Below are 72,089 nucleotides of genomic sequence, written 5' to 3' on the forward strand. Positions count from 1 at the left end.
GGTGTACCAAAATGACGGGCATAGACCATCTCCACACAGAATCAAAGATTATGTATGTTAAACCACACTGTGAAATGATCTCAAAACAGTACCTACTGTCTACCCAAAAACCAGGACACCCTTGCCAAATTAAACTTAACATTCGTTGACCATCAAGAAAAAAGACGTTAAAAACTAGATTTGGGAAAGAGATCAAGAGAATTCTGCCAAGAAGGAGGCTCACATATGAAACCTACATATCTAAGCTCAAGGAGATACATACCAAGAACGTAGCTAAAACCATCAAACTGATTAAACCTAACCCTGTACTTAACACACCTGCACCCAACATAAATAAAGATGAGAAAAACCTACCCAGAAAGACCAGATCTACACTCGCTCAGCTAAGATCTGGCTACAGCTCGTATCTTAACAGTTATTTGTCAAGAATACACGAGGATTTTCAAAGTATCTGCCCTAATTGTAACCAGACGCCACACGACACCAAACATATTTTTAACTGTTCTGTTAAAATCACCACACTGACAGTTAAATAGATAGACGATAGACGTTAAATGGAAGGGCTACAAAACAAACAATCTGTCTACTAATTTTCTATCCATGTATTCTTGAAATTTCTGGAATTTATTTATTTATTTATAAAGATAAAAGAGCCTAAAACCATCTCAGAACCAATAAGAAGCTTCACTGTAAAGGAGGTCCATATCAAGTTCCTTCGTTACAAATAAAAAAGCTTACTACTTCATATAAGCGGATATCCTTTTTAAGGAAATTTAATTTATAGATACAAAACTGATCGTCAATATTTTTCTTTCATTGTTGTTGTGTTATCTTTATCTTTATAGTGAGGCCCAGCGCAGTCTTCTTTGTTCGTCTGTTACTTCTTAGAAAAGTATAGTTTAGGTTACTATCAGGGAGGTGGCAAAAATAGTCGTAATCCCTGTGTCTTAACCTCTTTTCGAGGAAGCTTTGTGTTTATCAAGTTCGAAATTAATTCCTTATCATTATCCTAAAACCAAGCGCAAATGTCGTCTTGTTTGACTTTCCTTCAGTAATAGACGCGGCATGGATTGTTTATATGCGCCCACGTTTCTTACTTTTGAATGAGATATGAGTGTGTGAAGATTTCGGAGAAGAAAATTGGGCCTATCATTGGTCTCATAGTGTGTGAACGACCCTAGTATACCAGGGATTTGAAACCATAAGAACTTCAGGTAGAATTTGTTAATTTTATTAGGAAGAATGGTGTATAGGACGATTATATGTAGTTTTAAAAAGGCTTTAGCCAGCTAAACATGAAACTTAATAATGATTAATATATGTTTTAGTATTTTTTATGTGCCTTTATTTTTGCATTTAACAATGTTTTATTAAACCAAATAATTTTCCTTTAAAGCCAAAGTTTCCAAAGATTTTTAATCGTAGAGAAAAATGATTTTTAAAAAGCAAATAAGATTACGTGGTTATAAATAACTGGAATTATGAACTAATTGATTTTGTAATTTCAGGACTTTGAAATAATTTCATCAATAAATCTATATTCAAACCTGCTGTTGAAACTTGATGGTTCCTGGTATTGGGGGTTTGTATGTTCGCCAACAGATCTCGAGAACTTCCCGCTAATTCGGAAGTCAAACTCAACCAAAGTGTCATGGTTGAGACAATTTCAAATGAATGGAGTTTGAAGGAGCTGCACAAGCGAATTTCAAATAACCTGATGGTTGAAGGAGCTGCACAAGCAATTTCAAATGGTTCTGAAGAATAGGCATTAGCATTCTTCAAAGAATCTGAAGAATAGGCGTTAGCATTCTTCAATAGATCAATAGCATATAGTGTATTGATGCAAAAAACATTGACAATTTTTCTGTGAAATAATTACCTAGTGAATCAATATGCCACTAACCAAAAAGCAGAAAAAGTGTTTGACGAACAGTTAAAAGTGTTTTATGACAATCTAAAAGCCTGCCAAAGTTTTAGTTCATGTGAAAATGTGAATTTAAAATCAATTCGTGACATTTTTAGTGAGGTCAAGGACCAATCTGACCTAATAAAAAGTCTAAAACCTGCCGTGGATACTAGTGAGCTGCGCGAGTTCAAGCGTGATTTGGATGAAGCTAGTGAGCAGAAAACTGTTGCAGATAAAGTTTATGCGTCGTTGGAGCAGTGTACAAAAATTCTGTACTGGCTTGACAATGATTCAGACGACGCGAGGTCAAGCACTGTCGCCAGGAACCTCGACGTCATTGAGAAGGTGAAGATGGACATGGGAGTGCTTAAAATTTCCATGGAGTTGCGCCAAGAAGTACGTGATATGTACCGAAGGCTTAGAGAGATGGAACGTCGTTCATCTAACTTGGATGAGAGTGGGACACCTGCCATGCTCTCCAGAAGTATGTCTGCCGTGGATATTCAGAGTTCCAACCCGCAGTATGGGCGCTGGGACAACAGTTTGTTGCCGTCCTTCGACGGTACTGACACGGATTACCCAAACTTTAAACAGGTCTTTAAGGATCTATGCTCTGGTTACGGATTTGCTGACCAGAGGTTAAGTCTGATGTTGTGTATGGAGAAGGTGATAACCAACCCGGAACTACGCAAGCAAGTGTCAGCGATTAGAGATCATAATGAACAATGGTCGTTTCTTGATCAGATGTTTTTATCAAACACTCGCCGGTTCATGAGGATTTTAACTAAGCTGAACAAGATGAAACCTGTGGATAAACCTGTGGACGTGGTTAGTGCAATTGCTACCTTCAAGAGCATGATGCAGGAAGTAGAAGCCATCGTTGGTTCTGCAGCTAAGGATTACAACCACCTAACTCTTATTCATATTTTTAAAGACAAGTGCCCTGAAAGTCTGAGAGAGAAAATTATGATGGAGCTAGGTAGCATGAACCAACCAAACATCCAGAAGATTGTAGAACTGCTGGAGAGGACCAGGGGAGCAATGTTGGCCGGTGATATGTCCTATGACACTAGCGCCGGCAAGAGAAATCGTGACAGAGCTGCCGCCGCGCAAGTGTCTGGCCGCAGTGACAATGAGAATGGATGGGCTGGAAAGGACAAAACTTCCAAGTGGAATAGTGCATGTCCTATTGAAAGTTGCGAGGATAAACATCCTATTTTCCGTTGTCCCACATTTAAGAAGATGGATGTTGTTGACCGAAAGAAAGTTGTCCAGCAGAAGAAGTTATGTGAACTCTGCCTGTGTGACGGCCATGCTGCTGACAAGTGTAATAAATCGGATAAGCTTGGTGTTTGTGGCACCAATAATTGCGACGGTTATCATAGTCGTATGTTGCATGAGGCTAGTGCTAGTGTGAATGCAGTCTACAAATCAAGTTCTGCGCCTAGCACATGTACCTTCCTGCTACAAATAGTTCCAGTTGTAGCACCTGGCGGCGGCGCCTGCCATGCCGCCGTCATGTTTGATTCTGGTGCGAGTCTACCACTTATATCTGAGAAGATGTCCCACAAGTTGAAGCTGAAATCTACCGGCAGATATACAAACATTTCTGTTGCTGACGGTAGTGAATCATCCTGCCGCAATGTGGTGTTCTATCTGAAGGACAGGGATGGTAATTTGAGAGAATTTGAGGCAGCTGTTATGCCTAACCTCGGAGGTGGCAACGAGATGCGCTCGGTCCATCCGGAAACCGCCGCCGAAATATTTAAGATGCCGCCAGAAAGATTTACATATATTAGTGGAGGCTTAGATATCATCATTGGAAATACACATCCTGACGTGTTTCCATCAACCTACCAGAAAGTGGGCCAGTCTATGTTGTGGCGAACCATTTTTGGTAGTGGTTTTATCTGTACAAGTGCTGACTATGGAGCTGGTCAGCAGAAATATGCGTTTAAAGCTGCCGTAGCTGTTGATAATGAGCCGGTTGGTACTACCGTAGCTGTTGATAATGAACCGGTTGGTACTGCCGTAGTTATTGATAATGAGCTGGTTGGTACTGCCGTAGCTGTTGATAATGAGCCGGTTGGTACTACCGTAGCTGTTGATAATGAACCGGTTGGTACTACCATAGCTGTTGATAATGAACCGGTTGGTACTGCCGTAGCTGTTGATAATGAGCCGGTTGGTACTGCCGTAGCTGTTGATAATGAACCGGTTGGGTCTGCCGTAGCTGTTAATGATGAACCTGTTGGTTCTGCTTGTGATGCTGTTATTGAGAAACCTGTTATTTCTGCAGTTGACGCTGTTGGTTGTGTTGCAGCCGGTTCTGATAATGAGGTTGGTGTTGTTGTGAATCAAGAATCGACCTGGCTGCTGCCAAGCTGGCCGCCCGACACAGGGTAAAGGGCCTGCAATATGGCGGGTGTTGCCGCCAGAAAGTTATTGAAAGTCTACCAACCCACAAATCTAATTTACAACATAAACTATTTATGTGTGAAAATGATCTTTTAAAGAAAAAATAATACAAGTTATATATTAAGCTTGTGAAGGGAACCTAAAAAGGTTCTGTAAAGAATAAGTATTCATTATTCAACTAATTTTATTGTTCATATTTAAGCACAAAAATTCTACAAAATTGTTTAGACTTTTAAAGCAGATTTTAAAAGATTTTGTTTCTTTAAGTATGACTTCGAAAAGCAAAAGTTGTGTGTATTAACTACCAAATGATTTTTGCAGATTTTTTTAGATTGAGAAAAATAGATTTTTTAAAATTATTTTTCGAGGTATTTTTTTTTCATGGTTCACGTTTGCTTAAAAAATGTTATTTCTCAGATTCTCATATGAGATAATGCATTAAAGTAAAGAACACAACATGTAAAATTATTATGATAATGTTTAAAATATTTCTTATTATTATTAAAAAAAAAAAGATTATCGCAAAAAATCAAGATATTTGTTTTAATTTGTAAGCAAATAAAAGTTTTTCTTTCACTCCGGAGGCAAGGATTCCTAATAATCCACGCGTAAAGATTTTTCTTCATTCCGAGAGCAGAGATTCGTAGTAATATATGTACCTAGCGACTTCGGACAATTTTAAACCTTGAGAAAGTATTTTATAGCAATTATTTCCTAGGTACATATATTTTCGTTCATGTTTAAAAATGTAAACTCTATTTTCTATGAGATAAGCATTTATAATAATGAACACGATGTATGATATTATTAAAATATTGATTATTATTTATATGAATATCACAGAATTAATTTAAGATAAACTATGCATATTTTAAATTAACCTTTCCTTCATTTTTATCGCAGATATTAAAATAAAAGCAGTTGTTAAAAATTATGATTAATAATTGATTCTTATTTTATGGAAATTGAGATTTTTTTTTAGTAAAAAGCCATATTTTTCATATGCCTATTTTTATGCCTAAAATAAGAATCAAATGAAATGCGATTAAATTTTATTCTATTTCATATGCTCAAATTTAATTTTATTGAGTTTAATTTCTTTTCAAAAGTACAATTTATTATAAAACTTACCTGAAAAGTTTACCAAAAAAAGAATAAATGTGTCGAGGTTGCGTGATTCGATATTTATTCTAAGAAAAAAATCAAGTATTTTTTTAGCAGATTTTTTTTTAAAATTATATATGAATTTCAATCAAGTAAAACATTTTTATTCAGATCAAGGAATGATTGAAAATTCATATTTAAAGTCTCATATTTTTTTTACAAAGAAAAATTGGTATTTTTTTCATAATTCCGATGAAAATTCTAACGAAGATATTATTATTTTGCTAGTCTTTAAGTATTAAAAAGTTTTATTGTTGATTAAGATAGTACAGTTCTTATTCATTAAGTTTGAAAAACTTTCTGCCCAAGGATTTTGAAATATTTTTTCTTACTACTCTTTTTGATGCTTAACAAATTTAATTTTAAGTACCTATAAATCTTAATTTTCTTGTCTAAGATTTATTTCGTTTTATTTTACCATTATTGTTTACATTTCGACCTGATTTCGTAGGTACTTATTGATTTATTAATAATGATTTATTACCTATTGATTATGAAATGATTATTATTTAGTATAGTTGTTTTATTTACAACATCATGATTAATAGGATTATCTATTTTAGGATTGTGTATGTGATCTTGTGATTGTCATGTGCATGGAATGTTGTATGGTACAAACCAATCCCCATCCTTCTATCCTAAAATGTGAGGTATTATGAGTCCTAGTGAGGAGTATGATATTGCGTATGCATTTCACGGGGTTTCATTTAGTTAGGAGCAAAATTGTCACGTTTTCGGGATGTGGCCATTCTCATGTGATTATGGTGAGTTGAGTTTAGTGAGAAATGTTGCTAGTGCTCAGTGCAAAAAAACCTTGAATCTCGTTAAGGGAGTTAATTTGACTTTCAAACGGGGGGTGTGTCTTAACCTCTTTTCGAGGAAGCTTTGTGTTTATCAAGTTCGAAATTAATTCCTTATCATTATCCTAAAACCAAGCGCAAATGTCGTCTTGTTTGACTTTCCTTCAGTAATAGACGCGGCATGGATTGTTTATATGTGCCCACGTTTCTTACTTTTGAATGAGATATGAGTGTGTGAAGATTTCGGAGAAGAAAATTGGGCCTATCATTGGTCTCATAGTGTGTGAACGACCCTAGTATACCAGGGATTTGAAACCATAAGAACTTCAGGTAGAATTTGTTAATTTTATTAGGAAGAATGGTGTATAGGACGATTATATGTAGTTTTAAAAAGGCTTTAGCCAGCTAAACATGAAACTTAATAATGATTAATATATGTTTTAGTATTTTTTATGTGCCTTTATTTTTGCATTTAACAATGTTTTATTAAACCAAATAATTTTCCTTTAAAGCCAAAGTTTCCAAAGATTTTTAATCGTAGAGAAAAATGATTTTTAAAAAGCAAATAAGATTACGTGGTTATAAATAACTGGAATTATGAACTAATTGATTTTGTAATTTCAGGACTTTGAAATAATTTCATCAATAAATCTATATTCAAACCTGCTGTTGAAACTTGATGGTTCCTGGTATTGGGGGTTTGTATGTTCGCCAACAGATCTCGAGAACTTCCCGCTAATTCGGAAGTCAAACTCAACCAAAGTGTCATGGTTGAGACACCCTGCCAAGACTTTGATTTTAGAAACAAAAAGCCTTAACCGTCCTAGTAGCTAAGTCAAATGAAGACCCAAATCAGTTCATTACAGCGATATCTTATTGGAAAGACAAGAAACCCTTTCTACTTTATATAATACTTGCTTTCGATCAATCTAAGCAACATTAAAAATAAAATAAAACAGGACGAAAACAAATTTTATGTTAGTAACATTTTCTTAAATAGAGTTTGTGATTCCGTTGCATATTTTCTTACTTGTTCCAATAGAAGATAAATTGATAATGGTCTTTTTCCTTCTGTTATAATTGTCATTTATATTTCTTTTCAGTCTCTAATTATAGCCAACAAGAATAGTTCACTGCAAAGAATAAAAGTGGTAGTTTTTTTTTTAATTCAAAGAACAAAAACCTCAAAGATGACATAAGTCCACAAGAAGCATATAACCTTAAGGGGCGTTTCGTCGTATTTTTACATTAGCTTTCACATTTGTCTAACTCTGCGGGGCAATCACCTAACCTAACATAACTAAAATGATCAAAAGCTACTGTGAAAATAAGACGAAACGAAAGGGACATTCTAAAAAACACATTGAATCAAAGTCAGTTTTGAAAAGAACAGTAAACTGTAAGACATAAAAACACAAATTTTTATCTGTTTTTTTATGTGATAATATATATAAAGCTATATACTTTTTCAGACGATAAAAGCAATAGTGATAGAACGACAGACCATGATAATAAAGTTACTGTACTTCTCACAAATAATGTCTGACCCTTTTACAAATATTCGAAGCCAGCAAATATTTGTCAGTCCCTTGTAGTTTTAATTGATAATATAGACAATAATTAATTGACCTCTGTATTTATCTCCATATTAGTCAACATGTTACACTTACGGCTTTGCCCCTAGGCTCTTGTAAACGCAAAACTTGTAACACAAAGCATTGTCAAATTCAACAGCTGAAAAAAGTAAAATCGACATCCTATTTTTTTTTTTTTTTCGGGGTATCATATTCCTTAAAATAGCCTTAAACCTTCACTTTACAAGTAGGTATGTTAATCTAAATAGCAGTGCCTAATAGATAGCAGTTAGCTTGATATTAATTTTTTTTCAAGATATACGTTATACACACACCAAAGACTGGATAGACGGACAGCCATCCTTATACTTTGAATAGTATATATCTATAATACAAAGTAGCTTGATGTCTGTCCGTCTGTCTGTCCGTCTGAAGCTTAAGATCTCAGTAACCGACGAACCGATTGGGCTCTACTCTTCAGGAATTATACCTACTGGTCCTGTGATGGTTTTAAGCTATTTTCCTGGGGTGTGGCACACCCCCAACCCTCCCATTTTTTGTAAAATCTCAGTAACTGATGAACAAATTGGGCTCTACTCTTCTGGGAATATACCTACTGGTCCTCTGGTGGTTTTAGGCTATTTTCTGGGAGGGTGGGATCCCAACCCCCCTAAAAATAAAAAATACCCATTTCCACATTTTTTAATTTTTTTTTATTTTTGTAAACAAAAACCAGTAACTGGGTTGGGGGAACCCCACTGCACCAAGGGGCGAAGCCCCCATGAACCCCCACCCAAAAAAAAAAAAAAATTCACTCAAAAATTGTTTTGGGCTTTTTGTAACTTTTAAAAATTGACATCTTTAAAAAGTTGTTGCAATTATAGGTATTAAATAAAATTTACAGAGGAGAGTTTTCAGAGGAGCTTGCGCCGCATACGGGGTACTCGCTTATGCTCACCCCGTACGAGATATACGGTAACCAAAGAGTAATTCGGCAAAGAATAACTTTTTGAAATGATAACAATAAAAGTATTCTGGAGGGTTGACTTTACATTACCTCATAGGGCGAAGCCCCTATAGGCTAGGGGCGAAGCCACTAGTTGATAAATATAGTTTTAATTAACGACACTTTGACATCAGCAAAGACTTTGGCATTTTAAAACATTTTGTCATTTCTATTTTAGGAACTAACCATCAAACTAGCGGCTAGACCCAAAGTAGCATCTAGGCATAATTCAAAGCGGGGAATTGATAGTTAGAACGCTATTTTAGATTTAATTTTGAAATAGAAAAAGTCATTTTTTAGGGGTTGGGTTATTTTTTAGTAATGTATACTAATATATATTATACATATCTGTCAAAGCTACTTTTGCAGTATTATCCTTGTCTGAATCAGGACCAAATAAAGAAATTAACATTTCATTTTTATATTTCACATAGAATAGCCTTTATTTGTTGTTTTTTATCAATAAAATATACACAATAATTTTTATGATGATTAGATGAGAAAATCAGTTTCTTCAGCCAGCCCTTCTTCATCACTCTCTAGCTCTTCATCACTCTAAATAAGATTATTATTAGTATCATATTTGGAGGGGTGTGTAGGTGAGTATAACACCCCCCTTAGTTAAGATTTTCAAAAAATGTTTAAAATTCTGAAGGGAAGTGTCATTAAATTCCTAATCGACCATTATATTTCCCATCTAACCCCCTCATTTTTCACATTTCAGAGCCTCATACTAGCAAAATTCTATGCCTCTAACTAATTAGCATTATTAGCATTGCGTTTATAGTTCAAAGTCCCGGATTCGAACCCATGACCTTCTAAAACTTAGTTTTATCTATCTAAATCAACATAAAGTGTAAAATTGAAGCTTTTTTACTGCAGCGAAGGATTTCGCTAAGATACAGGCCCCCTTTACAGTTAAGCTTTCTATAAGTCCAGGGAAGTGTTATAAATATTTTGGGGAAAAGTATCAGCTCCACCCCCGAAATAAAAACTATAACCCCTCCAAATTTTTTTGTTTACTTTTTCTTTTAAAACCTCAAATTGAAATGGGGGGAGGTTGACTTCCCCCCACTTAACTTATGTGGCTCTAGAGGCTTCTAGGGGCCTTAACGCTGGTAAATGTATAATGTAGATTGCATAATACCTCTAAACTATCTCCATCCTCAGATTCAGAATCTGACCAATGTTGTGTCACATCCTAAATTAAAAAATAAAATTGTAAATGTAATAAGTATTGATATATAACCCAGACAACTAACTGTCCCCTGTCGTGTAGACCTTTTGTTCTAGTCTGCTAGCAAATTGTTTTCTGCTCTTTTTTAGCGACTTGACTGTGTTAATTTTTAATATTTGCTGATATTCAAAGACCCAATTGAAAGTCGGAAAACAGTCCACAGGGTGGGGACATACAGTTATTTAACCCCTTCCCCCTCTATTGTTTTTCTCTAATAGTAGTTCGCCATTAGTTCAGCAATCGCCTTAAAGCCATTTAAGCTAAAAAAGACGTCCAAGCTTTTTATTTTGAGGGGGTATAATGAGGGGTTTCAAAAGTTTGAGGGGGGTTATCTAATGTATTTTTTTTTTAATTTTGAGGGAGGTCAAAAAAATTGTTTATAAGTTTTGGGTGGGTTAGCACCCCTTTACCCCTAACTTTGGAAGTCTATGCAGGCTTACTTCAATTTTCATTGGATAATCACTACTATTGAACGTTGTTGTGTTTACTAAGTATATTTTCCAAATTGTTATACCTTATGTATTTCTAAAGCTTCTGGATCTTGGTAATGTTTCTCACACATACTGCACCTACAAAAAAAAATGATATTTGTTATCCAGAAACATGAAAACAGTAAAAGTGTCTGACTATGACGTCAGAAAAAATTAACAACTAACCAATAAGAGGCCGCTATATATTTTACCATTGTGAAAACTGGCTTCTCATTGGTTAATTGTTAATTTTGAACACCGTAATAGTGTCTGACTGATTATGACGTAACAAAAAAAATTAGCCAATGAGAGGCCGTTATTGACCAATGGTAAAATTTATAGTGGCCTCTCATTGGCTAATTTTTTTTGTTACGTCATAATCACTCAGACACTATAACTGTGTTCGTTAATTTTTTCTGACGTCATAGTCAGACACTTTTACTGTGGCCCAGAAACATCCTCTTTAGACCATTTTTTGTTTATTCTATTATTAATCATAATTTTTAATAAAAAATAGGCGATTTCCCTTAAAAAAGACTTTTTGTTACCCAGTACCCAATATAACTGAACCTAACATGACCTAAAGTAAAGAACAAACAAACAAAAAACTTACACCCTCCTACCCCTTCCTTATTTTCAATTTATATAAAAATATCTTTTCTCGAGTATGCAAACGCTACCATTTCAAAACTACTAAAAATTCTGTTTTATACAATATTTTACTTTCATTTAATTTCCTTATTTTCCTGAAAATTATAAATTTATCAATCCTAAAAGGTGGAAGAAAAATTCAAACTTTGTTTCTATTTCTATGAATAAAATATCTTTTCTTTTTCTTTCTTTTAATATTTTACACATTATTCATTCTAGTTTAAAATGTAAGGGATTCAGGATTTTGAGAAAAAAAAATCTTTGTGCTCTTTATATTAGGACAATTATCTACATTACACTGTTAAAAATAATTTTTTTTTTAACATCAGATGATACTCTATATTCTTCACATTAATGTATAGTATCAATCCGTACGTACTAGGAAAAAAAACTCATTACGATACAAGGAAGTTTTCAATGCTGGTATTAAGTATTAGGTTATGTTCTGTGAAGTAACAAGTAGTACTAAATAATGTATTTGTCTGTATAGTATTGTCTAATACGCTCTTGGGAATAAAATTCAATACGGTATAAGTAAGTTTTTAATACGCTCCTTCGCAATTGTTGTTACCCTCTAGAGTATGAAACTGTTTTACTTTGTATGAAAGATCAGTTTATAATATATGATTATTATATGTACATATACATTTTGTTATATCAACAAACATACCAAGCAGAGCCATAAAACATTAATTTAAATGTAAATTTAGTAAAAAAAATGACTTTAAAGATGTTTAGGACTAAACATTATTCTAAAAATAAAAACTATGGTCAGTCATAATTACAAAAAACAAAACTATAAAGTTGAGCATAAATAGTAACATTTCATCTTTGTCTAAAACGACCAAGCATTGAAACACTTCCATGAGAGGTGTGCACGATAGGTGTCTGTTTCAATTATTCTTTACAGTACAGATTCGTACCCTAGAACGTATGAATAGTTACTATTTTAATAAACCATTCTCTTGCGTATTGTCTGATACGCTACAGCGTATGAAATAGTACTAAATCAAGAAACATTTCTACAGCGTATTTTCCGATACCCTACAACGTATAAAATATTACTATTTTTATAAACTTTTCTACAGCGTATTCTATAGTACCCTAGAGCGTATCAATCGATACTAAAAAAATGTATGGGTTCTGTATAGTAATAATTATTGTGTTATATAGTATTACATAGTGTTATATATTAATTATATAGTTGTAGCGTACATACGGGTCCAATACTCTCCAGAGTATCAATTGATACTAAATAAAAAAATTATTTTTAACAGTGTAGTAGCGCAGTAAAGGCAATTATAAAACTACGGCTGTTTCCCTAATAACGTCCATTGGACACTGCAAACCTGCACCCCTTCTTTGTTTTTTTGTAAAAAAAAATAGAAAACAAGAAGGTAGTTTAGTTTGTGTAATTATATATTTGCAGGCTAGGTTAGGTTATATGGTTTATTGGGTACTAAGTAGCCCCGCAGAGTTATGACACCACATGTAAAGACTACACTGGGTTAGGGCCCTCCGAAGGGGTTGGCCGTAGGAGAAAAAATTCCTTCTCCCTATCATTTTTAAAATTTATTTTAAAAAAAAGTTAAAGGATTTCAATGTCATCTATAAATTGTTGAATTTCTTAGGTAAACTAGTTTTTCGAAAATTAAATAGTGAATTATTTCGTCGCTCATTTTTAATTAAATAAAAACTGAACAACATTAAATTGTAGAACTTTTTTCTCTCTCTTTTGTAAATTCCTGTTTTGTTATGGGAAGTATGTAAATCTTAGAATGTTTGTGTAATGAAAATATAATCTATTTAATGGTTCTGAAAAAGGTGTGTAAGTATACCTAATTTGTTATCCTACAAACATGCTTTTACATTTAGTATATTTATATTTATTTTCATTGCATTAACTTGGGGTAAAAAGCTAGATTTGTTTTATGTAGTTAAAAAAAACTACTCTACAAGTCTGTTTGTCTTTTTATAGGCTCTTCAGCAGTTCGGTTGTCTATAAAAAGGAAACGAATTAACTTAGGACGTGAATAATTATTTTTGGCGGGGGGGGGGGGGGAGGGTGGATTTTAATTAACCACTTCTCCCCATTGATGTAGTAGAAAACACAACTTATGATACCTGTTATGACACTTTTTTGATGGGGTTTTCTACATTTGAAGTTTTTAAGAAGGTCAATTTTAAACACCCTAATCAATCTATTTATGGTGCAACATTTGTCTGGAAGTCCTGATGGTCAATGAAAATATGTATGTAACTACAATTTAAGGAACAAGACTTTTTCTTACACTTATCAAGGTTTAATAAAGTAGCAGGAGAATTATTTTAAATATAAGATATTTAAAATGTGATTTTATATGAGACCCTAACACGTGACCTACAAAAAAACTAGCTGACACGCCATAAAATGTTCAAGGTTTAATTTTAATCAGTTTTATAATAGTGAAATGAAAAGTTTATTTGAAAAAGTTTAAATATTAATAATAAATCTAGGAACACGTTAAGTTTCTAATAACAATTGAGTTAACTTAGAAAGTCAATGGTTCATTTCAATTTAACTTTTATTTGTTATGTTTGTTAGAATTAAGCAAGTAATTGTTGGGGTTTCAAAGATACAATTTATTTTTTAGTTGAAAATATACCGAAATGTATTCATCATAGGCATTAAAAACTTGAAACTTTGTGAAGAAAAAAATTCTCTTAATGCTTATTTTAGGCAAGCGATAAAGGGCCCTAAGGGATAGTAAGCACCCCGCAAGGGATGAGGACCGGCAAGGACATGAAATATTTTTTTGAGAAAACCATGTTAGAGGTCATTACTTTTACAACGGTAGAAAAAAATGCCTGTTTTAATATCTCACCAAAAAAATGAATCTACTTGGTCTCATAGAATATGAGAAGAAAAAGTTTAGCCAAGGTAAAGTTTTAAGGCACAGGGGAAATGAAAAAGCTGCACCATTGTTAGCTTCCAATAAATACCTCCCATAAAGACTTCAAGATGGTTGAGATTGTTTCTACCCCGCCCCCTCCCTCCTTATCCGATATTTTTTTATTTTTAATCATGGTCATTTACATAGAGGGATTGATCTAGCCCACACTAGGATATTCCTAATTCCGATATTTTTAACTTTAATTTGAGGTGATTTAGAAATATGAAGAAAATTCCAAACATTAAGTTGTATGAAAATTGTTAATAAATCCATATAAATTTTTTAAATTTTGCTTGGAAGGGGGGGGGGTTAAAGTGACCTACACCTGCGGTGCCTTAAATGTTCTATCCAATACCCATTTAACCTAACCTAATCTGATCTAAAATAATACAAGAAAAACACACGATCTCCATTTATTTTTATTTAATTCAATTCAAAATATTGTAAGTGCTTATAAGGGTACTTTGTGCGCCCTAAATATAAATTTAACTGCATTTATTTGTTTATTCCTTTTAATCCAACTATTCAAATTTGTTTGCAGCGCAACCTTTTATTTGAAATTTGAAGAAAAAAAGTATTCCGATGCACAAACACACACAAACACAAAGCACATAACTTTTGACAAAAGATGAAAAAACAACGCAATAAAAGAAATCCAATTTTTGCATAAAATTTCAATATATATTTTTAATATGGCTACATTTGTATATTTTATGCTTACAGGGTCAGTAAAAGTCATAGTTAAAATATAGGCACAGTTTATATTAGTTTTAAAAGAAATCAAATGGGTCCCGCATGGTTAAGGCACCGCTTGAATAAAGCATCACGGGGGCTAGAAATATATTTTCAAAGTTTTGTGTTTGTTTGGTTCACTAAGCTACGAGTAGGAAAAATAAACAAAAATATTTTATTAATCGCTTAGAGTTATTATATTGTTTTGCACAAAAACACCCTGTAAATGTTTTGATATTTCTTTTCAATGGTTTATTTGAACATAAAATTGTATATGGATGTAAATAGACTTGAAAGAAAATCACAAATAGGTTTTATGGCCACCTAGATTTATTTCTGATATTTGTGTGTAATACATTTTGTCCTAAGTAGCTAAGTAGCAGAAAATAATTTGGTAGCAGACGAATAAAGTCATTGAAAAAGGAAGGGAGGTAGTTATCTGTAGATACATCTAAAATTAAGATCTGTTGTTTATACGTTTGTCATTCAACGATAATTAAGAATGTAAGCCCTCTTCCCTGTTAAAAATTGTGTAGTTATTATGCCATTAAACTATCGATATGTCGATGTATTGACAGGGGAAAATTAGTCATTAAATTATTTTGCTAATATGCACTTCATTTACTAGTAAGTTCGTTCATTCAGTAACAGGAGAGGGGATGATGTAAAGGGGATTGATAGAGGGTATCGTTATTTTAGCCAGCTACGATTTTCAGTTTATTAGTGTACATGAAAATCTTGTGCAACATCCAAGCGATAATATATCGATTGGTGGTTGAAACTTCGCGATGTTTGATAGACACCCATAAAATTGTACTGATCGTACAAATCTTTTTAGAAGACCTTTTCCTAAGTTTCTTTTTCCCTCGCACGAAGTCAGAAAATTCTGGTTTTGAATTTAACTATTTTTCAAATGTCTGCATATATAGACGAACTTTAAAGAACTTTTACAAAACTAATTATAATCAGACTTTTGTTGCAGGAATTTTGGATTAGTTTTAAGAAAATTTATTTAAAGTGACTTGAAAATATTTACAAATTATTGTTAATGTCATATACCAAAGGATTGTTATAACTCCGATTTCTCTTAGGGGTGTGGAGATACCTACCCAAATATAAAAAAAAACCTTCTGGCTATAAATAATAGGCTTTACTGTAACGAAGAGAACTATCGTTCAAAAAGGTTGGCGAGTACTGTTAGACATTTTCTTACTTTAATAACAATTAGAAAAATAGCTAAAAAAAAAAGACTTAAATCTGAAACTTTTAAAGATTAAGAACCTATATAAATATTATCTTAAATAGAAAACTATTGAAATCAGTAGTTAATAAGATCTTAAGCTTCAGACAAAAAAAACTTACTACTTTGTATGATAAGATAACTTACCCCCAGTGTTCATAGTAGAGTCTGTGTTCATTGAGAGAATCATGGGTGGCGAACCAATCCTCACAAACATTGCATTCCCATTCATACTCCCAGTTCTCTTCCTCTCTAGTCAACCTTAACATATAATAATCCTCACTAATATTGTATTTCCATTCATACTCCCGGTTCTCTTCCTCTCTAGTCAACCTTAACATATAATAATCCTCACTAATATTGTATTCCCATTAATACTCCTAGTTTCTTCCTCTCTAGTCAACCTTAACATATAATAATCCTCACTAATATTGTATTTCCATTCATACTCCCAGTTCTCTTCCTCTCTAGTCAACCTAAACATATAATAATCCTCACTAATATTGTATTCTCATTCATACTCCCAGTTCTCTTCCTCTATAGTCAACCTTAACATATGATAATCCTCACTAATATTGTATTCCCATTCATACTCCCAGTTCTCTTCCTCTCTAGTCAACCTAAACATATAATAATTCTCACTAATATTGTATTCCCATTCATACTCCCAGTTCTCTTCCTCTCTAGTCAACCTTAACATATAATAATCCTCACTAATATTGTACTCCCATTCATACTCCCAGTTCTCTTCCTCTCTAGTCAACCTTAACATATAATAATCCTCACTAATATTGTACTCCCATTCATACTCCCAGTTCTCTTCCTCTCTAGTCAACCTTAACATATAATAATCCTCACTAATATTGTACTCCCATTCATACTCCCAGTTCTCTTCCTCTCTAGTCAACCTTAACATATAATAATCCTCATTAATATTGTACTCCCATTCATACTCCCAGTTCTCTTCCACTTTAGTCAACCTTAGATTATACCAATCAGAACACAGTGAAAGCACAATCCGATCGTATTATTGGTAAACACACGAAATGTCAGTTTTTTTATATTTCATCCATCTTTATTAGTCAGCTTCAAATAGTTGATTTCTTCATAGATTAAAGAATTTTGTAAACCATATTTTAATTTTGTTTACAATATTTTATTTATACTTTGTAATGTGCATGATAAATGATATTTTAGGAATCTAATTTTCTATGCAATATGTATTCGTGGACATTCAATGAAAATACAAAATTATTCAGTTTTGATAAATGTTCATATGATATAAATTAAGAGCTAGCTATACGCAGATTCAACTTTTTTGAGTACTCTCACAAATTTTTCTGAAAAGACATATTAAAATATTAGGAACAGGTTCAAAAATCCATCTGATTTTCTAGGTTTATTGGATGCTGTTGCGCGGCTTCCGAGCCCTAGAGAAATATTTCATCTGTTAATGAAAAGGTTTAATATAAAAAATTCCCAAAAATATAAATAAATTGCATGAATATGATTTAATTCATAAAGTATCCTTTCTGCAAACATAGATAAGTGAAGTTTTATCAAATTTAAACAGTTCTCATTATTAATCAAAAGGCTTAAAAGTTAAAAGTTTTTTAAAGTGAAATTCATCATGACAAAATGGGATTATGTGATTAAATTTCCGTAAAATTAAACTCAGTTACATTAATTTTCTACTGAATAAAATTAGACTAAAACAAGACATTAGACATAATTGTATGCTAAATTATAAGTAAATTTTTGCAAAACTGATTAAATACATGAAACTGTTAAAGAAATACTGCAGTTTTTAGGAATTGATTATAAAGATGTTTCGCTTATAACATTGTACCTAGTTGTAATAGGAATCAGATTAATAGGATAATTGTAACGTACTAAAATTTCTTGTATAAAGAGTAAAAAAACTGTCTGACTCTTATATGAATCAGTATGCAAAGTTTGAAATCAAAAGAACAATTCTAACCTGTTTAGATTAAAGTAAAGAGCTAACCATTACGGACGTACGGACCGACCCTAATTAGAGAAAAGCTTTGCTTTTAATAGCCCAAAAATTTCTAAATAAAATATTTATGAGAAAAGGCAGATGGTCGTTTGTGTGTGCAGTTGTTTCTACAAAATATTTAAAATTGACAAAAGTTAACTTTAAAATTCATAAAAAAATATAAAAAATCTTCGCACATTGAATAGGTAACCTTACTTCTTACACTAAGAATTAATCCGTTTGTTAAATCATGCCCGTTTACCTTTGACTTAAAATTATATCAAAACTTCATTGCATGATTAATGGAAAACAATGGTACTTGCAGCTGCTATGTGTTCAGCGAGAAAGTCGCTCAAAAAACAGACACGTGACGTTATAAAATTGGGGGATTATTAATCTCTTTTTTAGAGGGTTTTCTTTCCCACTTCTTCTCTCATCTTCCCTATTTTTATGACGTCATGTGCCTAATTTTTGAGCGAAACTCTCCCCGTACCTGCTATGTTAAGCAAGTGACACAATTAGTTGGATAAGGGGTAAGCCTTGTTTAAAGAAAAGACATACCTCATAGCCTCGCAGTGTTAGGATAGATCAAAAAAGAGCATGCAAAAAAAGAGGTTTTTGTCTGTTGGGCGTTACTATTTTCAATCCTGGACTTGAAAGAATAAGGATATAAATAATTTTTGCTCCGGATAACCAGTACAAAATATAATTTTTGCTCCGGATAACCAGTACAAAATATAATTTTTGCTCCGGTTAACCAGTACATAATATAATTTTTGCTCCGGATAACCAGTAAAAAATATAATTTTTGCTCCAGATAACCAGTACAAAATGGCCAGTTTCTGTGAACGCTTTATTTGTGGAGTGCAATGCATTAAATTTCAATGCAACAAGTCAACAAGGATATTACAAACCATTTTAGGAAAATTAACAACTATTCATTCTTGGGTTTTTTTAAATTAAGAGAAAATGGTTATGAAAACACAATTTTTTACTTCATTTGTAAGGTACCTCCCTGATATTTCACTAGAGAAATAAAATTTTAATTATACTTCTGTGAAATCCTCAAAAGTTAGCTTTAACAAATGATTTTTTTTATTATTGAGGAACATTTTAAATAAAGTTATTGTGACTTGTGTAATCTATCCAGGAATCTTAAGGAATAAGACAATGGGAGATAAATTGACATACATGCCTAGTTGCGTTTTGACACTAATTGTTTTGAAGTACTCAATCAAAATAAAGCAAAAGTACCCAAAGTTCAGAGCCAAAGTATTAGATGAGTTATTTTTAATTAAAGTTGCTGTATTCTTATACACCTTTTTGAAAAGCCATGCTTTTCTGGAGGATAGTAAAAAAACAAGATTTACTGCAACGTTGTAAAATTTACTCTAGAAAATTCTGGGGTGAAAGGAATATTAAGTTCAGTAAATTAGTTGGATGCAATTCAAAATGGTTCCTACATGCTTCAAAGATAGATTACATCGAAGAGTGTGGGACATCTGCCATATTCAACACAAAAAATATGTTATAAAAAATCAATTCCATTTTTAAAAAGAAAAAATATTAAATTATCTATAAATAGTGTTTCTTTGCATATGAGTATTAAGTACATCCCTTTATTCTTGTAAATCTAGTGAGCAAAAGCTGGGGAAATTGAAAGTCTTAGCTAATCTAACTAAAGTGAAATATCTAACCATATAAATTATTTATATCTGTGCACTTGTTTCTATCTTAATTCCTTTTTATCATCTTCAAAAATGCACTTTGTTCATGAAACAAGGATAATTAGTTCCATATGTCTTAGTTTCTTTTTCATATTCAAGTTTTTATATTTTATTTTGGGGTTAGAATAACAATTAATGCATAATTATTGAAAAACAACTGGATCATTTATTAAAATGATCTATTTCAAATTATCATACAATTAAAATTCTAATTTAAAAACTTAATTATATCTATTTTTCTTTCATTAAAATTTGTTCATAAAAATAATTTAGATGATGCAAATTTTAGAAAAAGTATTTTTTATTAGTATTGTTTTGTTTATTTTAAATTGATGAAACTAAGTAAGATCTTATCACTTACTTTCTTAATTAATTTCCTAAACTGTTACTGCTACAGACTTTTCTCGTATTCATTCGAATCCGGTGGATAGGAACCGGTTCTCATCCATACGAAAAAACTATGTCTAGCATTGTATTATATCCAGCTTTCTACGAATATAAAAATGTACAATCATAAGATTAAAACCAGTTTTTTTAGCCGGTGCCTTCGGAGCCTTGGGGCTAAAAAAACTAGTTTTAATCTTATAATTGTACATTCTATATTCGCGGAAAGCCGTTTATAATAGGATACGAGAAATAACTATTATATATTATCCTCTTTAATCAAGTGATTGAAGTACTTTTACTAAAAACAACTTTACTTAATAGGTTTTTTTGCAATCTTCGATAAAATATTTATAAAATATTCAATATATTCATGTAATATGTCCACAAAATGATTCTTAGTAAAATTTAACTTGACAAAAGTTTTCTTTTCCTTTTCTTTTATTGGAACTTTGTTGTCCTTCATAATTCTTTTAAAACCTAACTTTACCTCTAAATATTCTACATGTTTTAACTGCCATTTATAATTCTTTATAAATTTGTATATGTGTGATATGTAATAGAATATATTAGGATTTGTCAAATGTTAATTTTTAAATGGATGAAAAACTTTACTATGTTGAATTAAAGTCACATACATAATATTAGCTGCAAAGCAGATTTTAAAAAAATAGCACAACTTTAATTCAGTTGAACATTGTTAATCTACCTATAGCTGAAGCTATGTATAGTGATAATATTGGAGAAACAATCTTAGCTAATTCAAAAAAGAGTTAATTAGAACAAAACTCAATTTTATTTCTTGTTTTATACTTATTTTCTTCTTTTTTACATTTTGTGAAAGTTCCTGTACTTTAAGTGTTATAAAATGATAATCTTTTTTTTGCAAATTTCAATGGACATCATACAATATTAAGGCCAGTGTGTAATGCATGTGTATAGTGTATATACTGAGTTTATGTGAATGTAAATCTTGTTTTGCTAGTCCAGATAACTGAAGAGGCAAAACATATAGTAAATTATGTAGTTTGAAAAATGAACATAATAATATTTTGTAACTTTTCAAGAGAAATAATTTACTCAATTAATAGTAACTAAAATCTACAGAATGAGATGTATGCTAATATGTGAACTTTAATGTTTTAAAAAAGATTAGACAATTGTTTCAATACAAATTAAACCAAAGAAAACTCATTGAATTATAACCTATAGGATGGGTATGCACAAACCCTTTTTGGCACTTGGGTTTCTTTTGCCTTTGTCTTTGAGAATGCTTAGTGGTAAAATGTAAAAGTTAGTTAATTTCTGAAGGATTATTTTTTAATATTTAATTTTTCTCTTTATCCCTGTTAAAAATACACATTGATGTGCACACTGCAAATATTCAAATATTCTTCTACAACAAGCAGTTAGATATTTCATCAACATGTAATACTTTCTAAAACAAGCATAACTCTTTTTATAAAGATTATAATGGAGTAGATTGAATGTTATTTTACTTTTAGAGTTATGCTCAAGTTTTTGCTTTATTTTCTAATAATGTTATTGCTTACAAAATAGGGTAGAAATAGGTCTGTAAATTAAAAGACATTGAAATTCTAGATTAGTTGTGCGACTACCAAAATACGTTACTAAGATGTTTATATGGTTGTGAAAAATAGTTCTTTATTTGTTTTAGCTTTCATATTCTTTGCAAAACAATAACTTTTCTTATGCAAATAAAAAATGTATTTCTTTATTTGTTTGTTTTTGTGGGTTTTGTAAGTGTTTTGTTATCTATGTTTATAGCATAAGCAAGGAGGATTACATAAAATGTTGTAAATAAATTTAAAACTATTGTTTACTTTTATTTAACCTTTTAATTTAAAAAAGGGTTAAGGTTTTATAGGATTTTTAATAACATTCTTGACCTCACCTTCCAAAGAATTTCTTTGGATTGTGGTACTTAATATCTCTTACTAAAGAACTGATTTAAAAGGGGCTGTTTGAATCATTACTAGAAGGTTTTAAACTCAATAGCAAGGTTGGCATTAGGCAAAATGGATGTAAAAGTTTATCACCACTCATTTTACAAACTTTTACAAAATATAATGTATATCATATTCATCTCAGGAAGAAATGGGAAAGGCCTAGTATGCAGGGATAAGACAATGGAATTTTGTGGGGAATTGAGGTTTTAAAACATTTTAACTAAAACCTTACTTGGGTAAAGAATGAAAGTGCCAAAGCAAAAGACTTTTTTGAAATACTTTGCAATTAATCATCAATAAAACAATTCCTTTTTTCCAAGTGGCACCACAAAAAAGAAATAAAGACACCCTAATTTATGTAAGAGTAATGCAATGCAAGTAATGGTAATCCAAAAAAGATTTCTGGCTGTTCCTAAAGTTTTCAATTTTCTGAAATGGCAATAGATTTTGAGATATATAATAACTTCTAGCTTGCTGTGATTAGAAGAATACATTAACTAGAGACCCAAAAGCAGGACAAGCCAGGAATGAGTCTCTAGGGGATTATATTTGTAGTGACCCTTTTTTCAGTTAGGATGCACTAATATTTCTACCCATCTACATTTTTTTTGTAAATTAAAAAAAACAGTGATCTCAAAAGTTTCCTTACTTTACTTTTGGGGAAATCGCTTTAAAATGAGAAACTTTATAACCTTTTCTGGCTTAACAATGTTTGATTTGTCAGATATGGATTTTAGCTATTCATATAAATAAAAATGATTTTTTTAATATTCTGTGGTTCTTTGCTATCAGAGAATACCCATAATCCAAGTGGATGATATTCATAATATCTATATTCTAAAAAAAGGATATTGGGATAGGCAAATTTATTTATATTTTATGTAATAAGTTAATTCAAAATCACTTAGTCAACAAAGACATGTAATTTATGTATTGAAAAAATAGCCTTATAAATTGATAAAATAAACAAAAAAGTTAAAATTTAATATTTTATTTACCAGGTTTTGCCTCCTTTTCCAAACAGCCATGGCCACTTATTGTGAGATGGATTATATTTAGAGCGAGGGGAAGATATGTCCACTAGTAGCCAAATTTTACAAGAAGAGACTGCTATAAAACTGATTAACATTAAATTAGATAAAAAAAAATTTTAGTTTATTAGAATGCAATCTAAGAGAACAGTGAAAAACAATCTAGAAAGGTCAAAGAGATAAATGTTTTAGCACTATACATAAAGAGTTATTTTTCATATTCCTTGATGCCAGAAAATCGTAGGAAGGTAAATAATTACCTGGGAAAATATTAAATATTATACAAAATCTTATATTTGTCCACAATATTCTTACATTATTCAAATTAAGCTTTGTCATACAGTTCTATTTTATCTTTTACATTTATTATTCCATAATAATAAGAATTATCAATATTAAATATTTAACTATTTCCAAAAGTTGAATAGTTATTTTATTTAAAATTAAAGATTTTTTCATATTATATCAATTTTAAGCCACATTTACTTTCATTTTCTTGGTTTGTGTCTCTTTTTCATAAACACAATATTTCTAAGGTCTTTTAAGAAACATTTTTTAAATGCTTTTATTAGAAAATGTGGATTATGATTTACTATGTTTTGAATATTTATTATAATGTTTTTCTATATTATTTGAATAATCTTTATCCAATATATACATCACATATGCATGCATGCATAAATGCATTATCTTAAACCCAGGTTTTCTGGAAAAGAGTTATTTAGTTTAGAAATAACATGATAAAATCTTAGAAACGAAAATAGTAGAATATAAGCAATAGTTTTATTTTAAAAAACTAAATGGACAGGCCTATAACTAAAGAATTATTAAGTAGAAGAGCAGATCAAAGTTTCAGGGTTAGAAATAGTATTGTTCTACAATTTTTGATGTATGAAAATCTCAAGCTTTTAAGTAGTCTGACTATTTAAAGTCTAATACAAAAATATTATTGTACACACTGTGTACTCATAAAACAACACGTGTTTTAGTAGCGAAGCTACTTTAAGATTCACTTTGTCCGTCCGTTCTTTCGACTGCCAGTTTTTACGCCTAAAGTAAAATGTGATTTTCTCGACTACTATTTAAGATATAGACCTAGAAATTTTATGAACATTCCATTTACCTATGCGCATCTAGTAAATAAATAATCTTTATTTCATGAGATTAATATTTAATTTATTTTGGAGATCTAATTTGTTAATATGCTTTGCTGAAATATAAAAATACACAACCAAACCAACATATTAAAATGTTCCATAAGTAGATAACATCTTTATAAATAAACCCTCTAAAATATTCTGAATAATGTAAAAATATAATAGATTTAATAAATGAAATTGCAGTATTTAAGTTTTCAGGATATAATTTTAACCATATTAAGATGGTACTCAAAAAAATCACTTTTTAGAGGAGGGTGAATATGTAGAATATGTAAAGTCTAGGAAATGCATTAAAAATCTTCAAAAAAAATAAAAAATTTAAGATTTTTATAAAAAAAAAATTTATACATGCATCCAAAATGTGAAAAGCTTTTTTATAATTCTAATTGTACTGCCTCTCAAAGTTAGAAATAATTCGTTCTGGCATTAGTTTTGTTTTTTTTTCTGGTGTAAAGCTAGCTCAGGATTTTATTATTCAAAGTAACAATATTTAAACTTTTAATCCAATAATTATATCTACAAAAAGTCTAATTTTGTGTATCATAATTAGTGAGATGATTTTTCCATCTCTTGATTTATTTGAAATTGTTCTAGGTAATGTTTTTATGTATTTAACAGTTAATATACTACTATTTTTTTTCAAGATATCAAATAGTAGTAAATCAAAATGTCCGCAAGTATTTAATAATATATTTCTAGTTTACAAGCTTCACTATTATGAATGGTGAAAGTCCTTGTTTAAGATTATATGTATGTGTATAATTGTGAATTGTATTCTGTGTATGAGGAAGGAATGAGAGATACACTGCACATGGAAATACATTCATGTGGTGTTCACTCAATACAACAAACAAAGTTAAATAACCATTCTAATATAATATAACATTACTTGAGGTGGGGGGAGATGTCGACCCTACCACATCAATTTCAAATTTCAATTTTTTTAGAGGCAATTTCTCTATGGAGGGTTAGGGTAACCTCCCCAAAAATAGTTTAAAACCTTCCCTGGACCTATAAGTAGCTTTACTGTGAAGAACACTCATACCTGTTCAACGATTAGCGAGAAAAAAAGATATTTCTACTTTATATAAAAAGGATATTTTTTTAAACAGACTAATTAATTTGTGTTAAAAGTTTAAGAATAACTTTCAAGCCTTTTCCATCTGTTTTCAATTAACAAATATTTCTATATCCAACATCTTTAGTCCCCAAAATCAAAATGATTTTTTTTTTTAATTTAAATGCTTCATTGTATGAATACACAGAGAAATACCCGCACATTATTTAGTTCTTGGAACACAAATAAAAGGGATTTCAAACACACGGAAAAGAATTTTTAGTACAGATAGTTCAAAATAGTTAAAGAAAACAAACCAAGGTTTAGAACATCCATAAAAAGTAAAGGTCAGAAAAAAAAGGTTAGAAAAACTTAAAATCTGAATATTAGTCTGTAAATGAAAACAAATTGTATATGAACTTGTTGCAAAATCATGTATAGAATCCTATTACAGATAATTTTGAGACGAATATATAAAATAAAAACCAATTGTTAGACCGGGATATTGTTCTCCTATACAGCGCAGCTTCTCAGAGGTCCTGGTTTATAATTTTTTGTAGGATGGTAACCAACCCTCCCAAGAGAAATAGCAAAACAATATTTTTAAAATTTACATCTAGCAGCTAAGTTAATATTAACAAAACATCTGATCTGACCGTAAATTTAATAGTTATTTCTCGTATCGTATTATAAACGGCTTTCCGTGGATATAGAATGTACAATTATAAGATTAAAACTAGTTTTTTTAGCCCCGAGGTGCCAAAGGCACCGGCTAAAGAACCGGTTCCTATCCACCGGATTCGAATGAATACGAGATAAAAAAAATGACGTTCCACTAGGGGCCTCTAGACGCTAGTGCATTAATAAAATAAGACATAATAATGTATCCACAGCTAGCATACACTTGATTCCTGTAACTTTAATATTCAATACGCAGATATACACACACAGTCAGGGCCAGGGTTTCAATTAAATTTTAGTATTTAACATTGAAGCTAAGACCCATCCAGCCATTCAAATATGTACAGCTCAGAGAACAGTTATTGTAAAATAATATAATTTTCATGTTGGGTTTTTGAAACTTTTTGAAATCCCGTTCTTTTTTATTAGTAAATCAAGTACTTACATACTAAATTGTCCCATTTGATTTTTTGATATTTAGGTTTCAGTAAATAATAGCAATTATTATTATAGAAAAGAGAATATATCTTGCTTAAATTTGGTTAAAATGTCAGAATCTCGACAAAGAATAGGACTAAAAAAACTATAGTTTTTTACTGCTTCATAAAATTCTTTTAAAAAGATGGCGAAGGTGTCAAAGGTCGGGGGATTGTATGCGATCATATTTGATTTTGATAAAATTTTAAAACTTGATAGGTTAGATTTGTTAAATAAATTACTATAGCAGTAAAAATTCTAATAAATCATAAAAATAAAATCTTTTATATAAAACTTAAATGTTCCTTTATTATGAAACAGAAGAATTCTTGGCTCGAATCAATTTAATTTCGTTTCATTTTTCCTTTGTGATTCTGTTTGAAAAGTTGATTTAATTAAAATAGTTTTGTGTGTAGAGACAGTTGTTGATAATATTTCTTTTTATAAAATTGTTTTCTAATTAAGTTTCAGTAAAGTAAATTAAGAAAGTTTAGCTGTGTGTAGTGCCCTAGGAAAATGGGGATAGATGTCAATGTTTTTGGTCAACCTATTATATTGACGGCATAGTAGAGGGAAAGAGAAGAGAAGGAGAAAAGAAACCCGCTAGAGATGGGGTTTAGGATATTTCCTGACGTCAATAGAATAGGTAGGCCAAAAGCAGTGACATCTATCCCCATTTTGCTAGGGCACTATAGACATCTACAAGAAAGTCAGAAAATTAATTGAATTTTGAATATTGAAGATTTGAAATGAACTAAAGGAAAAAAGTGGTGAGGTTAATTCTCTACCCTAATAATTCTTGATGATGACCTCTGGGTTGTAGACCTCTCCACGCACCTTGAAACAAACTCCGTGTCTTAATTGCAATGAAAAGCGTCAATTCGCACTATAGACAACCAACCCTTTGTCTTAAAAGTCCTAACTGTGCCTAGTAATGAGTTGCGTCTGATTTGGGCCAAAGCATTCCTCCTACTCTAACTATTAATGCCACGCAGCTGACATTGCAGCAGTAGGGACCATTTTTAATCCTTACCTTGCTGAAATACTTTTAACTTCTTGTCTCCCCTTCTCTATGCTTCGAATGAAAGACTTTGGAATGTAGGTCGACTCGACCTAAAAGAAATATGGGTATAGTCCCTTAAGGGGCGTTTCGTTGTATTTTCACAGTATCTTTTCCCCTATTTTTAGCCCTTCGGGGGGCTTTAACCCTGCGGGACAATCACATAACTTTACTTGGCATAACCTAAACTAAAATAACCTATCAAAAGCTACTGTGAAAATAGGACGAAACGCCTCTTAAGAGACGTTGCCACGAAAGGGACTAAACCCAAAATTTTATTATTTACAAATGTTTATCAATAAGGAGATTTATTTCAAACAAAAAATTTACTCTCCATTAAAATGTAAAAGAGGTGGGAGTAAATTTAATTCAGGTGTCATTCATCAAGTAGGTAAAATTCAAAGAAGAAGAACAGAAAAAGCAAGAAGTTTTTGTAATGGGGTGTGTAAATACAGTACACTCCCCCCCCCCCCCCATGTTTACATTTTTACATTCCCGCCCTTTTATTTTACAGAAATATTTTCTAACAAATATGAAATTATATGTTTTAAAATAAATTTGAGTATTTAAAAGCACTTAGACTTTCGCAAAGCTTTTAACAAACATTTAGCTGCCTTTTTTTCATATTTACGAAAATAAAATATTAGAGAGGCAATGACTTCTGTTGTCATAATAGCTGAAAACCTAAATGATAGGTATGCGTACATTTTTAAAATGAACGGACATCCTGGTAACGATTAAAGAATTGCTTCGCATTCTAAATCTTACATCCTTATATTAAAGTAACAGGATGTTTGTCTGTGTGTCTGTCTGTGTGTCTGTACCGAAGGATCTCGCTAACCGCTGAACCGATCGGGTTCTCCTTAACAGGGTAGCTTCTCATAAGTCCCGGGAAGGTTTATAACTATTTTCTTAGGGGTTGGGACACCCCATACCCCCCCAAAAATGAAAAATACTCCCCCTCAAAACAAAAAAAAATTTACGTTTTTTAACTAAAATTAAAAATGATGAGGGGGGCACCCCCCCCCCCCCCAAAGAAAAAAAAATTATTTCCATCCCCCAAAATATTTTTTTAAAATTTTTCTTTTAAAATCTAAAATAAGAAATTAGGTTATCAAATTCGACTCTCCCCTCCTCATGTGCCCCTAGAGGCCTCTAGGGGCGTAGCCGCTAGTGAATACTATAGGAATCACATTGTCAAGTTTGAAATCGATAGGACAATTTACGGAGGGACCGACCAAAATTATAGAAAAGATTCGCTTTTAAAACTACTGTATCTAAAGCAAAATAACTTACTTTTTGTACTGCAACCGTGGATATACAACCAGTGAATTGTAAATGTTTATAGACACACAGGGCCAGGGAGTTCAGGGCAAACCAATCTGCACATATATAGGCAGCCTGCAAAAATAAATTATATCACATTTTACTAGCAAAGCTACTCTGTAAATCCTATGTTGTCTAAATGTAGCAATGTTAGAGGGGAAACTTTATTTAGGATGCATGGCTACAACTACTCTGAAATACATAAAAAGATAGACTGCTCAAATTTTGTGTTAATATTTATATGACCACTGAAATTCTAATCTACAAATCATTATTTCTGTCTGTCTGCCTGTTATGCTTACATTTTTAATTATTCTTTATAAGATAAGAACAGTAATTAATGCAAAATCCTTTATTTTCTACACCCTTATTAAAGATATAGCAAATAAAATGATTATATTTTACATTGGGTAAGACACTATCGATGAAAAAGTAAAACAACTTATTCAAACTTGTAGATAATTTGTACTACTAAAAAAGAAACTATAGAATGAATGTGAATTTTTCTATTCAAAGTTTTAAAACTTAATGACGTATCTGAAAGTATTTGAAATAATTCATATCGTTTTTTGCAAAGAAAACTTTAAATGCTAATATTATTATTACTTTCAGAAAAATACATAATCAAATACTATAATAAATTTTATATAAAAAGGTTGACATTTACAAAAATTAAGCTTTTTTTATAACAATTTTATGATATATTAATATCAAATTTCTTTCAAAACTTTAAAGGGACTTGTTTCTTTTTGTGTTAATATTCGTTTAAATGTTTTCATCCTTGTTAAATATTCTCTCCTTTGTTCTTTTATCATGAGAACAAAATATATCTGTACATAGATAATTTCTTTCAGACTTAATAAAAATAAATATTGTCCTATACATACAATTATGTATCTTACAAGAATAATCACATTCAAAAATATTAAGTTTTTCATTGCAAATGACAACAAAAAGATAAACAATGAGAGCCATATATGTAGAAATTAATTCATAAGATTAAGAGTAAGAAGTAACTTTGATAAAAACAGAAAAATAACACCTCAATTTTTTGGCGTTGATGATAGATTTGTATTGTTGGGCTGCAGTTTGACGTACATACCCTAACTATAAAGTAGCTACGCTACTAATAACACCCCAGCCCTCCATACAAAGTAAGATAATTGGTTATGATTCCTAGAAAATTATGGAATAATATCCATTTGTATGAAATATTAGACCCAAGAGAAATTATGTTTTATAATGTAATATATGATAGATAATACATTTATTACACAAATTCTCATATAACGTATCATATTAGTGAGGGACAAATAAAAGAAAAAAAATATGAACATTGTTTTTCGTATATAATTTTTTTAATTTGTATACTTAATTAAGTTTTGAATTTAAGTCATGGTTTAATGCAATTTCTTTAAACGTGTTAAGAGTCATGTTAAGCAACTCTAGTACAGCAGTAAAAATAGAAAATATAGAAAAAATAAGTTGAATTAAGATTTACTGTATAATTCACTTTGTCCGTTCTTCGATCAATTATTTTTTGGCGCTTCGCTACCTTTGGATGTTATCATCATGTTAAAGATACCTTTTTCCTATAATAATTCAATGGATTTTAAATAAGGCTGGATATATTTACAGGGGGAAAATTATCGTCAATTTAGGTTGCTAAAATCGACCTTTGTTGGTCAGTTCGTTAATCTAGTAGGAGGGTAGGGGATGGGGTAAAGAGGGTAGATGGGGGGTATCACTTATTAGAGACATAAAATTCTGGTGCAACATCCAAGAAATGATTTATCGTAATTAGTTATACCTGAAGAACTAGTTTTTTCTTGTTCACGAATTGGACCAGTTTTAACAGGTTTGTGTCATCTAAAAAAACACGCATCCATATATCTCTGGATAGTCCATGAAAATTGCCCCTACATCCAGGGTTCTCATGGCCCAATTTATAAAAATACTCCTTCTGTAGGATAAAATGATTGGTTGAAATTTTCAGACGCTACTCTACTAGTTTGAAACCAACTAGTTAAATTACCATAAGCTAAAAAAAAAGATTTAAAGACTTTGGGTACCAGTGTAATTTATATTATAAAGTCCCCTCCCTAAACAGCTAAATCATTGGTGGGTAAAGAATTCAAGTATCACCTAAACTTTTTGGACTACTTAAGGGGTTTCCTTTTTAACTTCTCCTCTCATCCTTCCCATTTTAGTTATATTTTTATGACGTCACACATCACACTTTCCGCTGTCCCCTAATATTTCTTGATTCTTTACATTTAAAAAGCGACATTTTTTCTAATAATTAATTAATCTATTAAATTGAGTTAAATCTACTTTTTTACCTATGTCATGAAGATCAATTTCAGTCTCTAGTCCGGGAATAAACTGTAAAGAAATAAAAATTTTAAGTACAATAACATTTTAATTAAAAAAAGGATAACAAAATATATAAGTAGAGAAGCTTAAAAATTATAAATAGACATCTGGATAAGAATTAACTAAATTTAGGAATTGAATTAGCGCCCTTAACAATAAGCAAATCTTAATGAAACTTTGTGAAAATATGTAGAATGTGAACTTATTTCATTTCTGAAAATTCCATACGGCCGGACAGACGAACATATAAAATTATATAGTGGCATCTCTAATTAAAATCAGATAAAAAACAAAAAAGATGACACGAAATTAAAACTATCTATGGCGTAGTGACGAACGGATGAGTTATAGTTAGAGAGTAGCTGAAAAAAGTCAATATAATTTTGATTAAATAATAATATTAAATTGAAAGGTTTTTCAATTCGAATGAATTGAATAGGCTTTGAGTTTGATAATATTTTCTTTGTGCTCAAAGAAATGGAAAAAAATTATTAACAAGGATTGCAATATCCATGAAATAGAATAATTATATTAAACAAATACAGAAACGCCATCTATTCTTTGTAAATAAAATTAAGTTGAACATAGGGCTAATAAAAGCCCCGACAAATGTAAGTAGCTATTTTTGCTAAACGTTTAATAATTTATGTTTCCCGCTTTTCCCGCAATATGAAAAAAAAGCTTTAACGTCTTCAATATGTCGCTGTTTGGGACACATTAGGATATATTTGAAATCCATACCTTTATATCCGCAGGAGACAGCTCCATACGGCTCATTCTTTCAAACATTGGCAGTTACATTATTTCTGAAATTATAATGATAACAATAATTTCTTTTTAAGCAAGAATATGATTTTTCTCTATTTAAATCAATAAATGATATAAATTATTATTTTTTTAAATCTGAGAACTCTGAAACGACTGCTCAATAAAGTTGGTGATGGTTAGGTAGGAAAAAAATAATATTTTTGGTAACAAATTTTTTTTAAAATTTCAATTCAAATAACCTTTTTTAATGTAAATTTTTACTACAGCACATATCGCCCTAACACCCCTCCTAGTTCTATTTCGCATATATATTTTGCTAGCTATGGATATGATAATTTGCGGACGTGTAGGAATGCCTTCTTTATCTTCTACTTAATAACCCCAGAGGTTATAAAATCTAATTAATTAACAACAATAGAGGTAGTAGAACATAATAGAGTGGCTGTTAAATTTTTAAATCCTTTAAATATCCACTCCCATATTACCCTAACATAGTCCTTGTTGATTTGATATTATTTAGGATCAGCGTCCTTAATTTAGAGGCTTCAGGCGTGATAAAAATGTGTTGAAAAAGAAGTCAAAATTTAATAAGGAATAGGAAGAAGTAGGAACGGATTTTATAAAAATAAGACAAAAAAAGTTGGAGATGAATGCAATAACCCACTTTAAAATACTTTTATTACAAAAAAAAAGTAAATATAAAGAAAGGGTTGGTTGTCTGTAATTGTCGGGAACTTTGTACCTAAACACAATAGAGACATTAAGAAAGTGATTGATGCAAAGATCTAAACAATTCTCTGATAAGAAAGAAGTGCAGAATATAAGTGAGTTTATGACAGGGGTATAGATAAATTAAATTAGTTTTTCATTCTGTTAAAAAACTGTTTGGAGAGAAAAAAATATGCTTTTTTCAATTTTCTGAGACAACCAAAATTAATTTGAAAAAAATATTAGTTCTTGTTCTCTGTCACAAATACATAATATTGATGATAAATAAAATTCAAGTAAAAAACGTTGTTTTACTATAAAAAGTAACTAGCGGCTTTGCGCCTAGCCTCTAGGGGCATTGCCCCTAGAGGTATAATTACATCTTATATTACCTGGAGATGCCCCCACTCAACCACTATCTATAATAAAAAGTAGAACGATGTCTGTCTGTTTGTTTGTGTGTTTGTGTGTTTGTTTGTTTGTTTGTAGCGAAGGATCTCGTCTATAATACAAAGTAGAACGATGTCTGTCTGTTTGTGTGTGTGTTTGTTTGTCTGTTTGTTTGTAGCGAGGGATCTCGCTAACCGCTGAACCGATCGGGTTCTCCTTTACAGGGTAGCTTCTCATAGGTCCCGGGAAGGTTTATAACTATTTTCTCGGGGGGTGGGACACCCCCAACCCCCCCCCCAAAATGAAAAATACCCCCTCCCAAAAAAAAATTTGTTTTTCTTTTTAAAACTAAAATTAAAATAGTGGGGTCGACTACCCCCCCCCAAAAAAAAAAAATTCCCTCCCCCCCAAATTTTTTTTTTCTTTTTTCTTTTAAATCTAAAATACGAAAAATTGGTTTGATCAAACCTCTTGGGACAAAGCTCCTAGAGGCTAGGGGCGAAGCAGCTAGTTTCAAATAATTAAACAAATAAAAAATTGGTGGGGGGATTTTTTGTTTTTGGGGGGGTTGGGGGTGTCCCACCTAACAAGAAAATAGCCTAAAATCACCACAGGACCAGTAGGTATATTTCCTAAAGAGTAGAATCCGATCGGTTCAGTGGTTACTTAGATCTTAAGGGACAGACGGACAGACAGACGGACGGACAGACATCATTCTACTTTGTATTATAAATATTAATTTTATGTGTCTTTTAAAATCTCTCATAGTGGAATGTTTTACTAGTAATGTAACTACTTAAAAAAAATAGCACATACTTTTTTAATCTTTAATGTTAAAAGTGTGCCGAGATATTAATTAACACCTAAAATTAATTTGATTATAATTAAACATAAAACCATGGAATTTAAGATTAGATTATATTTATTAACAACCCCTATATCCCAGGTTAACCATAAAGTAATTAACTAAATAAATAGAGATGCGGCAAAATAATGTAATAGTCAAATACTGCCAAGCTTCCATCATCTAAGTTGTTAGTTCCCGGGTCAAAAGGTTCATTTATAGTCTAAAATGTTTAATATGTGAGTATGACTTCTTTATCTTTATTAAAAAACAAGTATGACATCATCCATAAGTAGCAAAGCATAAAAGTAAGAAATTATATTAAAAAAATTAAAAATTAGCCATAGAAAATAAGCATTTTCTTTGAAGTACAAAGTACAAACCCTTGACAAAGAAATTAATAGAGTTAGTCAGCAGAATCAAAAAAAATCTGACTTGTACCTTTTAAAAAAAGATAAGAAAACACTATAACCTAGCATAAATTGAATAACAACAGCAAAAGAGCATTACAGCCCAAATAATTTATAAAGTAGATTTTATTGATCAGCAGATTCTTCACACAAAAAATCTACCGTCAATCTCAAATAGCAGCCAAGAAAATAAAGTTTTCAGCATAAGACTGCCGGACAGACAAAGTAAATGCTGATTAGCTTCGCTATAAAGACTTGTTTTATGTTCTATGCATAAAAACCTTACTCGCCTTTCAGTACCTATCTTATGAAACAAATGTTTGGATAGTTAAAGTAATGATCCTCAATTCATTTACTACATCTAACTAATGCTTTCAATTTTCTTCAAGAAGGTTTTTTAGATGCGTATCTTCTCTATTGTTTCTATTTTTTCCAGTCCATTATTTTAGAATATTTAGTTTTTTAAACTTCAAAATTGTATTGTTTATTAAGAATTACAAACGGCATCTAGCAGTACTTTAAAATATGTTTTGATATTATGTCTCTAGCGGTGATTTCTTTTGGGAGAGTAGAGTTTCCATCCCCTGAAACCAGGACCTATAAGAAGCTTCAATGTAAAGGAGAACTATATCAGTCAGTGGTAAGCGAGATCCAGACAGACATACGTGTTACTTATTTAGGAGGATAGGTACAACAAAATTAGTCAAAATGGTTTACCTATGACATCTGGAAAACATAAAATGAGATGGTTAGGCGCTATAACTAATAATTTAGAAGCACTATCCTTGCAGGGCTCTTAAACTCAAACTTAACCTATATTTTATTTTTGTATGAATGCAAGTGTCATTGTTAATTTTTATAAACTACCTGACTTTCAAAAAACGTTCTAAACCCAATGACGTCACAGTTCATATTTTTTTGCCGCATTTTACTTTCCTTTTATTTTTTTATATCAATTATATTCCATTTATATTATAATTATATTTATTTATCTAAAATTAATTTTTTTTGTTTCTTTTTTAATTTGATTAAAAAGTATTAATTTTATTTTATATATTTCCTGTTAATAAAAATAGATAGAAATGCATATTAGGAGCTTTCTTAATTCTTTTTTTGCAAAATTTTATTGATAAATAAAACTAAATTAGGAAACTTAATTAATTCTGTTTCTAATTTAATTTTTTACTGCTTCGTTGCCCACCCTGAGCTCTGAATGGTCCAAATAAAAAAGTTTTTTTTCTTTTTTTAACAAATTAATCTGTAACAATGCCCTTTCTGTATTCTTTTTTACCCCTCCTAGGTATCACTACCAAGATTCGAAGGATGTTGCCCCTCATCCTCAAATAAAGTAGCAAAGTGTCTATGTATCTATCTGTCTGTCCATAGCGCACGATCTCACTAACCGCTGAACCGATATGTTTGTCCTTTACATTGATGATTCTCAAGGGTCTAGAGAAGGTTTGTAACTATTTTGGGGGAGTGTAACTCCACCCTCCAAATAGAAAAAAGTAATGCCCTGAGAGGCCTCTAGGGGCGTACCCAAAGACTTTTAGTAAATATTAGCTGTAGTGTTTAATTTTCAGTCATTATTAAGGTAACAAATAGCACTGTGGCAGTGTTTTTTTGGACAATCTAAAATCACAACCAGTCGTCCTTTAACTCTGAGATATCAAAGATGTATTTACTTTATATTACACAACTAATAAATATTTTAAAAATAGTCTATGTGATCTATAAGAAGCGTCCCTAAAATGGAGAACTCAATTGGTCGAGTAGTTTGAACACAAAACTTGTAAGAATTATTTAAAATGTTTTTTTTTGCTATTTTGTTTGAAAAAGGTTAATAGATAGGTGTAACCTGGTAACATGGATGAATGGATCCTTAGATTTGTCATAAAAATTATCATCAAAAATATGGACATGTGCGTTCTTAAAAACTTATAAACAAAGAGCTAAATATAGTTTTATGAAAAAGAACAATAAAATGCAATAATGTTACAAAAACTCTATGAAATATTAAGTAAACATAATGTTTTTTTTTCTAACCCACTTACCATTCCTTTAATTTATGACAGGCAGGCATCTATTTTGTATTGTGTGTTAACTGAAAAATGCATCTTTGATGCACACACATTATTATGGTCAGTTTCAACATAAACAGGGAATAGTATCAAACGGTTCCACGCCAAACATAGGAGTCCCAAACGTAGGAGTGAAAAACATCGGAGTGGACAAACGCAGGAGTCCCAAACGTCGGAGTGGGACAAACGCAGGAGTGGGACAAACGTCGGAGTGGACAAACGCAGGATTTTTGGGACAAACGTCGGAGTGGACAAACACAGGAGTCCAAAAAAATTTTTTGATTTGAATTTTTTTTTTTAACTTTTAATTTTTTTATACAACTCCCCCCCCCCCCCTCCTCGTTCCCGTTATTTTTCTTAGTTAGGTTAGGTTAGGTTATAGGCCAGGGGGCCGAGCGCTGCAGCCATAGTCATTTTTTCGTAGACAGGGGTATAAAAAAATTTCAAAATTGTCATATTATTAAAATAGCGGACACTCCTAGGTTTTACTTAAGCAGTGTCCAATCCGACGTTTGTCCACTCCGACGTTTGTCCCACTCCTACGTTTGTCCACTCCGACGTTTGGGACTCCTGCGTTTGTCCACTCTGACGTTTGGGACTCCTACGTTTGGGGTAGGACCGTATCAAACATAAGATTAGTTTTCTTAAAAACTTATGCCTTTTTAATATGAATAAAAAATACGTTCCTTTAGACTGGAAATTATTTCATAATGATTTAGGTCAACAACAAAAATTTAAACGGCACAAAATAATTGAGGATATTTTATCTATAATTATGACAATATGCCTCGTAATCAAATAGGCATATATGGCATATCCAAGATGTTTTGGGAACTGAAATTAATGAGCAAATTGTCTTAAACATTCAGCAAAACTAGTAAAAAGTAATGATGTTTTAATTATGAAACAACAAGTCTTATGTCGATATCATAACAGCAGAAAAGTTTCACGGCTTTTGGATGCCAAACAGCATTCATTACCTTTTTAATTATAGCAATTATAACAAACTATTGAGAGAAAGAATATTATCTTAGCAAAAAGTGTTTTTGTAGTAATAATAATTATAATAGTTGATAGGAGAATATTATCATCCTAACAAATCTAATCTTCAATTTAATTTCATAATTTTTCATCATGCAAGTCACAGTCCCTGAATGTAGGTAGCTACTATAGAGGCATATATATACAAATTGTTGTTATAGGCTTCAAATAAAACATCATACAATAGGTATATTTTATATGTACCCTTTTATCATAAATAGCAGGGCTCGGCAGCCTAAGCCTCAAATTTAATCACATTTGGATGCTTTGAAAAAAAAGTTAAAAAAAGGGATTGCTATATTTTGGTCAGGTTAAGAAATCCAACTTATTTTTAATATTGTGAAAGGTTAATTTCTCTGAGGCTTACTGGCGGCTGAGGCACGGCTGCCTCACCCTGATAATTAGTTTACATTGAATTCAATTTGGAAAGACTTGCTAAATGAAAGTTCAATTCTTAATTTAAAAACACTATTTGAAGCTATATGCATGAATTGAAATTAATGAGAAATATTGACGTATATATAAATATATCCTTTCTAATTGAGAACTCAGTTTCGTGGTTATTATTATTAAAACAGACAAAAGAATTTTTATTTATCGCATCGTATTATAGACAGCTTTCCGCGAATTTTCAAATATTAATTTTATGGCTTTTTTAATACTTGTTTTAATAATGCTATCCACGGAACTAAGTTCTCCAATTTATGGAAGCTTGATATAGGTCCTGGAATCTCTTTAAGCTATTTAATTTAGAACTTGAAAGACTTTTAGGCTATTTTTCTGCTTTCTCTTGCCTTCGAATATATAGCTCCAAGATTCTAGGGGCACAGCTGCTAGCTATTCAAACAATAATGATGAAAAGAGTTATTTTGATGATAAAGTTTTGAGTTGAAATGTTTGATATAAAACGTACTGTGCTGCAACTCAGATTTAATGTGTGCCAGGGAGGGAGAGGACAATGCCAGGTAAATTAATCTACCACCTAGTTTTCTCTCCATTATTTTTAGGGGACTACACAAGAAATTGGTTTGAAAGCTTAATTCAACGTTAATCTCATTGCCTAATCTAATTTTTTAATTATATTGAAAAAAAGGGAGGGAGGGGGGTGGTTAGTTTTTTTACTTTAGGTCAGGTTAAAATAAAAAATAAAATTTGAGTGGTTCTCCATCCCTTATTCCTGGAGATTGTGCACATTATATTATCACAGGGTTAACAGTCAATCAGATGCCATACATATACATTCGTATAATTCAGCAGGGATAAAGAGAAAGAATAATATCCCCAATTATGATAAAACAATATTTCCTCTCCTTAAAATTGATTGTTGAAAAGTTTGGACACCGTTCAATCTAATCAATATTCAATCTCAAGCTCCGAAGTTCTCAGCTAGCGAATTTTGCTTTACCCTAGCCTCTAGCGCAGATTAAGGGGTCAAATAATAGCCTAAAACCACACAATTAACAAAGCTTCCCTGAAAAGTACGTCCCAATCGGACCATCATTATCCGAGATCTTAGGCTTTAGAAAATAATCTTAACTATTTTATATTATAGGTTGCTTCGCCCCTAGTTTCCATCATATATATAGTAGGATTTCACATATAGTTGGATTGCCCCTTTCTCCTTATAGATGATCATCTTTTTTATTTTTCCTATTTGTGTGTACAAAAAAAGCCTAACCACTTAACAAGCACACCAAACATACAAACTTTAAAGGGAGATAGATGCACTGAGCTAATTATTAATCACGGAAAGGAGGGATAAAGCAAGTTTTAAAAATCAGTCTTTGCTAAAAAATGTTATAATTTAATAATTTGAATTTTCTGTTGCAATATTTTTTTTAATAAATTGTCTCATGTAGTAGGGGTACTTGAAGTAATGAGAAAAATTTAGTTTTATTTTTTTTTATATTCATCAACCTATAAAAGAAACTTTTAACTTTTTCTTTACATCCTGATATAAAATATCTCCTATTCCTGATTTTCAACTTGTTTTGTTTTTACTACTTGTGCAATTACATACATAGTTAAACACACAACCAAAGTATATTTACTCAAATGTTCAACAATTAACAGATCAATACCCTAAATAATCGAATTCTTTTGAAACAAACAGGTTGAAATGAATTGATATATCAATCTCAACTGGTTTATGTCGACCATTTAAAAGTATTCATCGCTGACATATTACAAACATTCTAATTGGCCCTTTTTAACGTTGTAATTAAAATTACAATTATATAGCAATTACAAACTAAATTAATGAAGAAAAAAACAAATCAGCTTAATAAAACTTAAAAAAATTTTCTATGTTTTTAGGAGGAAAGGGAACTGTGTTACGGAGTAGCCACGCACCTGAAAAGCAATTTAAAACAGCATTTCGGTTCCCGTGGAAAGTAATTTATTTCCACCAGAAATATGTAAGTGAAACTTTTAATGTAAAATGGAAACTAAAATACAGCCTGCACTTTTTAGACATGGATAATTCAGTCAAAAAAAAGCACTGTAGTAATGGCTCTGTATTCAAAGGGATATGTAGGGGGCAGAAAAATAGCCTAAATCAATCCAAAGGATTAAATGAAAAGCCTATAACCATCCCGAGACCTATGTGAAGCTTCCCTAAAAAGGAGAACTCAATCAGTTTAGTAGTTTTTTTTAATCTTAAGCTTCAGACAAAAATATCTATTACTTAATATATAAGGATGACTAAACAGATACTATTAGCTAGACATTTTTTTGTCCTTTAGGCTTTAGGAGTAGTCTAATTTAATCATGAGATCTTAACGTAGGTCCCAGCATGATTTTAGGCTATTTTATGTATTTGAATGTTTTGAATTTTTTGGTTTGTAGAGTAGTTTTGCTATTAAAAAAAGCATAACGTTTGATTATAAAAGTGTACACTGTTAAGATGATTGATTATGTGAGAATTATAATCTCATTTTTATTGGAAATCACTGATGGATAAAATTAAATAGATGACAGGTAGACAGACAAATCTTTTTGCCTTGATTTTCTATAGTTTTATTAATATCAAATTAGTTTTTCACTAAAAAAACCTATTAAGAATTGTATGTGTATTAGCTTTGTATTCAGGGATAAGACAATAGATGATAAACAAAATTACCTCTTGTAGATTAATTTACTTGTTGAAAAGTTCAAATATTAATAGTTATAAGCAACTAATCAAAACTCAACAAAGGTACTAAATTACTAGTGTATTTGTACCCTATTTGTATTAGATTTCTAAACACATTTATGTGATTTTAATTCCATAAAAGAATATTTAGAAAAAAAATATACAAATTTTAAATGTTATTCTTAAGTCAAAGTGTTTCTAAATAAACAAATTATGAACAAAAGTTGAAAATGGCTACAGCATGAAGGATTTGCATCAATAACCTGCATCCAAGCCCCTTGTGATCGGCCTAAACCTTGTGGTATCCTAGTGTACTAACCTTACTTAACCTAAAATACTTAACATAACCAATCTTATTATTTTTAAGAGATGCTAACAAATTCAAATATATTTTCACCGATAAAAATAACATCAAGTAAAATATCTCTGCTATTAAAAGGAAAAACGCATTTCAAATATGAATTTTTAAGGAGAACAAATGTTTTTACTATATCCAAATTTCCCAACTCAAAGAAACACCAAAAAATAATTTGAACATATGAAATAAAACTATAATTTTCCAAACATACTATTATAACCAAAAAAAATGAGACGAACAAAAAGCACAAAGTAGTCTCCTCCCACCAGCTCAATCTCAGAATTACTGGCAAATTTATTAAACGGAGCGTTCACTTTACTTCACTAGAGACAAAACTAAGAGAGAAAGAGAATATATGAGTGTCAGAGAAAGAGAGAAAGAGAGAGAGAGAGAGAGAGAGAGAGAGAGAGAGAGAGAGAGAGAGAGAGAGAAGTAGAGAATGGTTAGATAGGCATAAGGGGAGAACAATTTGACGCCAAAAACAAGAGAATAACCTTTTCTACCCGAACTTTACACATAAGATGCCAGCTCAAGCGGAGAAAAAAAATGATAAAACTTTTTTTGTTTGATTTTTTTTTTGCATTCACACTTCGCATATATTGTGTTTGCCTTTGATATTAATATTTTTGCACATTTCAAATGGAGAAGAAATATTTATCATTGCTATTAAAACTTTTATAGCGTTTAATATTTGGCTAACAAGGACGATATAAACATAGCTGGTTTGAAAATAAAATCATTTTCATATACAAGAAAAGAGATTGAAATGAAATTCCTTAGAACATTCAAAGATTTCAACTTTGCTATCCTATTATATAGAGTAGTAAACTTTTGTCTGTAGCGAAAGATCTCGTTAACTGCTGAACCGATATAGTTCTCATTTACAGAGAAGCTTCTTATAGGTCCAAAGAAGGTTTATAACTAATTTTGGGGAGGGTATCTCCAACATCTCAAGAGAAACCGCCCCTAAACAAATTATTTCCTTTCCCCATTTTTTCAATATCAAGTGCCCGCCAGTCTATAATTTAAGTAGTAATGTTTATCTCTGAAGCTAAAGATCTCGGAATATGCTGTTACGAATTTATTGTATAAGAGAAGCTTTCTAAATGTCTTGGGGTTGTGCAAGCTTTTTTCCCATCCCCTCTCCCCTAGAGGCCAGGGGCAAAGCAACAAGCGAAACTATTAAGTGTTGGCAAAGGCGTATTAATTTGATGTGAAACATCTTAAACATTGAATACAAATTAATTTGACTTAAAAAGTACCATCTCTTGAAAAAAAATGCAATAACTGTTTTTTTTCTGTTTAGAGCCATACTCTGATTGATAGTCTTAAATTTAAGTGAAGAATTTGAATTAGATTTTAGGATTTCACTTGCAATATCATGTTGCAAGTATCTTAAGGGGGCAACTACAATTAGACGATTTTATTAAGGTTCAATTGCTAGAATAATGAATGTATATGTTTAGAAGCCTAAGAGTAAAATACAAATGGCCCAATAAGTTAGTTTATTTGTCGATTTGAAAACTAATTAATTATATTTTAAACATTAAACACCAAAAATTTAATAAAACTCAAAAGATCATATTTGCCCAAAATACGTTTGCTAATAAAACTAACGCTGATATTAGTGTAGTCCCAATATTTAAATTTTTTGTCTTGAAATTTGAAGCATGCAAAAAATATATATAAGTTTACTTGATGAATGATTTCTGTATGCTGCCTAATAATTTTATATAAACCTTTAATTTCCTTTATTTCAATTAACTTACTTTCCTAATTATTTGAATCATTCTTCAATCTTAGCCTGGAGTGCAGTTTTGCTGTTAAATAAAAATATAAGGCTACGGCAATGGATGGATATATTATAATTTGGATCTTACACCAGTTTTTCATTTTCTCTGATAAAGTGAAACTCACAGCGGGTTAAAATAAGATTCCCCTCAATTTCCCCCTGTCATAATATCCAAGTATATTCTACATCCATTGCTACAGCTTACTTAGACTTTATGGCTGACTACGACTGTAGGGCTGCACAAACATTGTAATAAACTTGTTTATTTCGATAGAAAATAGTAATTAGAGTTAATTACCCACTAAACACACAAATATGAATGTTCATTAAATAATTAATTAACATATTTTTTATGTAGAAATATTTCATAAAAAGCGTAATAATGTATTTTATTTATGTACATTTTTTAATAAAGGTAAAACAATTTCAGTTTTTAAGAAAAACAAAAACAATATATTTTTAAGTCAATATTTTATGTTTTTAAACAGATAACCTATGCTAAAGCTTACAAACCTTTAATATCTACATTAAAATGTGTTAGATTAGTATGGTTGGTGCAAAATAAAATTCTATTATTAAAAGTCTGCAAGGCAGAAAGGATCTTTTAAGGAAATTATATGTATTATTAAAAGAAGGGCAGAAAGGTCGCTCATGAAGAACTTTAATTGCAGACATTAATATATGAAATATGTAATTTATAATCATCTATGATAGCATTTCCAAACTTTCAAGATATATGATTCAAGTTTGAAACTTTCAAGTTTTATGATAGATTACAATGAATTTATAATGTTTCAAATATATTTGTTTACAACTTCTGACAAAATATCATAAAAGGAAATGTTTTGTATTTATATTCTGGTTTGATATCAGCTTTATTCTCAATTTTCTATGAAAATCATGAATACATCAGTCATAATAATCATATCTGCAGAAGGTCTCCATGGTTAAGAACTTCTCACCAATAAAACAATGTGGGCAAGGGAAGTCTAGAGGCCAATTGGCTTAAAATGCGCAAACCTGCTAAGGAACTAATCAAAACACTTTATACTGCTTATAAAAATAGGGGATAAATTATCAAACTATTGGGCAAAGTTTACCCAATGATGTCATATTAGATTAATGGACTATTCTAACGTCATTAAGGATACTTAGGCCAAACAATTTTAAATTTATCCCCTTTTGTATAGTCACTATAAGTATAAAGAGCCTCAAAAAATTATGATAGTTTGAAACCTTGCAGTTGTGTAGTTGCCCTGTACTTCTGCTCCTTTTATGAGATGCACTTCTACCTGCAATTTGGGTTTCATCTAGTTCAATACAGGCGTATATATACATAATACTTTATACGTCAGGGGTTATAAATAAAGTAAAATTTAAACAAACTTATACCTAAGTAAAATTATTTTAGTTATCATGCAAACTTCGATCAATATATGAGAATAGCTTATACAATATAAATATAATTTAGGAGTGCATTAAGAATAACAGATCCTAATCATAGTGTAGCTGTTATTGCCATTCCAAATAACATTTGTTAACCAAATGTATGAATGTAAATGTCTGTCAATAATGAATATTAGATATGAAACTGTACACAACACATCTTCCTTCTACATATTTTGGTCTTGTAATAGAGCTAAATTGGAGTTGCTAAAATACTTTTTCCTTTTTTAGGATGCTCACCAAAGTGTCCTAAAAAATAAGCCATATGACGTCAAAAGATCAATCTCTTTTTAAGGGATTTCCTTTAACACTTCTTCTCTCATCCCTCAATCTTTATGACGTCGCACAATACATATTTTAGGCCAGTTTGTAAAGCTTCTTAATTAGATATGCTTGAAGTTAGTTTTTCTTAATTAAAATTTTTCACTTTTTAGATAATTAATAAAAGTTAGGTTTTTTTACAAATAAGAATTGTTGTCATCATTAAAGCTTTTCCAACACTGAGATTTTCTTAATTTTGTAAGTGTGGTAATACGACAACCAGACGGACAGGCAGTTTACAGAATTGCTACGCTGTGACTTATCATAACAAACCCTCTGCACTAATCTTATTATATCACCTTTTATCTCATGACCGATGTTGACCCCGCTATCCAGCGGTCAAACTGGCCTGCCTAAATGTGGGGAGGGACTCAAACACGCAGCTATCACGCGCCCCTCACGCGATTATACAACCGGGAGGCGCTGCCTCCCCTTTTACCACAGCTGCCCCCACAGCCTGTCTACCGCCGGGAGCTAAGCCCTTGCGTCCCACACCCCCTTCAAACCTAACCATTGTTATAATCTGTTGTATATATATAGTAAACATTCATTGTAAATATTATTCAGTTAAATATATAATTTCTGTATGACTAAATCCTGCTAGTTTGTTTTGGTAGAATAATTCAAGGCTAAGGCTCGTTGAACTCGAACTCGCAACCCTGTGAGCTGAAACGTTCGGCTTACCATAACTTGGTGTCAGCGTGTTTCAATCGAGCCTTACAGAAATTAGCCTATTCTACCTCTGATTGGACCCTTTGGCAAGTAAGGGGACAATCAGCCGCCAACTGAGAAGCCAACTGACCCGTGAGACGGCCTTTTTAGGTCGAATTTCCATCATTTTGAACGCAATATGTGGGCCTCTGGCCTACGGCAAGCAGATTTAGCCTGCTAAAAGCGCCAGTTAAGACGCTTTTTCCATACCGTGTAGGAGTAGCGCTAGGTGCGCAGCCACGGTAATCGGATAATTTAGCTCAGACGGCTACAGAACTGAGTCTAAATTGGCAAGTGTAGCTGGGACAAGCCCCAGGACACCCAGGCCAAACCTACGAGACAGACAGCTGGGTGCTGGTCTCCTTGAGAAGGCAATGTGTGGCTGCGAAGCTTCAGCACACAAGTAAGCCCTACCACTGCGACGGATAGCAGATTTTGAGCCACAGGCACGGCAGGACGGGACATTCCCTGCCGCTGCCTTCCAGGATTCGAACCCGAGGCACTGTAGGACGGGCCATTCCCTGCCGCCATTTTCGGGATTCGAACCAGCGGCACTGTAGGACGGGACATTCCCTACCGCCGTCACCCCTCTGAACCTTGCAGGACGGACATTCCCTGCTACCAGTGCTTCCAGAATCACACCTAGAGCTCCTAGTGATAACAACACATAAGTGTGTACAAATGTCAACCAAGTGATAAAAAGAAATATAAAATTGTTGACCCAGTGATAATTAATAAGCTCTAGTGATTCGAAGCTACAGTCTAAGCCACCATGGTAAGCGATACCACCATAGCTGCGGTTCGGCCACCACCGAAGTTTCTGCCAACCCCAGCCGAACGGGAGGCCCCCTTGTCTCAAGGGCAGGACCTCCACTTCCCCTGCCATATCAGGGTGAGGTTTCCTACTCCTGACCCTGCCCAGCATGTACAGGTTGATGCCATGATCGATTCTGGCAACCGTGTACCAGGGTCTGCTGTAATTTCTGAACACCTCATGCACGCAATGGGCGTGCAACGCATGTTGATTCCGGACAACACCCAAATCCTGACTGCTAACGAGGAAGGCCAGCCCCTCCAGGTAATAGGAAAATTGAAAGAATTATATATGGCAGTCTCACACACCCTTATACTCCATCTGTACCACGTGACTGTGGTTCGGAATCTCTCCCACCCTCTGAACCTAGGAGGGTATTTTCTCAAGGAGTTCGGAACTAGGCTCTGTTTCGACATGCAACCACCTTGCTTGTGGGTGCGTGGGGAGTTTATCCCACTCCGTGGCGTCCCCATTGACCGGGAGACAGCCGAGAGAGAGCTGAGTTACAAGGGGCCTCTGCCAGGCCCACTGCCAGAGCAGCCGCGTGTGGTCGAGAAAGGCACGCACTGGGTGGACACTGCACTCAACGCCCATAGGGGGACCAACCTGCTAGCCATGGGGTTGCCCCCAGTGCCCAAGGTGCCGCTGGAGAACCTGCCAACCACGTTCCCTGAGATTGCCAGCCCTCCAGAACCAATCTTCTCCGCCGACACCTTTATCAACGGCCAGCCGTGTCCACCTGGCCCCCTCTACCTGGGACCCCCAGCCAGTCAGCCAGCCAAGTCCGAGTCCAGACCCGTCAAGTCGCGGTCTGATGCACCCGGAGCCACACTCAACTCCCAGGAATCAGCCTCTCCCGGCGCCGTGCCCGTCAAGTCGTGGCCGGCCGCCTCCGGAGCCACGCATGGCTCCGCTGCCTCAGCCTCTCCTAGCGCCGAGCCTGTCAAGTCGCGGCCGGACGCCCACGGAGCCCAGGCTGGTCCCAGCGCCCCGGCCTCTCCTAGAAACCGAGCCCGTCAAATCGTGGCCGGACGCCCTCGGAGCCACACCTGGCTCCGACACGTCAGCCCCTCCCGATGCCGAGCCCGTCAAGTCGCGGCCGGTGGGTCCCGGAGCCGAAGCTGACCCCGCACCAGCCACGTATAGGCTAAGCGCTGTCACTCCAACTGACGGCCAGCCACCCCAACTCCGCACGGCCAAGCGGGTGGTCTTGCCTGGCCGCGGTGTCATGGCTGTCCCTGTTGAATTAGTAGGACACCGCACCAAGGATGCCATCCAACTAGCTGCCCCAGAACAGAGGTTTGGGGAGGATCTTGTCATCCCCGAAGGCCTGTATGCCCACAGGCCTGGCTCCGCCAGTGTGTTTCGAGTACTGGTGGTAAATGAAGGGGAGACGCCCCTCCTGCTGGACGCTGGCCTCCCAGTGGCTGGGGAGCTAGTCAAGCCTGACATTTTAGAGGTTTCTGACAAGCCTCCCTCGCGTCTCCACTCGTTCCAAGAGCCTGTTGAGCCCCCAGATATGCAGGAGTTGTGGGAGGCCCTTGAGATGGAAGACAACGAGTTCCTGCGCAAGGACCCCTTGCTCAAAAAGGAGGTTTGGACCCTGTTATCAGAATACAGGGACGTCTTCTCCAACTCTACCCCCGGCTGCACGGATGTAGTCGAGCTGCAGCTGCGCCTCAAGCCTGGGACCCAGCCGATCCGCCAGAGATTTAGGGATCTGAACCCGCGGCAGGAGGCTGAGCTGGAGAAACAACTGGACACCTGGCTACAAGAGGGAGTCATAGAGCCGTCAGACTCCGCCTGGAGCAGCCCCCTGGTGCCCATCAAGAAGAAGGACGGGAGCACCCGCTGGGCCGTCGACTACAGAGCCCTCAACAAGTGCCTGGAACTGGATAGCTACCCTCTGCCCAGGATCCAGCAGTTGGTAGAACGAGCTGGAGGACACCGCGTCTACAGTGCCCTAGACGCGGTGGCCGCGTACTACACCATCCGTGTGTCTGAGGACAGCCGGCCCTGCACCGCCTTCACCACCCCCAGGGGCTTGTATCAATGGAAAAGGATGCCCTTTGGCCTGGCTACGGCACCGTCTGTCTATTCCAGATTTATTGCCGGGGTCCTAAATCCACTAGGCACAGCCAACCTCCAGTCATACCTTGACGACGTCCTGACCTTCCACCAGGATACCTGGGCCCATCTGGCTAGGCTCCGGGAGGTCTTGGAAGCCCACCGCAGGGGAGGAATCCGCCTCAAGCCAGCTAAGACCAAGCTGTTCCGAGCCAAGGTGGATTATCTGGGCCACACCCTCAGCCGTGAGGGGATAGCCATGCAAGAGGATTATATTGACCGTATCCTGGACTGGCCGGCCCCCAGCACCCCCAAGGATTTGCTGGCGCTTCTGGGGTTCTTTGGATACTACCGCCTGTTCATCCCAGAGTATGCTGACCTCACCTACGAGATGAATCGGCAGAAGACGGCCAAGACCCTAGCCTGGACGCCTGAGATGGAAGCCCAGCTGCTACAGCTCAAGGACAAGTTCCGTCAAGCCCCCATCCGAGCGCCGCCAAGGTTTGACTTGCCGGCGGTATTCCAGCTCACCACAGACTTCAGCAGCCGCGCCATCTCTGCCATTCTGAGTCAATGCCAGGACGGCAAGGAGAGGCTGATTGCCGCCGTGGGGCGCAAGACAACCGACCCCGAGACTCGCTACCCGTCCTGGAAGGGAGAGATGGCCGCCATTATGTATGGGATCCGGAAATTTCACGGCATCTTGTCCTACCGCAGCTTCCAGATCAACACTGATTCCTCAGCCTTGCTGCAGATGAAGTCGCTGAACACATCCACAGGGATGGTGGCCCGCTGGCAGGAGGAGCTAGCGGCCCTAGATTTCACTGTCTGCCACCGTCCTGGCACCCAGAACACCAACGCCGACGCCCTCAGCCGCCGGGAGGACGCCAACATGCCGACGGCTAGCGCCGAAGAATTAGCAGAGCAGGCTGAGTATATCCACAACCTTTGCCAGCTAGGGGAGTCCGCAGCTAGCCGGCCCCCTGCCGCACGACTGGACCCAGCTAGGGTATTAGAAGCCCAGACACAGGACCCTCTCCTGCTCCGTGTCCGCCAGTGGGTGGCTGATGGCAGAGCCCCAACTAAGGCTGAGCTGCGCGGCAAGGAACAAGACGAGCAGCAGTACGCTAGCCGCTTCCCAGCCCTGGGACTTGACGAGCATGGCTGCCTCACCACCACTGACCAGACCCTGACAGGGGAAAGAACAAGATACCTGCTGCCTTCGGCCCTCCAGCAGGACGCGTTCTTTCTAGCCCATGGGACCCCCATGGCTGGGCACTTTGGAATGGACGCGACTATCGCCCGTGTGGCCATGCACTTCTGGTGGCCCAACCTGGCCTGTGACGTCCGCCTGATGGTTCAGACTTGCCCTGAGTGTGTCCAGAAGGTTACCAAGGAAAGGTTGAAGCAAGGGATACATGTGCCCTCCCGCCAGGGGTATCCACAGCAAGTCCTGTTTATTGACCTGGTGGGGCCACTGCCAGAGACCCCAGCCGGGAACCGCTATATCCTCACCTGTCAAGATGGGTTCAGCCGGTTTGTCAGCCTCTACGCCATCCCCAACAAGCGAACCCTCACGGTGGCTGAAGCCCTGCTGCACCGCCACCTGGCCACGTTCGGATGCCCCCTGAAGATCCACTCCGACAATGGGATGGAGTTCACCGGCCAGGTATTCCAGGAGCTGGCCTCCAAGCTTGAGATTGGCCTGACACATCCACCACCCTACAACCCGCAGTCCAACCGAGTGGAAAGGTTCCATAGGACGCTCAATACAGGCATGCGTCTGTTCTTAGACAGAGATGACAACAACTGGGAGCCACACTTGCCTGCCATTGCCTTCGCCTACAACACCAAGGCCTGCAGATCCACCGGCGTGACCCCGTTCCTGGCCTACTTTGGGAGAGAGGCCAAACTTCCGGTGGACATGGTGCTCCGGCTGCCAGACACAGAATATGCCTCGGTTCCAGCCAACGTCCAAGCTCTCCTGCAACGCTACCATGCAGTGTATGAGGCCCTCCAGCAGAAAGAGGAGGGAGCCATCCGGAGGAGCGCGGCAGCCTACGAAGGCACGGCCAAGTACGAGGTTGGAGACTTGGTCTGGTACCTGGCCCCCCTCCTAGTGCCAGGGAAGGCAGCCAAGATTACCAAGAGGTGGACTGGCCCCTGGAAGGTAGTGAGGCAAGCTACAGACGTCCATTATGTCATCAAACCTGCCTCTCCAATCGCCAGGATCTCGGAAGTTACCGCGCATGTAGGCCGACTGCGCAAATACACTGGAGATGTGACTGCCCACCAGATTCCAACAGACATTCAAGGCGACCTGGACGGCGACGAGGATGCCACCGAGCTGCCGGTTGGAGCTGCGGCGCCCCCAGCTAGTGACCCAGGACAGTTCCCAGTGTACCAGCCGACCGCAGCCGCCCCACAGCCTAGCGGCCAGGATCGTGACCCAGTAGAAGAGAACCTGCAGGAGCAACCCAACGAACCACCGCCGCCGCCGCCAGCTCCAGAGCCACCCAGAGATGCCATCTGGAATCCTGATACAGATATGGAGAACCTGCCAGCCAGCAGCGAGCCTGTAGGAGGAGAAGCGGCCACTGCCATGGAAGAGGCCGCCCCAGAGGACGAAGCTGAAGCCATGTGCCCCCTGTTGATGACAGCCATCCCTATCCGGGTAGGAGCTAGGAGGCCAAGCAACCTGGATCAAGCAGGCGCCCCCATGGAATTTTATGCGCCTTCCTCCATCGTCATTCCCCCCTTGGGAACCACCAGAGTTAGCCTAGGCCTCCGTGTCCAGCTACCCGCTGAGGCAGAGTTAGTCCTGCAGACGAGGCAAAATTTCCAGCGACGGGGCTTGGCCGTCGCCAACCCACGCCTGGAAGCCAACCAGGAGTTGACAATGCTGATATCCAACCACAGCCAGACAGAGCAATGAGTGTCCCGTGGAGCCTGTGTAGCCCGAGCTGTCCTCCATCGAGCTGTGCCCCAGGAAGAGCCTGTCCTGCGCAGACATAGGTTGTCGTATCCCCAGGTTCAAGGCCTGGTGGCTCGAGAGCCCCGCAACCCTTGAAGGGGAGGTTGTGGTAATACGACAACCAGACGGACAGGCAGTTTACAGAATTGCTACGCTGTGACTTATCATAACAAACCCTCTGCACTAATCTTATTATATCACCATTTATCTCATGACCGATGTTGACCCCGCTATCCAGCGGTCAAACTGGCCTGCCTAAATGTGGGGAGGGACTCAAACACGCAGCTATCACGCGCCCCTCACGCGATTATACAATCGGGAGGCGCTGCCTCCCCTTTTACCACAGCTGCCCCCACAGCCTGTCTACCGCCGGGAGCTAAGCCCTTGCGTACCACACCCCCTTCAAACCTAACCATTGTTATAATCTGTTGTATATATATAGTAAACATTCATTGTAAATATTATTCAGTTAAATATATAATTTCTGTATGACTAAATCCTGCTAGTTTGTTTTGGTAGAATAATTCAAGGCTAAGGCTCGTTGAACTCGAACTCGCAACCCTGTGAGCTGAAACGTTCGGCTTACCATATAAGCATATGTTTAGGATGACTTTAGTGCGGTTCAAATATATTTCCATAGAGGCGATTTAATGTTATTGATTGATGTTATACTTTTAACAAATACCAGTGTTAAGTCGATATAATTGCAACTTTGGTTGGTAGTAAAACCAATATTTATAAAGCATTCCCTAATACTATCTAATTCTAATGTATGATGTGTTTATTATTTTGTATCTGTTAGTAAATGGTTTTCTAGTCCATTAATCAGTCCAGAAGCCCAGTCTTCAGCTTTCAACTACAGACTTGGACATCATAAATTATTTTCAATATTTGTATGACATCAATATTCTTCCCTTGTCTTCTATTATGAACTTTACCACCTTTTTCTCTGCTGCTATTCAAGAGAGATGGATACATTTTTTGGGAAGATTTTCTTTACCAATGAGCATCCAGTATACAATTTGATTGGTCTGTTAGTCTGTCAGTTGTGCTACAAAAATATGTATTAAATAACGGAAAGATTTCACGATTTTCAAAATGAAAATATTTTACCTTTGATCACTAAACTGAACATCTTCTCTATAGTTCACTTTGTCCACCTTTGTTTATTTTCTTATTTCAAGGATTTGTAAACATTCATGGATTTTAGAATAATAACTTAATAGAGGGCTACGCCCCTTGCATCTATGGGCTAGAAAAATAGCTTTAAATCATCCTTAAATCTGAAAATCTAGCTTAAAACTATCACTGGGTCTTTTTAAAGCTTACCTAAAATATAAAACCCAATCGGTTCAGTAGTTATAAAGATCGTAAGCTTCAGACAAAAAAAAAACTTACTACTTTATAAAATAAGAACAGTGCTGTACAAATTTTCAAATAAATGTTTGCCTCCAGACCACAGGCTTGTTTCTGGGTATAAAAAGTTATGATTGTGTAAGTTAAGAACAAGGACAATTATTAATGTAAGTAGTAAAGTCATAAAAGATTACAAGCAAGGACGGATAAGTATTACTGAGTTCGAGTAGAAATCTTAATGCTTTCCCTAATGCATAGTAATAAGTTATATCTAAATCTCGATAACGCCAAAATTTCCCAAAGTTTCAGAAAAGCTTTGTATAAGTAATAGGTTGTTGGTGTTGGTGTAGCTCAAGAACCCCAAGCCATAGAGCAAAAAAAGTCTCAAATCCACCCCCCCCCCCCCCCAAATGAAAAAAGATATATGTATTGTATACCTATGTATATTATTTTTTCACTGATGTAAAAGAAATAATCAATATGATCATTTCATATATTGCTTCTGATTGGTAAGTGATAAGATAATATATGACATAAAACTGACATAAACCATCCCCAAGAATATGTAACACGAAAGAAAATAAAACAAGTCTTTTAATGCATTAATTTTTTAGTTGCCAGTATACAATTATTGATTAATCTATAATAATATTTTAAAGAAGGAAAGTTTACCTATTTTATACAACGCATTTGCTTAGTTAATTTGAAATGTTTTTGAAGAATTTAATAAATATAGAATGATGACTTTCTGTGAGAAAATTAGAATTAAAAACTCTGCGACCGTTGCTCAACACGTAGCGCACCCGCCCGACGTCAGGGAGGTGATAGGTTCGAATTTCTACCCTACACGGCAGCATAACTAAAGTCGTTAAAAATGGTAGCTTCTGATGCTATGTTAGGTAGGCGACATTAAGGGGGAATGCCTTGGCCCAAAAACAGGCGCAACAGGTCTGTAATATGTTACGTAACCTAATATACTTAAATTATCGCATACCTAAAATACCCAAAATTTGAAGCCTTCAGCTTCTATAACAAAAAAAGTTCTAGACATTTTAAAATGACATTTTATGTACAATGAAAATTTTGAAAGAATTGTAATGCTCATGTTGAAAACTTTGAAATTAAACTACGTGGCCTAGAAACAAAATTATAAGCTTATTTTTGTCATAAATTTAGGTTTCCAGTAACTAATTATATTTTTACAATAAAAATACCCATTTTTATAGTCAAAATCATTAAAAAAAATTAAGTTTAACTTGCGTTATACCGAGTGTACTGTAGCCAATCAGAAGGCTGAATCAGCTTAACAACCAATCACAGCTGAGCTTGTATTAGTTTCCCCCTTTGTTTCCGCTATGATTTTCGTTTAAAAATGCAATTTAAATCGATTTTTTTTTATAGATTTTGACTATAAATGTGGTGTTTTTATTGTAAAATGTTATCAGTTACCGGCAATCTAAGTTTCTGACAAAGATAAGGTTATGATTTTGTGTCTAGACGACGTAATTTAATATTGTTTTTTCTTTTATGAGCATTGGAAATCTTTCAAAAATTTCATTGTACATAAAATGCTATTTTGAAATGCCTAGAACTTTTTTGTTATTGAAGCTGAAGGCTTTAAATTTGGGATATTGGGTCTTCTTGTGGAAGTCTTTCAGCAGTTAAAGCGTGGTATTTCTTGCAGGCGTCCTTTAAAAAGTCGAAGGAGGTAGTAATAAACCAAATTTCTCTAGTTAGCACTTGAATTTATCATTTATATTCAGGGCTCGGCAGAAGCGCCTAGTCTCAACTAGGTCTCAAATTTTAACACGTTTGTATGGTTTTTTTTTTAATTAGGGATTGCCAAATTTTGGTCAGGTTTAAACTTCCAGCTGATTTCTAAAAGGTTAATTTACCTGAGACTTACATGCTGCTGATGCGCAGCTGCCGAGCCCTGTTTATATTCCAGAAACCTTGAGTTGTAGGTAAACATTATACATCATGTCAAATTTTGACTAAGTACACACACATACACACACACACAAGTAGGCTTTACCAAATTATTATGTCACTCTACTATACTATCAGGGATATAAAGGGATAAGACAATGGTCGATAAATTCATGTACATCCCCAATAATGATACTCAAACTACCCCTTAACTAGACGGTAGGACAAACGAATATTAACACTTGTAGAAAGTCAGAACTTAAAGCTGCATATCCAGTTATAAGTCTTAACAAAATTTGAAAATAGAAGATACAATTTAAAGACATACATGAAATGGTTCGCTTATAGCTCATTGTACCTTGTTGTCCTAGAAATCATTATTATAAAAATCAAATGATTTGATAAGAAAAAATTCCGCAAAAAAACAACATAAACACAAAAAAATCATTTTGATATAACTTAGTAAAACTAAAGAAGGAAAAAATATTTGTTAAAAGTTGTGTCTAAGCCCATTGTTAAAAGGGGATTTATGTAGCCTTCAGTCAATTTGTTTTATTCTCGAGGTTTTATTTTTATATTTTGATGTATAAAGTAAAGGGGTATGAATAAAGTATCATTGTAAAATATCAGATAAAAAAGAATGAGACTTTTTAAGATTTTAACAGTTGAAAAACAACATGATAAAAGAGCTAAGGAAAAAAGGCAAAGAGAAAAAAACAGAGGTGGATTTTTTTTAAATAGGCTCGCTACTCGCTGGTGAGGCAAAATTATTTTTGTGAAAAATCCTCCAAAATCAGATTTAAAATCTACAAAAATTAAACAAAATCTTTTGTTAATAGCCCTTTTATGGTTTTATTTCATTTTTGTAGATTTTTTATGCGATTTTGGAGGATTTTTCCTGAAATAATTTTGCCTAATCAGCGAGCCTAATTTTTTTTTTTAGATTCCACATCTGGACTTAGCTGCCGCGCGTCAGCTGCCTGTGAGTCTTAGGGAAAGCAATCTTTTACAATTTTAAAATCAGCTTGAAGTCTAAACCTGGCCCAAATAATGCAGCCCTGGGAAAGAAAAAAAACATAGAGGTACGTTAATCAATATAATCAGAAAAGAAGCATAAAATTTCCATAATTATAGAGTAGACAAGCTACTAAAATCTTATTAAAGCTTGACATAAAAAACAAATATTTGCTAATTCTAATTAAGGTAGATATAATGATTCTCTTAATGTTAGAATGTACAACTTCTTTGCAATTTATTTTATTAAGTGAACATAAAATTTAATGTATAGTTTCTGTGAAGCTTTTCTATAAAAGTTATTATAGTTACATTTCTTTTTGGGATTAATTAATTGTCTATCCCATCCCCCCCAAAAAAAATGAAGTATACATGGGTATAGAATATACATACGTGATCATTATGACAGTGGAAAAGTTGTCAATTTAAGTTGCTAACATGGACATCACTTATAGGCCAGTTCGTTAATCCAGTAAAAGGGGAGGGGATGAGGTAAAGGGGCTGGATGTGGGGATCGTTATTCTAGCCAGCCACAAGTTTTACTTTAACAGAGTAAATGATTATCTGTTGTAAGTTCCAAGAAATATTAAATTCATTTCAGTAAATTTGATTCATTTTACAGGTGATTTTGTTACAATCTTTACATAGTTTTTTATATGAAAGATAATTTTCATTTGTCTATGTCTGTATGTCTTTCCTTCTGTCGGTAATGCTGAGATTATCTGATTTTAGATATAATTGCAGATTATCTTCTCTCCTTCACTTTCCCATCAATGCCAATGCACTCCTCTTTACGTTACCTTTCCCTTTCCCTTAATTATCAATCCCTTTAACTTATAAACATTTTTTAAAAGGAAAAAATTGTGCGGGATTCCTTAATCAAAGTGAGCTGATAGCTACACTCTGCTTAGTGAATCACTTATTGATATCACGCTTCGTTTTTTATTAAATGAATAAGTTGGGGTACAATGTTTGGCACTTTCGATATAAGTAAATGATAATAAAAAAACCCATAGAATGCGATAATAACTTATATAATGTGAACCGGATTATGATGGTAAAACAGATTTAAAGATTTCTCTTTTTATTTCTTTTTTCTTTTTCATGATCTCCTATTGTTTGCTTAATGTTTAATTTACAATTTCAAACGGCTTCGCTCCTATTAAAAGTAATTATCCTTTTTTTGTGCAATATGTAAAAGATTAGATTTCATCTGTGAAAAGGAAAATCACATTGAGGAAAAGAAATGGAAAAATGTTCACTTTTGCACATAAAAAATCAAGTCAAAAATACCATATCAGTTACAGGCCAATTTTGTACAGTACATTTTATTCTAGTGGTTAGTTTTTTTGTAATTCTTAAATGGACTACCTGGTACCAAGTCTTTAAATTAAAAAAGAATATGGAATAATATTTCTACATAAACAACTATTGTTCACATATAATAAACAATGCAACAAGCCTAAAAAGAATTTTTTTTATCGCATCGTAATATAAACAGTTTTCTGCGGATATTAAAAGCTTTTTGCACCGCAGGCTAACAAATCAAGGGCAATAAATTTAAACTTCTATTAAAAATGCTATGATAATGACAATTTCTTTCAAGCTTATAAATTACTTTTATGTTCTGGAATATATACTATACATACGGACGGTCGGATAGACCAAATATATTCGACTTGATCCGTAGAAAAACTGTAAAGCTTACCATATTAGAGGTCATAGTATTTGTGATATTTTTATCGCCTGGTCCGTCACCAGTTCATGGATAAATGGATATATTATCATATGGATCTTACACCACATTTTCATGTTCTCTAATAAAGTGAAACACGCAGCAGGCTAAAATAATGATCCACCCCCTTTTACCCCATCCTAGATGAAAGAACTGGCTATTAAGTGGTGCCCAACGAAGATATAATCTATGCTGATTATCAGAACCTTCTTTAGAAACCAGGCATCTATCTTTATTAAAAGAAAAAAAAATTCTCAAAGGAAGTTTAAAGTCCTTAAGTGAATTACGAACCAATAAAAAAAATTATCCGAACTTACGTGTTTTTATAATAAAAATACTCGCTGAATATTTTTTCATTTAGTTAAATCTATTAAAAAAGATTGTCAGAAAACATGTAAACTTTTCAAATTTTTTGCCCTGTAATCCACCTAAAAAAACCAAGGGGTTTTAGGTTTTTAAAAAGAAAGCAAAAATTGTTTTAAAAATAAGTTTATTTTTCATTTTTCATTATTTATATAAAAAAGTTTTCATTCACCCCATGCATGTATTTCACAAATGAATAGACTCATTACTCACACTGACATTACTCAATAGCATTTAGATCCACATCTTCTTCTTCTTCTTCTGAGGCGTTCTGTACCAATAGTACACTGCCTACTGCTCGTGCTTTAACGTCTTGTGTCTGGCCAGGTTTGCTACTGTGATCATCATCCCACAGATGTCACATCGGGATCTTCTTGATGGAGGTCTTGGTCCCGGTGGTGGGGGGTTCTGCCCCCCGCATGTTCTCCTGTGCCTTGCAAAGTTGCTGGTTGTGGTCTCCCTTCCACAGTCTCCACATCTCCTCCTGTTCGGATCCTGTGAGGCTTCTCCCGAGCAACTTTTCTGGTGGTTTTTCAAATTTCCTTCTGCTTCAAACTCCTGATTACATAATTGACATTTGAATGTAACCTTGTTCTCCAATCTTTCATGTAGTCGTCTTCTGTGTGTAATAAGTCCAGCTTTGCTCTTGCAGATCTTTTCACAGCCTTCAAACTCGCATGTAAAACCTGGCATTTCATCAGGTTCTTCTGGTCTCGGGTTTCTCTCCATTCTACCATCTGTCCATGTCTTACCTCTGCTGTTTTCCCACTTCTCCAGGTGGTCCATCCTGGCCTTGACAATGGCTTTCCATCCTTTTCTGTCCTTGGTTAGTGTTCCAATATTGGTCCAGTCAATCTGTGCCTCTCTTAAGATGTTTTTCCAGTACAAGATAGTCTTTCTCTTCTTTCCTGGAACTTTCTCTCTGGTCTCTAGGTCTTCCATCCAACCTAGCACAACTGCTTTTACTGTTCTGTCATCTTTGAGTCTCATAACATGACCTATCCTCTCCAGCACTCTTTTTTCTATCTTCCATCTCAAAGATTTCACTCCAAGGTCTTTCCTTACATCAAACATGTTTTTACCCTCCTGTTGCATCTGAATTAGGGGGGGGCCTGTCCTTCTGCTCCATATCTGTCTGTACTTCTTGTCCATCATACTCTGTAGCTTCTTGATCTCTCCTCCATGCCAGGTTCTTGCTTGGCAGTCAAACAGGACTGTGCTCTCCACACATGCTTCCACAATCTTAGCTTGACTCCTCTTGGACAACTTGCTACCTTTTAGTCTGTTTTTCACTTTCATCCAAGCTGCTCCTCCCCTTTTCATTCTCTGGCTTGTGTCATTTTTTTCACCCATCCAACTTCCCAACATTCTAATTTTCTCACTCTCCTCTGTTCCGAAGTCTAGATGTTCTTCTTTGTCATCATTGTTTCTCTCTTCAAATTTTGCCATTATTCGTTTTGTTTCATCTACTCCTTGTTGTAGTTCATTCTTCCTGCCAACTATCGTCGTATCATCCGCAAATAGTCCTTTATCAATTTTGATACGTTTGGCTTCTGAGTTAGGTTTTTCCCATCGGCTTGTTCCTGGGAAGCAGCTTCCAGGTACAAATTTAAAGTTTAACCCGTAGTCCATGTCTGTCTCCTCTGCTTTGCGTTTCCTGGACTTAGCCGCCAGTCTCATCACTGCTTGGTGAAAAATGTTGAAAAGTGGCGGTGAAGAGGGGCACCCTTCCCTTAGTCCTCTTTCTGGCACCCACGGTTCACTTTCACCTGATCTGCTCTTGATTCTGTACTCTGTACACTCATGTAGGTCTTGTAAAATTCTCAAAAATCTCTCTCCAATTCCATACTTTTTCAGGATTTGCCAGAGTGCTGGCTTGTTAACCCTGGGGTAAGCTTTCCGGAGGTCCAAAAGTCTGGCAGCAGGTCTCTCACCTTCAGGTATAGTTTCTCCTGCCTTCTCTGCTCGCTTGAACAGGTCTCTGGTGTCCTCCTGAATCCTTACCATGATCTGTGTCACGTCCGCTGTAGATCTTTTCTTTCTGAATCCTGCCTGGTCGTCATCTAACAATTTCATTTCTTCAGCCCATATCCTTAATCTGCTAGCAGCTATTCTGGCGATTATTCTGGATCCCATTGCTAGTAAGCATACTCCTCTGTAGTTGTTGACGTTGTTTTTGTCACCCTTCTTGAACAGTGGAATCACTTGTCCAATCTTTAGTGAGTCGTCCCATTCCTCCTGTCCCTTCTCCCACATGTCCTGAATCATTGTGACTAGTTTATCTATAAGCTCTGGTCCTCCATTTAACAGGTATATCAGTCTGACTCCGTCTTTTCCTGGTGCTGATTCACTCATCTCTTTCATTTGTTTCAGTATCTCTTCTCTTGGTGGTGTTGTGTTTAGTAATTCAGCATATTCTCTGGCTTCCTCTGTGTTACTGATGTCGTCAATAAGATTTATTATGTCCTCTATATCCTCTGGATTGTTTTCGAATCTGTCCTTTGAGATAGCTTGGAAATGTGTTTTAAATTCCTCTGTTGTGATGTTTGTAGTCTCTGGCGCTCTGGTGATACCTCTTGAGCCTAGTTTTTTAAGATGTTTATAGACTGTTCCTTGATCTCCTCTCTCTCCAGCATCTCTGCAGTCATTTAGTATCTCTTCCCACCACTCTTTCTCCCATCTAGCTGTTTTCTGTTTCAAGTCCTTTCTGGCTTCTTTAAGTTCTTCTCTCACTGGCTGTCTTGCTAATTCTATTCTTTCTTTTTCTCTTCTAGTTGTTGCTGCTCTTATGTCGGACGTCAGTTGATTTCTTCTCTGAACTGCTCTTGTAATTCTTTGTCTCATTCTCTCAATCTCTTCATCTCTGCCAATCATCCATGGATTCTCTACTCTTTTTTCTTCTGTTCCACAAGTTTCTGCTGCTGCCTCTGTAGTAACTCTGGCTATTTCTTCCCACCCTAGTCCTTCAGTCCTTCTTCTCTCATTGATCTCCATATTTTCCAGCTTCTCTTCCACTTTTTGTCTGTATGTTGTAGCATGTTCAGCTATTCTTAGTTTTTCCCATTGCACTCTTGGAACCTTCTTCTCCTGTCTCCTGGGAATCTTTGGTTTGTCCTTAAGCTCTATTTTCATCTTCTTTGGTTTATGATCCGACAGTGATGCTTCCATCACTGTATGCACCTTTCTGACTAGTTTATGTCTTTGTACGTTTTTCATTATGAATCCGTCCAGCTCATACCATCTTCCAAGGGCGTTGTTGAGCCATGTCCCTCTTCTTTTATGGTTGTAGTAGCTATTCACATAGCACAAGTTGTTGTCTTCTAGCCATCCCAATAAGTCTAGTCCTTGATGGTTGGTTGTCCTTATCCCAAAAATGCCACATATGCCCTCCCGGTCCTCGTTTCTACCAATATGTGCGTTGAAATCTCCCCCAATAATCAGTATGTCGTCCTTCTTTGCCCATTCTGCATGTTCTTTCAGATTTTCCCTTGCTCTTTCTATTTCATCTTCATTTCTCCCATTCCACACTGGCATATACGTGGATGTTAATGAGAAACCAAGTGTTTTCACCGAAATAGATCTTTCACTTCTCTTGGTCTTCTGGCCCTAGAAGTTCATTGTCAATATCATCATCATCAGATAGGACTTCATCCACAACACCACCCTCTGTACCTTTGCTGCTTTCACTGCTTGTGCTTGATTTTGCCATTGTCATGGGCTCGGGAAGAGATATACCCCAATGAAACCCCTAAAACCTGGGTAAAACCCCTATTACCAACGGACTTGGGTTTTTTTTTTAACCCTTACAGATCGGGCCCTAATTCCCACCATAATAGATCGGAGGGGGGGGGGCTCCAAGAGCCCCCCCCTCTATCTCGGCTCCTGGTACAGATAAAGACATAAAATTTTTTTCTGATGGTTCATGTGTATTTTTAGAGAAAATTATTTTTCTAGTCATAGCAGTCAGACCGCTCCTTAGCCGCTTTTTAGCGGCCAGACGCTAAATTTTTAAACAGCTGTAGAGCGGCCAATTTTGCAGCTAGGATGACCAAATTTTAGGACGAACTTTTATTTTTCATAACAAAAAAATTACCTTTTCTGATCATCGCCAAAAAAACGGCAAATAATGGAAACCGCCATTTTAGGCGGTTACAGCGGTAAAACGGCGGTTGGCGGAGCAAAATAATATTTTTATCTGTTTATTTTTGCTCAAGGATTTACCAATAAAAATTATAGGTCTCTAGCTGTAATAGAAGCCACGATATTTATGATACATGTCTGTAGTAAAAGCCGGACAAAAATCGGTCATAAAGTCGGTCAGGGAGCGGTCAAACGGTCATAACACCACTTTTCTCAGAAGGTAATTGATATCTAAGTATTCACCAAAAAAAAATTAGGTTTCTACCTTATACACAAAAGTCATAATGTAGAAATTAAGATTTATTTAGATTTTTTCTATTTCTTTTTCTTCTACCCAACCGACTTTGACCGGACACCACGACCGACACAGACCAGATATCCTAATAAAATCAACTCTTGCCGACGTATAATTACTAAACTTAAAAAGTCATGAAGTTACAGCTCTCCATCTTACCTACAAAAAAAATGAGATTGAAAAAACTAGAGGGGGGGGCTCTTGGAGCCCCCCTCCCCCCGATCTGTAAGGGTTAAGAAACGGGTTTTGTAGTAACTGTATGAATTGGGGAAAATATTGTTTTGCTAACTAAAAATTCCTGTTTGATGAATTAAAAATTTGGAGGGATGGTTAATCAAGCTCTTAAAATGGGTGGATTTGATATTTCAGAACAATTGGATTTTTTTCGTAAAAATTTTGTAAAGATCATAATATCCGTCCATGAGATCTTTCTGGACATTCACATTACACTCACATAAATTACTATTTCAAATTATAGAATTTGTTGAGAAAAAAATACTATTAAATAGTCTAGTTTTAAAGACAGACAGAAAAGTGAAACTGTTTTTATAATCTTGTATAAGAATAGTATCTACAATGAACAAAAACTATTTAGCCTAATATGATACTTACATATGCAAGATAATAAACTAAGGTTTAGTTTCTTCTAAACAAAGGACAAATATTTGCATAAGAAGATGTTCAATTATTTTTAGCATTAATTTCAAAGCAAAATAATCATAAATAGATGATCATTGGTATAGTGAAACTTCATAAAAAAATAAATACACCTATCTTAAATAGACGCAGAGGAATCACTTTACTCCATGATGTAATTTTAAAAAGCAATCAAAAGGCACTCCAAATTGCGTCAACTTTTATAAAATACTTCCACTATTAGATTTTTACTATTTCAATAGTAATATTTTTTACCTTCTTTATAACCTTGGTAAAGTCTTAAGTGGGAGAGATTAGATGATTAAGTCTGGAGCTCATTTTCAGTAATCCTATTTACTTACAATCATCCACCATCAAGGGCCATCATGGTGAGAAAAATTAAAGGTTGAAGAATAATTATTTCTAGTATTATGAACAGCTTTCCGCGGATATAAAATGTACAATTATAAGATTAAAACTAGATTTTTAAGCCCCGAGGTGCCGAAGGCATAGTTTTTTCGTTTGGATTTAAACCAGTTCTAATCCACCGGATTCGAATAAATACGAGAATCCTCAATCGTTACTTTTGGTTTATTCAACTGTCTTTTATTGATCTTCGTTTTAATAGACGCTGTCATTCTTGTTATGATACATGGAAATATTGTTTCCAGAATGGCTTCGAAACCGATTAATAACCTCTGTATTGGAACCGGTTTTCAGCCTTACGGAAAATTTTTGTACAGCATCGTATCACAGACAATTTTCCACAAATATTAAAACAAAGATCATAAAATTAATACCAGTTTTGTTAGATCGGGTCTTTGGCTCCTCGGGGATAACAATACAGGTTTTAATTTTTAATATCCGCGAAAAGATGTCTATAATCTATTCTTCTTTTCCTAAACTTTTCAGTAAGTAGTAACTAATCTTCAATCAAGAGTAATCAAACTTTGTACTATTGGCTTCTATTCTAGCATAAAAAAAACATTTGATTGTGTTCAGATAAGGCCTAGTCTCATAAGTGATTATAGTATTAGAAAAACATAAAAAATGAAATATATGATTAGGCTGACTTAAACATGATATTTGACATGTAATTGTGGAAAATTTAAAAACGTTTATGTTAAAGAATTAATTTGAGCTCTTAATTTATTCACCTCTAGATTGATGCGCTTCTCATTTACAAAGTTTTTTCTTACAGAAGAGAGGGAAATCGTATCAAGAAAAAATCATTTAAAAAAATGGGAGATGGGGACTAGCCTTCCTGCCTTTCCCTTAAGTGCCCCTAGAGGCCTCTAGAGGGCGTACCCACAAGTGCATACAAACCTAAAATCGTTTTAACATCATGATAAAGGAGCAGTATTTTTTTTGCAATTATATCTTAGAAAAAAGTAATAACTACTAAATGCAGGAATAAAAAGATATTTTTATTCCCAAAATAGTTTAAAATGTAAAAATTCTAAAAAGCGGTAGGTGATCATCATTATGTTTAGTACCGACATTACCTGTCAAAACACGTTTTTTTAAAACTTTACTCCGCTCATCTACAACATTTAGAGATTAATAGATTCAAGATGATTAAAGTCACTCCACAGATTATGACGTCATACGATAGAATAGCCAATGAGAGGCCAATATACACTGTAATTGACCAATAGTAAAATTTATGCTGGCCTCTCACTGACTATTCTATCGTATGACGTCATAATCTGTGGAGGGACTTTAATCATCTTCTTCATTATCCAAAAAAACTAACAGGCGAAGATTTTTGTTTATGTTTTTATTTTTACAAATTCTCAATATAGATTTTCAAAAAACATTAAGAAATACCTACCTATATTTTTTTTTATTTTAAACATCAAAAACATTGAAAAAAAAACATAATCTGCTTGAGAATTGCCAAAACTCTCTAGAGCTTATAAAAATGTTATATTCTTTCCTTAATTCCTGAGAAAGTATAAAATGGTATCAAGAATGCTCTGAAATGAAGCAAAGAGTTTATACTTTTTCTTTGCAATAACTTGACAAGAACAATCATATCCATAACAAGGTCAACAGAATTATAACTTTTCTATAATTATCTGATCGTCAATCTAGGTAAGTTGGAACATTACCATCATTTTGAAATAATAATAACTTTTTTATATAAAAAGCAATTTATTATATGTTAAGCAATGGTTGTTTGTAAGTTTGATTTGTTGAGCTTGCTTTTATAGGTGCTGTCATTCTGTTGTAGAATAAATTATAAGGTTTAGTGAATTTTTTTAAAAATCATATACGAAATTAAAATGTTCTTATCGACAATTATTTATCACTTTAAGATCTTACGACCTAAATCAAATTGAGATATTACTAAGGGTATCAATAGATAAGACAATGGACGAAAAATTGATGTAGATCTCTCATTGTGAAATTGAAGGTTATTTAATTATTATTTATGGAAGTTTGTAGTACCCAATTAAGATGTCAAATGAGAGATTACTTTTATATAACTATTGAGACAAGCATAATTTACAGACCAATGTCCCCTCCCTCCCTGTAGATTTTAATTTTTAAATATTTACCTGGATTACCTATACAAAACACTATTGGGCATAATTATAATTGTAGAGTAGCCATGCACAACAAAAGTATAACAACAGTTATGTGTGTGTGTGTGAGTTTAGGTGTGTGTATTTGTGTGTGTGTGAGTTTGGGTGTGTGTATTTGTGTGTGTGTGTGTGTGTGTGTCACATGAAGTAGCTATGAAAAGCTAGATTTCCTCTTAACATAAAGTTAAGTTCCAACTAACATAGAGTAATTACATGCAGTTTTTAGAATGGACAAAAGAACACTTTTTTTCATTATTTTTTTTAAATTTCCAATATGGCTTCAGAGCCGATTTAAATCATATATTTTTTCATTCATTATATGCGGAAAGCTGTCTATAATACGATGCGATAATTATTCACGGATTTTAAAATGTCCCATACTAAAAAGTTATTAAAAATGTTCTAATTAGAATTAACAAAAAGCCACTAAATTTTGATCATCCCTTATATGTAAAATTGGATATGTTTTCTTTATCCTTATTTGAAAACAACGGATATAGAATACACATGGATATATTGAAAGGGGGAAATTTGATAAATGATGATAAACAATATTGTCAATTTTAGGCAGCATATTAAATTTTAAAATAAATCTGCAGAAAAGGTTTTGCCGTTTAGTAAACTTATCAAACATACGGCCGAATACAGCATGCTTATAGAGGAGCTGGGCTACTACAAAACCTATTAATATTAATGATTTTAGCGGCTGCGCCCCTAACATCTATGGGCTCTATATTGGAAGGAATTTGAAAATAGCTTAGAACCATACCCAGACTTATCTATAAAAATATAATTGCCTAAAACTATCTCAACCGGGCTGTATGAAGCTTACTGAATCATCAGTTAGTTAGATCTTTCGCTACAGACATAAACAGCTTACTACTATATATAATAGAATTTTTAATTTTGTAAACTCCTTGATAAATTAATCTTATTTAAGGAAACCTGGCTCATTGCACTTGATGTTTAATTTTATCTTCTCTACAACAACATACAAGTTACAGTTCTGACAGTTCTCATAGGACAATACAATATTTAGTTTTAAAAGCGATGTTTTTCTTTAATAAGAGTCGGTCCGATTTAGAAAGCGTACCAACTCGTTACATGAATATCCATACGTCTATTTTAAACATGATGATTTTTGCCATTTTTAATAACAAATTTTTATGTGATTCCTAGGGCAACAGAGTACAATGTTAAAAGCGAAGCATCTCTATCTATAATACAAAGTAGAACGATGTTTGCTTGTCTGTCTGTTTGTTTGTAGCGACGTATCTCGCTAACCGCTGAACCGATCGGGTTCTCCTTTACAGGGTAGTTTCTCATAGGTCCCGGGAAGGTTTATAACTATTTTCTTGGGGGGTTGGACACCCCAAACCCCCCAAAAAAATTATAAATACCCCCCCCCCCCCAAAAAAAAAAATTCTTTTTAAAACTAAAATTAGAATAGTAGGGTCGACTAGCCCCCCCCCCCGCCAAAAATAAAAAAAAATCCCCCCTCAAAGAAATTTTTTTTCCATTTTTCTTTTAAATCTAAAATACGAAAAATTGGTTTGATCAACCCTATTGGGGCAAAGCCCCTAGAGGCTAGGGGCGAAGCCGCTAGTAATTAAAATAGCATTAAAAAAGCATCTCCATAAATAAATTTTAAAATGTAAGTTTGTCCTTTATCTGGTATTTAAGCAGTTTTTCAGCAGATTTACTTACAATTTTGTTTCAACTTTTATATATTTATACTTCTATCATTCAGTTCTGACACTCTACAAGTGTTAACGTTCGTTTCAGAGCTTCGCTTTTATGGATGTTGTCATCCTTGTCATTTTATAAGTTGTATCATTTTATTAGCTTATAAAATTGAAACGTAAGTAAAACATAGCAAACAAAAAGTGACCAAGTTTTAAAACATATTATCATATTAGTGTAAAAAGGGCATGTACAATTAAATCCTCCCCTCCCCCCGAAACTACTGCCGAGCCCTGATTTTGAAAGTTGGGCAGGCATTTAAAATTGAAGGTCATTGGAATGCAATTTTAACTTTCAAATTTGGTTTTAAAATAGTTGGTTCAACAATTCAACTAAAAAATAGTTTTCTTTTTATAGCAAAATACAGAAGAAAATAATGATCCTTGAATTTAACCCTTAACAGTCGGGCCCCTTGCCGCACCTTAATCGGTCGGGGGAGGCGTTCAACGCCCCCCCCCCCCCCCTATTATCTCAGTTTCTATTAAAGCTAGAGGGCTAAAAGATTTTGTGCAAGTTCCCTGTTTCAAAATGAATTTCCGAATTTAAGTAAGTCAAAGTCAATTATCGCTTCCTTCACCCTTTTATTTAAAACCTTTGTTTTTACTTTTAAAATTTTAAACGGCTTTGATTTTCTTTTTTTTTGAAGCTAGAAGAAATTTTATCTTTATGTAAATTTTACATTAGAAACACCAAAATATAAATTTCAGAGGCCGCAGCTGTACTTGGCTGCTGCCAGCCGCCGCAGTCGGCGGGAAAACGGTGGCGGATCTTTATGAAATTTTAATACGTTGTGTAGACATGTAAGAAAAGCTTAAGTTTAAAATTTGAAGTCTCTAAGTAAAAAATTGCGGCCACAGGAGATATTTAAAGATTTCTGGAGACCTGGAGGATCATACCTGGTACCTGAAATTGGTACTTGAACACCTGTATTTAATATGAGGATGTACTACTATAGGATATTTTAGTATTTTGGTAAGACAAAATGCTTTGTTTAAGTCAAAAAAATATTTGCTCTTTACCTGGATTACCCTGCCAGGTTTGCTGGCATCCTGTGCCCGCCGTGATGGAGATATTCAAAAAATTCAAACTCTCAGTTATGTGTCATACCCATACTTAAAAGTCACGCAGTTTGGGCTCTTTATCTTTCTCACACAGAAAATGAGATAGTTATATGCAGTTAAACAAAATATGCATGCTTCGCGCGTTAATTTATCAATAATTATGAAACACCTTTTACCTTTTACTGAGCAATTGGACACCTTGGGTGGTGTATCATCCCCAAAACACAAAAATTTACCCCCTTGATATTGGTTTAGGGTGGTGTCAAAATTTTCATCCCTGGCAAAACCCTGTACACACCACTGTGTGGATTTTTTATAGCTGATTTTCTTAAGAATACACTAAACATAAGAAACCTTTTAAGAGTTTAAAAATTAAGAATTTATTTTTTTTAGTTTAATTAAAGGCACACTAGTAATGTTAGGTTCATGTCCTTTCAACATACTTTTACTTAAGTATTCGACATTAGAACAACAATTTTTTCTGCAGGGAATGTATTTTCTCGGTTTTTATTTAAGATAGTTGACTTAACTTTATCGTAGGTTATTCTGGCTAATGAATTTCTACTTTGTCCGTTTTTCTGCATTTACTTTATTGTTTTTTTATCATTAATCTTAATTTTTATTTACTTTTATCATTATTATTCAGTCATTTTTATTGCGTTTGTCATATCCTATCCATTTCAATATTATTATCGTAATACGAAATGAAATGTTGTTGTTTTAATCAATTTTTGATAAAAGAAACTAATTCTACGTTAAAAAAATATTTTGATCATTCATTTTCTGGTTGGGAAGGAATATTTCTTCTACAGACAAATTCATGGCAGTATCAGTACCCAATCATTAGAGTAAAACAATAGGGGGGGATGTGTTAAATGGTAGTCCACCACCCCGTGGACTCTGTGCCGACTCTCAATTGGGTATCAGCCTATAGCGTCGGAAATATTAACACAGCCAAGTAGCAACAAAAAAGCAGAAAGCAATTTGCTAGCAGACCAAAAAGGTCTTCAACATCTTATACATCTATGTATATTTATGTATCTATTTTCAAGATACTTGTCCTTTCATTTGAGTAGTGTGATCTTGTAATTTATTTTCTCACAGATATAGATATTGATTAAGAGAAGGTTCATATCTTTCATTCTTGGAATAATACAGTAGTAGGAAAAATCAACCAGGTGTAATAATTATCCTTCATGTTAAAAGAAACATTTGTAAAGTTTTGTAAATGGAGTAAGTCACTCATAAATCAGACATGTGACGTCATAAAAATGTGGGAGATGAGAGAAGAAGTGGGAAAGAAAACCCCTAAGATCACTCATTTTTTTATATTTTAGTGACTTTTTCCATTTACAAAAGTTTCTATAAGACTCCAGTCAGAAGAGTGCAGAGGAGTTGTGTATCAACCCTTTAGTTAAAATTAATGGGGTTGGGGGAGATGGAGCATTAAGAGTTAAAAATTGCTAAATCCTTTTATAGCTACTATACAAACTTGTCAAATGAGAAAAAAGGCCCCTCCAATAAAAGAGATAATGTCAAATTAAGGGCTTTATTCATAAAGTTATATTAAAAAGTTTTAAACAATAATTCATCGAAGAAAGACCATTAAATTATTTTCACCATACTGTCATAATTTCAAAGTTATCATGTTTTCGTGTTTTGCTGCAACCTTGCAGATTGTACAGTATTACACGAGGTACTAAAGTCATGCAAAACAATAAATTAACAGAAAATTAACACACTTATATATCTAGATACTTTATGTTATCCGAGTACATCAAATGTTTATGGGAACCGTCAGCAATACGTGACAAAATATTTTGCAATCAAATACCATATAGAGAAGATTGATTAAAAAAGAAACACACAATTCATTTCAATTTTGCTTTCTTAGTTAAACTAGCGGCTGCGCCCTTTGATGGTCTTAAGTGAAGAGGACTTTTACCAGCCCATAGATCTACAAAACTCTGTATTTACAGGATATCCATACTTTTAAGAAGTAAAGGTTTCAGCAAACAAATTCCATGCATTTCATAAAATATGCTTATCAAGGTTAGGTAAGGTTGGAAAAGCCAAAACAAAAAAGCCAGGCGTTAAGTTTTTTAACACATCAAAACCATGAAAACGATTTCTTGGAGGTAAAGTCTTATTGTTAAGTCTTATTTTTAATCAAAAGCATTGTTAAAGTCAAAGGAACACTTAATCTTGGTTTTAGATCTTTCTGTAGGTTTACAGCTGACCAGTTCCAAGGGAGAGGGGGGGCAATGGGCTGTTTATTACATAATTGGTTATTTAATTGTGTCTTCAAAAGTTTCAACTACTTATTTTAATCTACAGAAGGGGTAAATTTGTATATCATTATGGTGGATCAATTTATCGGTCATTGTCTTATCCCTTTAGATCGCAGTATGAGAAAGAAATCGTTAATTAGATTATTAAACTATTTTCTATAATTGGATTTTTCTAGGAAATTTTGTTAAAAATATTTCACTTGAAATATTTTACATCTAGTTAAATGTAGGTAATTGCATAAAACTTTAGAATACTGTTTAGATAAAACTGCAAATAAATATATTTTTTAATTTTTTTAAATTAAATCAAAATATCATTTAGAAATTGGAAATCACGCTGATGAACATTTTCATAGTAATTTATATCTTTTTTTGAAGGAATGAGCAAGGTTGACCAAGGTTTTTATTTTGGGCGGAGGGTTAAATATCTCAAACAAGAAACTTTATTCAAAAAGCAGAACCCAATCAAGCTGGTCGATAAATTTTTTCCAGTATGGCTTCGAAACAGATTAACAAATTTCTATGAATGTTAAAATAAAAATCTTAAAATTAGTCCCATTTTTGTTGGCCCGGTACTTCAGCCCCTAGGGGCTAACAAAACTGGTTTTAGCCTCATTGTTGTTCAATTTAATACCCGCGAAAAAGCTATCTATAATGCTATAAATAACTATTAATGAATTTTTACAGTTTTCCTGAAACATTTTCAAGTTCTTCTGTATAAAGACAATTTCTCCTCTTTCTATTGTACTCAACATTCTCTTTCTCTTCACAATATTTTCTTTCTTTCCTTTCTTTAAAAGGACACTCTTTATTTCTATAAATTTTTACAACAATGTGGTCTTAGGATGTCCCTTGGCTTGAAAAAAAAATTGTCGGGGAAGTGAAGAGATAACTGGAATAATCCCCATTATTAAAATTATTCCCTATATCCTAATAAATGTATGAGTATAGATGTATAATTCAGATACCTACCAGGCCCAAGTAGTTTAGATCCTTTTTGTCTGCTAGCAAATTGCTCTCTGTTCTATTCTGACGCTTTTAGCTGATTTCAAAGACTCAATACAGGGTCCCCGGCCAGCGGGTAGAGTTACATATAGCTCATGTCCCATCTATTCTTTAAATCCCTTCTTTCCTCACTTCCACTAAAAAAAAGATAATAAACCTTATCTAAGTATCTTAAAAATATGCTCATATTGTCCACTACAAAGGTGCGCTGCTATAAGAACTCTAGTTCTTGTTACCACTTATTGAATAACACAAATAGCTTAGCTTATCTCACAATATATTTAACAACTTTTGTTACTTTTCATGACACTAGTGGTTTCGCCTTTAATATTGTTGATCCAAACAGTTGTAGCACTGTAATAGGATAATGATCAGCTGTATTGATAGAAGTCCTGTAAAGTCGTCTTCAAGACTTCTTATGGAACTGTTCGATTTCTTTATTTCTATTAACAGTTAATGAATTATGGCAACCCCCCCCCTCTCTTATTTGAATTGATTTATTTATAGAATTTCCTACGCCTAACCCCTGCAATGCTACCCAGTAATGAACAAACAAATGCCCCCCCCCCCCCATTATTTATAAGTTATTTTTTAAAAAGGGGGGATATCAGTTCTCCAAGGTTACTTTGTGTCCAATGACTCAATTTACTACAATTATCTAAAAAACATCCTATGTCATTCATAATGAAACCA

General features: G+C 34.3%; 2 protein-coding genes across 3 annotated transcripts; both read right to left on the minus strand.

Annotated features, from left to right (window-relative positions):
• Positions 1–9,273: 9,273 nt before the first annotated feature.
• On the minus strand, positions 9,274–32,198 carry LOC145325431 (uncharacterized). Of its 2 annotated transcripts, XM_080168413.1 has the most exons (9): positions 32,121–32,198; positions 31,346–31,388; positions 30,814–30,872; positions 28,974–29,078; positions 27,651–27,730; positions 16,279–16,392; positions 10,620–10,674; positions 10,016–10,069; positions 9,274–9,423 (listed from the first exon to the last, which is right to left on the minus strand). In XM_080168413.1, exons 1-9 carry the CDS (start codon positions 32,166–32,168, stop codon positions 9,361–9,363), a joined length of 621 nt encoding a protein of 206 aa, XP_080024539.1. In that variant the 5' UTR covers positions 32,169–32,198; the 3' UTR covers positions 9,274–9,360. The 2 variants fall into 2 exon arrangements, with proteins under 2 accessions (XP_080024539.1, XP_080024538.1); XM_080168412.1 differs by lacking the exons at positions 9,274–9,423; positions 10,016–10,069; positions 10,620–10,674; positions 16,279–16,392 and adding an exon at positions 16,613–17,039 and having other exon boundaries at positions 32,121–32,187.
• Positions 32,199–57,925: 25,727 nt separating this feature from the next.
• LOC145326501 (uncharacterized) lies at positions 57,926–61,168 on the minus strand. Its single transcript, XM_080169873.1, has one exon. The coding sequence runs from the start codon at positions 61,166–61,168 to the stop codon at positions 57,926–57,928; it is 3,243 nt and encodes a 1,080-aa protein (XP_080025999.1).
• Between the last annotated feature and the right edge of the window lie 10,921 nt (positions 61,169–72,089).

The sequence above is a fragment of the Acartia tonsa genome, chromosome 8 (genome assembly GCF_053477335.1).
Source record: "Acartia tonsa isolate MP-2025a chromosome 8, ASM5347733v1, whole genome shotgun sequence".
NCBI lineage: Eukaryota > Metazoa > Arthropoda > Copepoda > Calanoida > Acartiidae > Acartia > Acartia tonsa.

What these genes read in the sequence shown, in the direction of transcription:
- LOC145325431 (XM_080168412.1), bottom strand. Translation starts at nt 32,168, where the DNA reads ATGTTTGAAAGAATGAGCCGTATGGAGCTGTCTCCTGCGGATATAAAG. An exon ending in TGTCTCCTGCGGATATAAAG is followed by an intron (nt 31,389 to 32,120) that starts GTATGGATTTCA and finishes ATTTCTTTACAG; the next exon opens with TTTATTCCCGGACTAGAGAC. An exon ending in AGAAAAAACTAGTTCTTCAG is followed by an intron (nt 29,079 to 30,813) that starts GTATAACTAATT and finishes TTATTTTTGCAG; the next exon opens with GCTGCCTATATATGTGCAGA.
- LOC145326501 (XM_080169873.1), bottom strand. Translation starts at nt 61,168, where the DNA reads ATGCCAGTGTGGAATGGGAGAAATGAAGATGAAATAGAAAGAGCAAGG.